Here is a 72,089-nt window from a genome sequence, read left to right as displayed (position 1 = left end):
TGTTAAAAAAAAAAAATCAATAAAAGTCAAAGATAGAGGAAGAAAAAGAACGAATGGAAATGAAAAAACAGATGTACTATATGGATCCGGAAGATGATGGATAGGCTGAGGGTTAAAATTAAAAAAATTAAAGTTCTAGAATACGTTGGAAAAAAAACAACGGGCAGAAAATTTTTGAACCTAAACGTGCAAAGACATGCAGCCCAGGAACAAATCACACAGCTCAATACTTAGTTCACTGGGTCTTTTTTTATGTGGGAGCAGGCCAGCTTCTGACCTGATCTACATACTCGGATGGGGATGTTAGAAGATTTAAGATATTTCTCACTCCCACTTTGTTGCTTGCCAGTGCCACAGAGAGCAGGGAAGACATTTCCCTTCCTCCATGTAGAATGGAAGGAACAGGGAAAGGTCACAGACCAACTTTCTTTCACTTACAACCTCAGCAGACAGCTGTGCCAGGGATGGGCATGGAGCTTTCTGAAGGACACTACCTCCTCATATGAGATAATCTGGGACACAGATTAACTCCAGTGCAATCCATCTGCTTTCTTAACTCCTCCTGAAGCACTTCCCTGTACTCAGCAAAGCCATATTTCAGTCGCTCTTATTCTAGGAAAAAAAAAAAAAAAACACCACTACACTTTCTGACCAACAATTCAGAATAAAAAAAAATTAATATTAAAACCCAATTCCTGTTATGAACTTGTTAGATACTATTTTATGTATACAATGCCAATATGACTGCATCTCCATTCCAGGATGACCAGCCCTGGGAAGAGTAAAGTGGAACAGGAAACTTGTTTTCCTGCTTTGGAGAACTTCCTGAGGTCACAAAAACATCCTCTGCTCAGGCTGGAGCAAACCCAAGAGTTCTGACTTCTTCTAATGAGATAAAGAGAGAAAAGTATTTCTGAAACCCATCTGGGATGTTCTGACTCTTTCTGAATTGGAGCACAACTAACAAACCAAGCTCTCCCACAACCATGATCTGCACACCAACAGACCTCCCTGTGTGTCTCTCTCTTGGAGAAACTCTCCACATGAAAGTTTTACTGTAGCTAGTATATTCCCACAGGAAGCTTTATTCCATAAAAACATTCACTGCTGTCAGCTAGAAATAAAGTTCTAGGCTGTGAGGCTAAAGATAGCGTCATATTCTTAGTTTTGTCCTCCTGTTCAAACTGTGACCTCCCATTAAGTCACTTAATGGAGATGTCATAAAAGCACATGAATAATTCAGGAGGATAATTCTCTTCAGGTTTTCTTTCAATCAAGTACATTTAAAATTCCGTTTACTTTCCTACATTGCTCCTCTGTTTTCTCCTCAGCTGAGCAGTGAATTGCCATCTCTGCGTGTACTTTAAAGAGAGATATGAGTATGACAAATAATGTTAATGAGCTATTATCAAAAGCTGGTCGCCTCCCTGTGACTTTTTCAGCCTTCTGCTGGAGTCTGCCAAAACTACTCTTAATATATTCACACTCTAAATGCATTGAGAAAGTGCATAACTCACTCAAGCCTTTTCTTCTTGAGGGCAGCTGTTCCCCCTAATCCATCACTGTAGCCCAACGAGGCTAATGCAGTATTCTACTGTGAACCATTATGAACATACCTTTCATTTTTATAATGCCTTTCATCCAAGAGAGATGGACCGCAAGGTACTTTAGGGATTGCGTTGTATGGTGTGATAATAACAGTATATGGATCACTGCACTCATGCTGAAATATAGACCCTTCTGGGTTGGAAAGCAGCACACATCTACCATTGTCAGGAACACTATGCGATGTATTAAGATAGAAATGAAGGCTACTTCATCGTCTTGTACCCACAGGTGCATGCAGGTAAGCCAGGTTGTATTTTCTTGTGCTACAATTTAGCCAGGAAACTAGAACCAACAGTGTCAGAAATACGGCCTGAATTTTAATCACTTCTGAGAACATGTGGTTTCCTAACATTAGCACTAAAAAGGAGTTAAAACTATACAAATCCAAGGCAGGCTCTGCAGCAATCCTGAGCTTGATGGAGTTCAGGACAACCTGGGGATCCTCTGCACCCTGTCAGGTCAACCTCCTACTCTTAGAAATACCAGTGTGTTCCTGCCCTGATCATACCAGGAGCTGCCGGAAAGGAGAGCATCTTGACATAGCAGCCAGCTCTTCGCTCTGAAGAGAGGCAATTTCCATTCCCCTCATAGTGCTGGAGACCAGTGTGATCCCATTATTTCATGTGCTTATCTGCACTCTTTGTTTGTATTGCTAGGCTATTATTCTGCATTTTAGATGTATAAACCTTGGGTAGCTATAATCTCTATGTATACAGTGCACACTAGCACTGACCCAACTGGAGCTACTACCTCCTATACACTATATAAAGTATATACTCTAAAATAGGAGAAAAGTAGAAGGGAAAAATACATTCAGTATACATATTTTCTTAATTTTTCAGTTTTAATATAAACACTGCAGGTTAAAAAAGCCATTTTACAGAGTTGTCATACCACTATCTCATGACACTTTAATGTGGGAAACAGGATTCTGTTCTGTTGTAGAATTTAACCTTAATTTGCAGGTAAAGAGAGTGCTATTGCTGAGCAAAAATATGAGCTCAGTCATCAGTCGCTAAGTGTGCATGTTCAAAATGCCCCTGTGCTGCTCCCTAAAGAGCTCACCTTTACTTTGTCAAACATGCAGAAAAATCAGACTAGACTCTCTTTACTGTATTTCTGTCCCAACTGGGAAACAGTAATTTCTATAAGCTTCACGGGAACGGTGAAAACGAGAAACTGGTACATTGATTTAATGCAGAGTACATTCTCTAACACTGGCCAGATCCAGACTATTCTAAAGATTATGAAAGGAGTCTGCAGTGGGCAACGAGAGGCTGATTCTGGTCTGTGAGTTTTGACAGGAAAAGCTTGTAAGATGTCACTATAAAGACTGTTCTGACATATGCAGCGCCTTTTAATGGGTTAAGGACCTTCTCACTAACCTGATCCACCACTACACAGAACTGATGGAGTTCAGTGGGCCCAGTTCAGACACTCCAGGAATATTCTTAAACCAGAATAAGAGCGGGAGGGATCCAAACCCATAAACCCTTAGAATTCCTACATCTACTGAGCTAACTGGGTAAAAAAAGTAGGTGTCTTAGCTGATCTAAGCAGCTGGTTAATGTTCCCATTTATAGCTGTAGTGAAGATTTTTTACTGTTTTAAATTCTTCATGTGTTTCTTTGCTCTGACCTCAGAGTATCAGTATCTTACTGTTACTCTGTGACAGTAACATACAACATACTGTAAAGATGTTAAAATCCTTCTGGATTTTTTAAAAATATCTGCTAATTCTACTTTAACTCCAAGGAAAGCTCATTTTTCATAATTTCAGAACAGAAAACATTGCTTTTTATCTTCTTCTCACCAAATACTGCACCAATACATTATTTTGAGGTATATTGTGAAAGTATTCACAGAAGTCATAAACTTTGTATGCAGATAAACATATTAACAATGCTCTCAGTTATTTTTCTAGTATATTCTATAATTCACAATTAAGTTTAGGAAAGAGAAAGGTTGATATATGGAGCACAGAATGAATTTATTAGCATCTAGTTACAAAATCCTTAAGAAAATTATTCTCTACAAATTAATTCAGCTGTGTAATTTGAAATAAGACAGTTTGAGATCAACATTAAACAGTACAAATAACAGTTTCTTCATCATGAAAAGAAACAAAACAAGTCTAACAAGAACTTAAAAAAGCCCAAGGACTTAATAACCTCCATTTCTAGAGACACATATCTCTCCAAGACTTGAAACACAGGTAAGTAGCTGAAGATCAACAGTTCACACTGCTCTGGATTTGTGAATCTCTTTAATGACCTTCTAGAACAAACAATGCAAATAAACATGAATTTAATATCTTGATAAAGTATTAAACTGACTGAAGGACAAAGCCTGGGCCTTTCAGGCTGTAGTTCTGTAGTTTCCTTGAACTAACAGATTCCTCTGATTATTATTCCCAGTTATACCATTGAGGATGACGACTGTACTTCTCATGTTGAGTAATAAGTGCCCCAAATTATTCTGTCCTGGCAGAAGCAAGCAACAGTCTGTGCTTTTAAAAGCCTCTTGGGTCTTGTCCTTGCAAATATTTGCATTTTTGTTTACCTTTAAGCAGCCCAGTAATCCTGCTGAGCTCAATGACTAAACAAATGAGAATGATCGACAGCTGGGGGCTACCGCAATGGTGATCAGAGGCAATGCAGCTCTGCGTGCATTCGTCTTTGTTGAGAAATGAGATATCCTCCTCACCCAATGAGTTTCTAATCAGAGCGGCTGCTGTAATGAGAAAGGATCCCTGCACTGGGGAACTGAAGTAGGCAGGGAGAAAAGGAAGTGAAGAATGAAACACATTCAGAGAAATTCCTTCTGGGGCAATGTTGAAGAATTCATGCATTTTATTTTACAATGCCCCCTCTTGTTTCTCTACTTTATTATAAAGGTCATAAACTTCAGCTTTCTCTGCGGGGGCTCATATACCTGTGGTGATGAGGACAGTGCAATAAACATGTTTACAGTGTGATATGTGAAGGAAATCTCAAATTTTTCTGTTCTGTTATATTCCTTCTGATCTCTACCCCCATTCTTTTGTACCTCTGTTCTTAGACAACAGGTCAGTACTGTAAAAATTCGTACACTGTGAACAAAATAAAATATACTACCAAATCTGGACTCATAATTTCTTCCAAATTTGCAAATTACAACAGCAACCCAATTAGATAGCAGGGAAAACTTTGTCCAAATGTATTTTAGACAGAAAATCGCCACAAAATAGGCATCATCACACATGCAAGCCTGTAGCAAAGGCGACAAGAACAGCAGGCAATGAATTTCCACTGGTGTGCTACATGCTTGTGGGTTGGAAGCAACATTGCCTCTTACAAATTTGGCTTTAGGTGGGAACTACAACTGCGGACGGCAGTGATCAGCACCTTATTCCTATGCAGAAGTATAAGTGGTGTCCTGGCTCCCGCTGGCAATGGGAAGCCCTGCTTTTCATGAGACAACTATCTGATCAGAGAAGGCATCTGCCTTCTCTGAAAGGTGGCATCTCCAAACTGTGACTGAGTTGCTACTGGAACCATTAACTTTAAGCTTTTCTTTCCCTTACTCCATGGCAAACCACTCTTGAGGTTTGCCAGCCCTGCCACAGAAGGCAGAACATTAGGAAATGCGTGCATATCTAATATTTAGGACATTGTAACATCAGAATAAAAATACCTCAGAGGTGGTTCATCAAGGAGTGGTTAATTTATGCAAGAGCTGGAAGCCCAATCAGAGAGAGTACAATGGAAATATGGATCCTGGACAAGATGATGTCATGTGACTACTTCTGTGTGGCAAAATAGCCTTTTCACCCAGTGAAGCTGTAACAGTGCTGCACAGAAAGAAATATGGACTTCCAGAGAAGTAGCTCTTAAAACTCTGTGTAGGCCAAATTCTGCCATGCAGACCACAAACCACCAAACGCCACAACCAGCAGTATTCAAAATGGTCTATGTCCATTCAGACACTGACAATTCTCAAGGTCAAAAGGGGAACAAGACTGACGTTCAAAATGAGTCCTTGTGCCTTTTCTTAGCAAATACATACTGGAAACAGAGGGGGTGGAGAGGAAAGGGAAGAAAGTTATTTTAGCTGTCCCTGGTACAGTAAATCTTGGGACCTGAATAACAAACAAGAAATATATTTGTTCAGCGTGGGACCCATCTAACTTTGGAACTGTTTAATTTATCTATCTTACATTGAAATGAATCATTCTCAGGAAGTGTTTCTGACGGGAATGTAGCCCAGCTCGCCCCAAGTTAGATAACTAACTTGTAGATGTCTATGCTGAAACCGAAGAATTTCCCACCTTTTATGTCTACTGTCTCCTATTGTTACATTAAATGTAGCATCAGCTCCTCAGAGCTGACAAAAATTCTTGCATTAGCCAGGCACCCTGGAAGCCACCATTCTATACATGTATAAAAAAGCTGAAGATGGGGGAGTCTTAAATCCGTCAGAGAACTGACTGTTCAGACAAAGCATTTGCTTATTTTTGGTGAAAGAATCCCACCTTCCTCACCTTTTTATAATATTGTTACTTTTATTTAAACTGCATCACATACGTATAGCAATTCAAGACTCATAGCAAAAAGAAAATTACCTTTGTGCTGTGCTGTATTGTATCCCCGAAATGTCACTAGAAGCAGTCAGTTTAAAGCATAGTTTCTATAATGATGGTATTATAATTTTTTATGTCTCTCACAGAATTCTAATCTCTATTGAGGACTGTTGCCAGCAGCATTCGCCAGAGCCTGAGGGTACAGACTGGGAAGGTGGACAATAGGGGTTCACTCCAAGGCAGAGCATCTGAAAAGTACAGTGCTTATGCTTTTAGCTCTGTCCAGGGTTTAACCCAAAACTCAGAACTGAAGCACCCATACAGAAATATGTTCAGCTAAGCCACCGCACTGCTACTTGTTTAGCTTAACTAGTATTTAGAAACTACGTCCCACGGAAAAACATTTAGTTAGTAGTTATATTCTTAAATAAAACATAGTTTAATAATCAGTAAAAATCATGTTTCAGAAGAATCGACTTAAAACTTTATTATAGATTCACGATTCTACATCTTTTTGAAAAGGTCAAATACAGTCACATATGCAAGTGAACTGACTAGAGTCCCAGCTTCTTTCCCACTTATCTAATCCTTTATAATATATAAAAATCCTCTCCAATGTGTACAGCCAGTCCCTTTGCACAGCTCTATAAAAAAAAAGGGGTCACAAAACACAAGCCTTAGAGACAGTCGGAAACAATCCACATGAGCTGGAAGTACACACAAACCCCTTTCAGCATCAGGCTGGGAACCTCAGTCCTACCCCGGATCAGAAAAACCTGCAGATTAGTCATGTTGCTTTAATGCAAATAGTTGCAGTCCTTTCTTACATTTTCCATGGCAATACCCATCTTTTGTGAGATAATGCCTTTAAATGCTACCCAGCACAAACTTCACTGAGCCTTAGCTGACTCCCTCAATCCCAGCAGTGTTAATGCATGATTAACTCCTAGATCTGTTCACAGGTCTGCGCTTTAAACCTCAGCTAATGTAATTCCTCTTGACTGCTCCTTAATAACTTGTTCTCCTGCTCCCCTTCCTTCACAGTTTTAGGCATTGCTCTGCTCTTATTCCCTGCTGGCCCATGTATACACCAGCAAATTAATAACTAACACAAAAGGAGGAACATCGTTCCTGTGCTGCTGTCAGTCAGAAAGTGGCCCAAGCTTTGAGACCCTCAGTTTATAATCCACCAGAAATAGGATATAAAATGTCCTATTAGTGTTATACCTTAGTGCTATACACAGCACTAAGTATATATAGTGCTATACTTCAGTCAGGTTAACGGAGAGACTATAAAATTCTAGAACAAAAAATATGTTTTTATTGTTCATTTGAAGTGTTCTTACCACAATAAGTGCTTAATCCACTACCAGAGTTTCTGCACCACCATAGTAACAACTAATAACAGTAACTGCTAGAAAAATCCAGTAGCAAAGACTTATTTCTGTAATGCACAGATCTGAGATACTATATAAACAGACAAAGTATCTAGAACTTTAATATGTATCACAGACCTGGTGGGGGAACAAAGGAACAGAAGATGACATTGAATAGAAACTACTAGATCTACTTGATGATCCTGGTTCTTCGTGATGTTGACAGGTTTGAAAACATTCACCAATGTTGTATTGATATTGTAATGTCAAAAAAAGATTTTATTCAGAGTTTTCACTTTCAAAATAACAAATTATTTTATGAAAAAGTCAATTTTGTTTTAAATGGACTCTCATAAATGTAAGATATCAGACAGATTTTGGAAAAACCTGTATGTAACAATGTCACAGAGAAAAAAAGAAATACTGCACTAGCTTTCACGTGAAGCAGGCATGTAGGAACCAAGTAATCTTGCACTGTTAGGGACAGGCTGAGCAAACACAGATATATTTCAACATTTGTTCTAGAATTCTCTGATACAGTATAAAAAAAATGAAATGTTCATTGGCTCCCTCATTGTATATAAATGTCAGCTACTTTTTCCTTTTAAATTTACCCCGATGTAAAGTTATTTGTGCATGAAGATCTCATTTGAATAGAAGAGAGGTCTTTTCATAGAGGCCGTTCAGGGGAAAAAAAAAATACTGCCTTAGTTCTTATCACAATGAGCAGCAGGGAAAAATCGAGCAGTACAAAAAACAGGGAGACATAAATATCAGGGAAACAATGGAAATAGACAGTAAAGTAGGGAGAAAGAGAATAAGTAAGTCCCAAGAGTAAGATAGTTCACATAAAGCAATATGGAAAGTTCCAGCCGATGTCTCATTACACAGGATGGTTGGCTGAGGAATTGAATTCGGGTTTGCAAAGGTGACTAGGGATACAAAAAAGAATTGCTCTGCAGTGTTAGGAGACTTCCCTTTCAACTTTTCTGATGAACACCATCTTCAGCAATCTTAGATTTTGCTGTAGTAAATTCAGTGTGTGCCCAGAATAAAGCAACTGGGAGTAACAAAAGAAATTCAGGTGTAGTTTTCATTTTAAGTGCTGCTATCTAGCTGAAACAAAATGCAAAGAGAGAGGAATACTAAATCTCACTTTCTTCTGTCAAAATATTTCTTCCACATATTATTGTATCTACAATCTCTCTGTATGAAACACAATAAAGCTGCATCCAGTTTAACAAGGAAAAAGCAAGAGCAGAAAAATGTATTAAAAAAGCATGTGTCATACATTGGAAAAAGAGTTGAAAATAAAAAGACAGAAGGTCACAATTAATATGGAGAAAATTAAAACCATGTGTAAGTTCAATAAAAAAAAATTATCAAAAGATAAGTGGCATCAGATGTTGAATAAGGGTACTAAACAATTCTATTTGTCTTAAAAATAGATCTCCACTTCCATCACTTGTTAGTCTTGGCATAACTGCAGAATTTTGTTCCCATTGCATATTTAAATCTGACAACATGTACATTACTTTTTCTTCCTGGAAAATTCAAGCTTATTATTGATGTAAGGACCGCCTTTACCTGAGCATGGGTTGCTCTGGGAATGAAGAGTTGGCAGAACAGTCTGCACATCCTTCCAACAACCTCTGTCGTTTCTTTTTCTAATACAGAAGGCCATCAAAATTCAAATGTGATCTTGAAGTGTAGACAAAAGTTAAATCCCTGGAATCACAATTAAAATCATTCATCAGGGCCAGTTCCTCCGTGATTCAATAGTTGTTTAACCAGAAAACTCCTCCAGATATTACTGTGCTGTAGATGTCTTTGCATGTTCCCCCTTGTATTGGGTTTGCGTGGTAAGGTTTTGATAGTGGAGTGGCTATAGGAGTGGATTCGGCAAGAAGCTGCCAGAAGCTTCTCCTATGTCCGACAGAGCCAATGCCAGCCGGCTCCAAGACGGACCTGCTACTGGCCAAGGTCAAGCCCATCATTGGTGATGGTGCTAGTGCCTCTGTGATAACAGATTTAGGAAGGGGGAAAAAAATCTGCTATGCAACAGCAGACAGAAGAGAGGAGTGAGAATGTGACACACCTGCAGGCACCAAGGTCAGTGAAGAAGGAAGGGGAGGATGTGCTCCAGGCACCGGAGCAGAGTTTTCCCTTGCAGCTCATGATGAAGACCATGGTGAGGCAGGCTGTGCCCCTGCAGCCCATGGAGGTCCATGGTGGAGCAGATCTCCACCTGCAGCCCATGGAAGGGACTTCACACCAGGTGGATGCCTGAAGGAGGCTGTGATCCCATGGGGAGCCCGCGCTGGAGCAGGCTCCTGCCAGGACCTGTGGAGCCATGGAGAGAGAACTCCTTGCTGGAGTAGGGTTGCTGGCAGGGCTTGCAACCCCATTGGGGGCCCACACTGGAGCAGCCTGTTCCTGAAGGACTGCACCCATGGAAGTGATCCACATTGGAGCAGTTTGTGAAGAACCAGCCCATGGGAAGGACTCATGTTGGAGAAGACCCTGGAGGACTCCCTCCCATGGGAGGGACCCCACGTTGGAGCAGGGAAAGAGCGTGTGGGGGAAGGAGCGGCAAAGACGATGTGTGATGAAGTGACCTCAACCCTCATTTCCCATCCCCCTGCAGTGCTCAGGGGAAGGAGGTAGGGAAAATCATGAGCGAATTCAAGCCTGGGAAGGGGAAGGGGGGAAGGTTGTTTTAAGATTTGGTTTTATTTCTCATTACCTTACTCTGCTTTGATTGATAATAAATTAAATTAATTTCCCAAAGTTGACTCAGTTTTGCCTGTGACGGTAATTGGTGAGTGATCTCCCCCTCTCCTTATCCCGACCCATGAGCCTTTCATCATATTTTCTCTCCCCTGTCCAGCTGAGGAGGGGGAGTAATAGAGCAGCTCTGGTGGACACCTGGAGCCCAGCCACGGTCAACCCACCACACCCTTATTTTACTGGCCCAAAACCTGCATCTTAATAGAAATTTGATAATATTTTTGCTGTAGTTATAATGCATATTATTGCAGATTATATAAATTTTTGAATTCTAACACCAAAATTAAATACTATTTCATATTAATCTAATTATTCCCAATGAAGTCAATGGAAAAGCTATTGAACTCAAAGGAAAAGGTGTTAGGACAATTGTTAGTACTAGAGAAAGATAATCATTTCATGGAAAAAGAGGTCATACACTTATTTAACATCTTTTCTTAAAACACTTTGCAGTAAAGAAAAAAGTCATACTCAGCTGTGACTGTTACACTCACATGAAATTAAAGTGTCTACTATGGCAATAGATGTTTTCTATACATTCTCGTAAGTTCAAGATATTTTGATAAAGAAAATAATGTACACAAACAGATACGGTAAAGTGTCACAAGTCGTGTCTGTTTTGTCACGATGTCTTGCAATTATACTACTGCTTATGAAAAAAATGAGATGGGATACAACACATTGGAGGCTAACAGCAGGTGTGTTGTTCAAGCAGTGGTTACGTTCATTTCCTTTTCTCTGCTTTGTAGTATTTGGATTGTATTTGTTGCCAGAAGCCAAACTAGGACTTCCCTCGTCTCTGAACTGTTCATGTTCCCACGGGAATAAATGTTAGGAGACAGAATTATATTTTTTTTTCCAAAATATTGCAATAAATTGTATCAAAAAGGTCAGAGCTGTGATTGTATGAACAGTCTTCTTTATGTCAAATCTTGACTTTCAGAGTTAGTGGTGTAAGCTCAGAATATGTACTAGCAACACCTAGAAGGAATGGCGCGTATTTGTTTTTTTATTAGCTATAAGCAACTTTCACATTAAGTTTAATCATCAATAGACTCCCTCACATCTCTATAGAATACTCATCTTTCCTACAATTTGTCTTCCACACATGCTTTTAGTCACTTCTCTGACATTGCTGTCATTCCTTCACGTCCTGTCCTATTTTACACATTAATTTCCAAATGATACACCTGGGAGTTCCTGTACCTTCTAACTCTTACACTGAGTTTTAGCAAGCTAGAGGTCTCTTTTTTCATGTTCCCCAAATATTTTCTGCTTCTTATAGGACTAATTTTTTTGTACTGATAACACTTAGAGCTCTGCCTTGTTTGTCTTTATATGGATAACAAGTTTCTCAGGAAGGAGAAAGTAGGAAAATAGAAAAGGATCCATCCAAACTTCACTGAAATTGTGATAGACTTCCTTAGTGCAGATTGGAGTTCTCTCAATCTTGTATTAGTGAATACCTCTGACAATAGCACGTGGTACTGCAGCTACTGTTAGCTGTCATTATGAATGGAATCTAAAAATGTTGCTTCTAATTGCCTTACACCTCTTGAAAAACTCAGCCAGTGTCTTCTGGATTAGCCCTGGCAGGTACAAGTGGCAGAACTGTACCGCAGTATGTCAATGGGGAGTGAAAGGCAAAAGGATTGTTTTGCTGGAACAATTATTCCAATGAAATTTTTCCAAATGAAGTGTCAATAGTTCATCCCACTTTTCAAAAAAATTATGAAAGTTACCGCAACACTCCCAGCTCAAATAATTCCCAAATGGTAGATTCAAGGCAATGGACAGATCTGCCCAGTAAGGAGGGAAGATCAGGCTGAGCAACAGCATCTCTCCTCTCCCGCTGATCCTTCATTCTGATTGTTGTGGGTCCTCCCAGCACACTCCCTTATCCTACATCTTTTCCCATTTTTTAGGGGTGGCAAAGTGAACATCACTACTTTCGCTTTCCACATACCACTCTCAGAAGATGAAGGGGGAAACAAAGAGCATTATCTTCTCTACAGTCTGTAATCTGAACTAGGAGTTCTAGGCATCTATGTCAAGTGACTTTCTGCAGCCATTTCTGAATCACACAATCATAGGATGAAGTCCAACCATCCACTCAACACCACCATGCCTACTAAACCATATCCTGAAGGGCCACATCTACAAATTTTTTAAACACCTCCAGAGATGGGGACTCAACGACCTCCCTGGGCAGCCTGTTACAATGCCTGACCAACATGTTGTGTCCTACATGTCTGTCCTACATGAAACTCTCCCCATTTTATACAGAGGTTTTATATAACAGCAATCAGAACTTCACAATGCTGTAAAGCAGATGGAGTTGAACAGGTGTGACCTGAACATAGTCACCAAGCAACGTTACATCCTTTTTATTTTGTAGAGTTACCTCCTCTCACAATGTGCATTCACTCATTTATCTATTGCAGTATGTTTCTAAATTTTGTGGTATCCACTGTCTTATTAACATGGTAAGGATTAGATTAAGAAGGTACTTAGAACCTGCCAAGATATTTCTAACAGGCATTCCTAGCCTTTCTCCAGTTATCAGGTTCAGTCCAAGAAACACAGAAGGACAAAGCCAGGGCCACTCTGCCAAAGAAGAAATTTCTTCTCCTGCTAACAGATTTTTTTAATTAGATCTCATTTACTTAATTTATCCCATTTCTTAATTTAGTCTCATGCACCCAGCTGGTAGGAGAGTTTTCGTGCCGTAGGTTGCAAAGGGGCAGTAAACAGCAGGAAATAAATCTTGTCTGAAGTAAACCAAAGGACTGCTCAGAACTCCTACCTCTGCCACCCTCCTCGTAGCTCCCAAGGTCTGGCACCAGCCTCTGCCAGCGATCGGCTCAGGCACCGCTGAGCTCCGCAGCATCCCTCCCTTCCTGCCCTGCTCAAAGCCCGGCTGGTTCACAGACAGAGTTTCAGTGGTCTCTGCCTTCCTTCACACTTTCATTTCTTACCAAAGCATCAGTTAACTGCTTCAGGTTCTATTTTCCTTTGGAGAGTTACGCTTTAGCAGACTGGACTAGAGATGTGTGCTCACTGGCAACTCTGCAATCCCAGCGGCCGCGCTAAAGCTAAAGGCTTCAGTGAGAAGAAAAGCAGCGCGGCCCAAACCCTGGCAGAGAGGGTTTATCCAAACTGGATCGGCCCACCCGCGGGCCGCCTCCTGCCCCAAACTCTCGGCAGCACCTGCCCGGCTCGCCGAGCACCGCCAGGTGGCAGGGCACGACCGCGCTCCGCGCCTCGCCGCGCCCGCCGCACCGCTACGGGCCGGGCCAGGCCGGGCCGCGCCGCCCGCCGCACCGCTCCCCGCTCCGGGCCCCGCCGCCCGCCGCACCGCTCCCGCCTCACCGCTCCGGGCCGGGCCGCGCCGCCCGCCGCACCGCTCCGGGCCTCACCGCTCCCGCCCCAGGCTGCGGCGGCCGCTCGGCTCGGAGCCTCCGGGAACAGCTCGGTCGTCGTACGAGGAGGAAGAGGCACCCGAGCACTTAAGCACCCACGTGCTCTTCAGCTCAGGGGTGCTTGGTCTGCCCCTCCTTCCTCTTTCACTATCAAGGTAGTGAGCATCCATATTTTTTTCCAGTTTACGAAGAAATTTAATACAAGGTTTTCAGGGGGTCGTGTGATGGACAACAGAGCTGCAGGGCTAGTAGAACAAAGCCTAGATTTTAACTGACATTTCATGACTTCACTTTCAAGTCATTTGCATGTCACTCGTCACCAAAATTAGCAGACAGCAGGTTGGAAGGTACCAGTTCCCAGACCTACACTTCTCCAAGGTCTTCCAGCAGAGCCCATCTCAGCTCCTACCAGGCTGAATCAGTTTGAAACATCAACTAATACTCCACACCTGCGTGCTTCCCTCCAACAGAGCAGACACAGCTGCTTTCTCAGGGTCTGAAAGTACCCACGTGCGTTGTTACAACGTGGTGACCTTGGTGGTAAATATTCTTCAATCACATAACAGAGCTGCAATGTAAGACTAGGATGGGGAAATAACCTTGTGACAGGGAACAGATGGATTATCTAAAGCTGCTTCTGGTCAGCTCCCAGCCTTCCTCCCTGGGAAGGACTCAGTGGGAATCCCCTCCAAATGACAGAATTCCTTCATTTACAGCATTGCCCAAAAGGGGATTTCCTGCTGCAGATTTTCATGGCAGAAGATTACCATTCCAAGACTGTGGATTTCTTTTATCTGACCTGTTGTGGTCTGCACCAGTGCACACCAAGTGACCTGCTTTTAGTGCAAGAGACATCTTTTTTTTTTTTATTATTATTTATAGATCATATATAGAATTTAGTTTTTGCTGAATTATTTTTAAAGAATCAAGTTTAGGTGTTGTATAAACAAAGAACAGACGCAGTTAGTTATGAAGGCAGATTAATTTAATATTATTTAATATGTTTTCAAGTGATTTCACAACTTGAACTTCCATAATTATCCTTTAAGAAATACCTCTTTTGGTGAACTAAGCTCTTTTCTGATGGGACACATTACCCAGGAAAGGGCTTAGCTGCATGTAAGTGGAAGAAGATTCCAGTACAAGTACAGGAGACTATCACAAAACAGGCAGGTAGGTCTTTTAGCTTTCCTGCATCAGAGAGCATGATTAGAGGTCAGAAACCTCAAGAAATCATTTAGTGCAGAAGGCCATGCACATCAGGCTTAGCTACAGAGTAGGAACGGCGTACAGGATCCAAGGTACAGATTGATTAAGCGATCAGTTGCAAATCTGACTCATGTGCAGTCAATAGTAGCACAAGGGTTTTCAAGCAGTTCTGCAGATTGTTTAGCTGGACGGTCATTTTACCATTACGGATCAGAAATGACATATTGTAAGTGTCTAATTTGCAGGGTGACGTCCCTTCCCGGAGTACAAGGAACTGGTTCACAAAGGGGAAACACATGATTAATTACTTCCCCCATCTGCATTTTGCTGTATGTAAAGGATGATTTGCCCAGCCTCATTTTGTCAGGGACTAATTGTGACCTGAATGATGTCATTCAAGTGAGTAAATGGTCCAACAGTGATACAGAACCTGAGGGAAGCTGCAGATTTTCTACCTGTGGCCTTTGTAAACTGAGGCTATAAAAGCTTTGAGTTACTGAATAATGATGCAGGTAGTAAATGTATGCTCACACTTTTTACTTAACATTTATGTTTCCAGTTGCTTCTCAGTTTCTGTCCTGAAATTTAGACCTGTCTAAAATTGGTATTTGTCCCATATTGAGAACTTTCTCCTCCCCTCAGAAGGAACATAGGAAAAATGAAGTTTTTTGCCCTGCTTTTAAAAAAGAAGCAAGTCTCATTTTACCAATATGCTCTAATACTCCAAGTTTTCGAGCTGACAGAGAAATGTGAGTGGGCAACCACATTTTTTTTGCTATCCTTTTACAAAAGTGATCAAAACATGGTGAGACGTTGATTCCTTGAAAGTTTCAGTTTGCAGATACTGAAATAAACATACATCTGTTCATTTAGCAGCAAGCAGGAATGATTTTTATCTCTGCAAAGGACGCAGTTCACTTTGGTGGCCAAATGGGCTGCTTACTCTTCTTTCTACTGTGCTACTTGTCAAGGGAACTGAGGCTATGGATAACATTGTTTGCCAGTAAATCATTATTTGTTAGAAATTCAGAGCTTTGAAGAGTGAGAATAGGTGACATTACACCTGAGTAGGAAGGTTGCAGGAGGGAGCAGAGATGGGTAGACACAAATAAGGATGGTAAACATGACTGGGTTAGTCGAGCAGAAGAGGAGGAGACTGGATGAATAAGAACAAAACTGTCTACACGAAACTGTCTACAAATCACTACAAGAAACATTTTTTTCTCTGGATCTTGGTCCTCTGAACTTTCTAATCCTTCTGCTGCCATAAAATAGCTGGAACACTGAAAGGATAAAGGAATATTTTCTCTAGAGGGAAGAACTACCGACTAATGCCAACAGTTTGTGTAATTACTCAAGTAGTTTATTTACTGAACTGTATTTACTCAAGTGACACAGGTGACAGGCTTGTCAGAATAATTTCAGCTAATCAGTTCTCTAATAGAAAATACAGTTCTGTCAAAATCAAAATACTCCAAAATTCAGTCACTTTGGTCTACACTTCATTCCCAAAGAAAAAGAACTCACCAATAACAAAGCATACGATTATTCAATTTAAAGCCAAATTCTAACTCCAATATATAGCCTTTTTCTTGAATTAAAAGTAGAAACATTTTAGTCTTGCAGAATTGAAATGCCATGTACATCTGCAACAAATTTATTAGACATGTATTTCAGGAAAATTATTTTGGATTTTTTTTGAAACTGAAAGGAAAATAAGCTTCAACATTGTGGAGGAAAAAAAATCCTGTTCTTTTCCTAGCTCTGTAATGTATATTATTTGATGTGTGGGGTTTGCTTTTTTTCCAGAGGACCATTGCTTAATTAAATATATAAAGCATGTTAGAAAATAAATCATGGTGTTTTCCCTCTGTTTTATATTTGTGCCTTTTTCAGCACGCTGCTATACAGAAGTGGTGACAAAGATGGGAAATACTTTCTCCCTCTTTCAGTGGGGCCTGCATAGGTATCAGGCAAAACTACAGCTCTGTCCCCTTGTGAGGGCAGAGAGGTAGCCGTGATTCAGCTTTCTCTGCCCTCACTTCTACATCAGCAGCTGTGCTACATCTTCCAAAGATTGCTTTTAGAAAACATAGCTATTGCATTCCCAGAAGCTCGCAGAGAAAGAGTGATTCTGGTTTTCTCCTCCTAGTATACACCTGTCCACAAGCCATGCTACAGGCTCTGCCAAAAAGGCCCTGTCACCCTTTGCTTGCTGTTCTCCTGAAACCTCAGTGACAAAGGTCACATGCCGTGATCTAAAGGATGTCCCTGGCCTGCACAGTATGTGTTGGTTCACGTGGTGATAACTTCCTGGTTCCACCTGCTAAATCGTATTAAAAGACTGCTAAAAATACAGGACTGTTATTCAGGATATTACTTTTCAATCCAAACAATGCCAGCAGCTGCCACAGAGAGAGTTTGCTCAGTCTCAGGATGGACTGTCAAAAAGCAAAGCAATGGTTTGAGGAAGAGCTAACAGGAAGAAGGTGGGCTGACTTCTTTATCAAGATGTAGAAAAAACTCAAGGGCTCTAATTTGAGAAATGTATGTTTTCCCTTATCAGGAATAGCCAGGGAGGCAGAAGACAGCAGTTTCCTTCATTCTGGGGGAGTTCGTCTGTTGTTGAACTCTGTTTTCCAGCAATGGCTTCTTTCCCTAGCAGCACAAATGTAAGTCTAAGCAACACTTCCCTTCTCTCTGAAAGGTAGCTACGGGCAGGTGTTTCTGATGAATTTCTCTATCAAAGCCTGCGATTCTATGTGCTCACTCTCTTCTTAGCACCTTGAAACTCCTGGGTGCTCTGGTCTATACTATGAAAGCTTTTAAAACAGATAGATCAGGGAAGAAGCATAAATTTTTCAAGACTCTTGATCTTCATAGAAGTGTGTTTGCCAATAGTAATGTCTTCCTCTTCAATTATATTTAGAAAACTATTTATATGAGACAGCAAAATAAACACATTATTCCTCCTGTTATTCCGTGTATTTTCTCTGCAAATACACTTTGCCTTCCCTAAGGGTACTGGAAGGTCCCTTCCTTTTGCTTCCTTCTGGTGTGAGCTGAAACTCATTTCGCTGAAGAAGTACGAAGTGATGTGAAAATAAGAGAAGAGAAATCACAGCAACTGTGCGCTCTGGTAGAGGAACTTGCAGAGCTTTATATGCAGCAAGAAATATCACAATGTTAGCACCCCTCTCAGCTAAGTAGATTACCAAATGTTCTGAATTTACAATTTAAGTGAATCAATCATTTTGGCTATTACTCTATATTTAGACTAGTGGAGCTAAGAACAAAAACACTTCATTGTTTTTAAGGCAGTTGTTTAATATATGAAGCATACAACAGGCTTCATAATGCAAAAAAAATACCCTAACACCTGCACATGCATCCCACCACTTCTAGCAAAAGTACAACTAGAAAAACTCAAGATCACTACAGAAGCAAAAATTATCATAGCTCTTTTGTCATCAACAGAGCTGCACCAACTATACTTTCTGATGCAACTAATTTGTCAGATTGTTTGATAAAGCTTCCTTGGAAAGCCAACAGAAGAACAAGGGTTTAGACAAAGGCTTTCAAAAACACAAAAGGGAGGTGGATACCTAAATCTCTTCATCTTCTGTGCACATGGTGTCCCTAGCTTCCGCTTATCTTATTGAGAATCACCATCCCACTTAGATTTTCGTTTCACAATAAATTATTTCTTATTATTCAGTTCCCCTGCAAGAAATCTGGTACAAACTTGATCAGAGTGGAGAAACAATCAGATACTTATCCTGGTCTGGACAGGCTGAGTAGTGTTTCAGTTGCTTTTGTGAGATGCTTTTTTCTGCATGAAAAATGCCATCCTTTCACTTAGAGAAATATAGGCAAACTGTCATGGCTAACAAATAAACTGCAGACTTGTATGAGAAAGTGCACAAGTCTCATCCGGGAACCATTATGCGTTGATTAAATTCCAAGTAATTTCAACCTAAGACTTACTATTTTTTTGGTTTGTTTGAGTTGGCTACTAAGATTGATCACCTTGGAGAGATTAATCACAACAATGGCAAAGCCTAAGATTGATCATTTAATTAAACCTGTTGCTCTCATTAAGAGTTAGTTTTACCTTACAAGAGAGAATTAAACCTGTTGCTCTCATTAAGAGTTAGTTTTACCTTACAAGAGAGGACAGTGAACTATCTAATATAGCCAGACTCTAGCAGATTGGAAAATACAAGACATCTGTAGAGTAAATCAAACTATTGATCTATACAGAAAACACTGATCAGCGAGTGTCCTATTATTATATCTGTAGGACGGTAGCACATTAATGACTCGGTTGAATGTGAATGACGAGAGCACTCTCTCCCCATCCCTGCTTCCCACTGCTCATTTTTCACCTTCATACCCATGCACCTCCATATCTTTCATTCCTTATCTTTCATTTCCCTCCATTCCAAGTTTCACTTATTGCCATATTCCATCACTCTGACTCCTCCCAATGCTCAGGCTTGGGACAAGAGCTTCGACTTTGCCTTTTTTTGGCAGTCCTTCTCCTTTTTCCTTTGAATGTTCCTGAGTCTGTAGGGCTTTAACAAAACTCCGCAGTTGCTGTGCTTTGTAGTGGGCACCAGAGCTCAAACCCAGCTCCGCTACAGCTGTGTAGGCAGAAGTTCACTGCAAAGGCAAATTGTAGGTGGCCCTGAAGACCTCCGGAGGGCACTGTAAGGACACCTAAATGAGGCTCTGGCTTTCCCTGGCGATGTCTGAGGAACAAACAGGCAACGCTGAGCACCTCCACCCTGACAGAACCCAGGCCCCCACACGGGTAACTCACAGAGCACAGATGGCTCTTTGTAAAGAGAAAGGTGTGTGTGGTGGGGATTTCTGTCCCCTCCTGTTAGTCACTGTCGTATACAATTGCCTTAGTTTTGCTCATTTGAGCAAGAAACAGAAGATCTGGGCTCACTGATCTCCTCCACCCAGCCTAAGAAGCATTGCAGAAGAGTGCCCTAACCCCAGTTCTAGTCTGTGGCTACCCTTGCTGTTGAAAAGGGAGTACTATATACTCATGAGTCCTGAGGCAGGCCAGGCAAACATCTGCTACAAGTAGTGTTTCAGATCCCACTCCTTGCAATACATGTGGACGTTGAGTATTAGACTGTAACTAGTTCCATTTTTGTACAGTCCTGGGAATACGAATGTAATCATGAAATCACTGTTCATCAAACATGTGCCCTGACTGCTAGAATCTGGACTCAGCCTAGGCTACCATTAGACCAGGTTTCCAGACCTGTGACTCCTGCGTTGCTGCCTGCACAATGGACCAAAAGTTGCAGGCAGACAGAACAGAATACCCAACATTGGTGTTTATAGCACTCCGAACGTGCAAGGTCATCCTTGCCAGAATGTGAGGGGCAAGGGAATCGCTTCCCTTTACTGAGTCAGAGTTTACGCTTTGGACTACTATGCAAAAAGATACAGCTTCCCCATATCCTGCCTGAGAGCAAGGTAGTCTGAACTATGTTGTGGATACCTAGCTCGAGGTATCCAGTCCAACCAGTGTTGCCTGTACGAGATCAGAAAGGGATGGGAAACAGATGGTCTGGCTGCTGGCTGAGAACTGGGTGGAAGCAAGGTGTCTAAATCTCAATATAAACAAGGTTTAAGAAGGTTTGTTCTGTCCCTGTTTACACTGACTGCTTTACCATCAGGACTCAGAAAATGAAACCCTGACTGCTATTCTTATTACACTGATGATCCTTTATCTTTCTTCTGCCTCTGTTTAATAAAAAACATTACATCCTCACTACAGATTTGCTGAGCCTATATTGTCACATCTTCCCGGTTACTACAACACAACTACTAGACAATAACATGAAAAATTCGGACAGTGGTGTATCCTACAAGGATATGCTGTACCAGATCAAAGTTTGTGTTAATAAACTTCTCTCAAGATGCTGCTTAACGCTTGATATGCAAGCTCAGTTGAGGATGAGTAGCAGTATAACCAAGCTCAACACTCAAGACAAGTTAATTAGCCCTTGTTTAGATGTCATTTTAGTAAACATGGCCATGCCATATTGGTTTACCCCCAATAACAAGAAATAGAATGATCAGATGCTTTCTGATGGAGCAAGAAAGCCATTTAAAGCAACGCAGCAAATGAATCCTGAGAGTAACTCTGTTAACTGTTGTACCCAGTAAAAATATTGACTGAAATGAAGACATTCAAAGATCTGCATCTGAAAGAGACGCCACTGAGACAATCCACAAGTTAATGTCATCCTAGAATATCTGATCTGGAAGCATTTGATCAGAAGTTAATTTTCCGTGTGATAGTGTCAGTGGCTACTACATCAAGACATAACGCCTCCTTTAACCACACATTAGAAAAACCATTACATCAGTACATTTAAATCATCCTGATATATATATTTTTTTTTTTTACATTGTGTTGTTGCATGTTTCCTGACTTGGCTGAACAAAGTGAAGCCCTATAGACAGCTGGATGTCATATCTCAGTCTGTAAAATTGTAACAGCAAAGCACATTTGATTCATTCCAAAGCTTCAAGAAGAATCTAAACTCAGCGGGCACAACGTATGACATATTTACGTATGTAAGAAAACATATTTAAAGGAAAAACAAGCTGACGGATCATCTGATGTCACAACAAGCAAAAGCTACAATGTCTCCTATAAAACCCTGGTAGAAGTTTCTCTCTCTTTTTTTTTTTTTTCTGGACACGTAACCATGCAGGTACAAAAATGTTAACGCTGCATTAATCCATTTCAGACTGAATGGAGAATTTTTGTTATGCCCGTGGTTTTTATTTTGGAAGAACAATTAGTAGGCATTACTCTTAGTATTTATACTGCAAAACCATAAATCTTCAGGCACCGAGTGCCTTGTTGTGCTGAGGCACTCCAGAAACATAACAGGATGGATGCTCCCCTCCCTGTGTCTGCCCCCTCTCTAGAAGCATTCAAGGCCAGTTTGTGTGGGGCTCTGAGCAACCTGGTCTAGTGGAAGATGTCCCTGCACATGGCAGGGGGTTGGAACTAGGTGATCTGTAAGGTCCCTCCCAACCCAAACCATTCCATGGTTCTATGATTCTACATACAGAAAAGTGCTCGCTCCTCCAAGCAGTTTATGACACGTGTGGATCCTCTGAAGGCTACAGACTTCTGAAATATGTTTTACTTCTAAATCTGTTATCTTAGTGGTCTGCTTCATTGGCAATGAAAGCAGTGGTTTAGAAATTGTATCATTTTCTCACTATAAGTAACCCTGAAGGTTCTCGCCTATTTATAAAAAGGCTTGATTTCATAAATAGCTTTTCAAGATTTTGCAACATATATTTTACATCTTTCAAACATCTTCAACCATTTTACATTTTTCAGAATGTCTCTTAAAACAGTCTAGGATCACTAGTACCCCAAAGCTGACAGGAAAATCACTGGGTTGTGCTAAAATGACTAATAAACAAGTCCACCTACCTTTAAAGTGAACGGAAAGTCTGACTTTTTCTTCTGTCGATGTTAAATATAGTTCCAAAAACTCTCTGCAAATTCATGCAGCTGAAATAAGAAGGTAACACAAAGAATAAATAGCATTTAGATTATTTTTATTTAACTGACCATTTGTTAACTCCACATTAGAGGGCAATATCAGCTATAACTTGTGCTTAACTGGATATATTTTTACTATAGTAGTTGAAGCTCATCAATTTCATTAGCTGATTGAATCTTGTAACAAATATTTAGCTGTTATATAGCTTACTGTAGTTTGATACTGCAGTCATTTGCATGTTGCTCATCATGTTTCTGAAAACCTCATAACAACTGCAGAGATTTCAAATATAGCAATTAACCATCAGAATGACTCTGTGGGATACACCACCATTATGTGAATTTGTCACAATGATTTTTTTTGTTTTTTTTTAACTGCGCAGGTGTAGCAGCTTAATTTTTGTGGTTTGTTGTTTTCACAAAAAAATGGTCACAGAAAAATCTATTTTTCAAACAGTTAATATTGTTACTGCTATGATTCCAACAGAAAACTGAGACATAGGACCAGATTACAGAAAAATAAAAAAAGAAGGAATGAGAAAGAATAGAGGCAAACCCATCCAAAACTGACCCACGTTATCTCTTGTGCCTAAACCTGAAGACGTCCAAAGTCCACATCCACCTATGAAAGGTAAAGTTTTCTTTCTGCACTTCTTCAGAGCCTCCCGAGCACTGATGTCATTGCAATGTCTTGCCTTGATCTAGTTGAATCAGGCTGTGTGCAAAACACAACATTAGCCAATACTTTATTTGAAATGATGTTGGTATTGGCAACAGCTACAGTCCCCTTTAAAGAGTAGTTGACCAACAGCTTGAGCACTCATGCAGAAAGCAGGAGAGCATGTTTCAGGCCTTTCCACTGCCTGAAAACAGTCAAAAATCTCTCCCCCCAAGGAGAGAGGCTAGGAAATAAGTCCAAGATATGGTTCCTGCGTGGTGATGTCTTCCTAAGGAGTGCAGAGCTCCGAGACTTTCAGACTTTGTGATTCTTCACCTGTTTAGTTTAAGTCTTACTCATCTTGCTGATATTTGGGCATTCATTTTAGGAGCTCAGCTTTCTAAATTTCTTGTGTAGAGGCACAGTGCAGAAATCTGGATTTCAAACAAGGGCCAGCTGCATGGATGTTAAGACTTGCAGTCCCAAACACTTTAAAATCTGAGTCTTCATCTATCCTCCATGTTACACAACAAGGGAAAACAATTAGAGCTGAGAAGTTTCTACATGCCTGTGAATGTTCTATGTTTAAAACCGCATTCCACCTGTGCCTGTGCCATAGCATCTGCTGTTACCACTAAAACCAATAAGCTGAACTCCCACAAGCCAATAATAGATATTAGTGACATATGCATCATGCAAATCACTAGCTATTAGTAATACAGAGAGAAGCAAAAGTGTTAACAAACACTGAGCTTCTCTTATCCCTATTACTTGATCTAAGTGTCACATTATTTTATACAGAAGATTTATGGTAACCTTATCATTTACATAAGCAAAAAAGGGATGTCACAACATAACAAGTTATCCTAGTGGCATGTTACTGCTAGTGCATGCAAGAAAATATTTTGTTGATCTACGGCAAATCTGGGAATACTAAAACACACTCAATCTCACACTGAATATAACAAAACCATGTATTATATTCAGACCGGTATGCAATTCTATCCCTTTTGAATTGTTTATAGAGATTTAAGTGTCTTGAGAGTCATCAAACCGGTACAGAGGACACATAGCAAGGCTTTCCTCCTTACATATTTCCAGAGATATGAAAGAATGAATTAATAATATAATGACAAAAGTTCAGAAATACTAGAAAAGTATCTACTATCACAAGATAGCAGATTTGACACTAATCTTTTACTCCTCAATATATCCCAGGTGTAATAACAGCTTTGGTAGTTTAGTCATGGATTTGAAAGGAAAGATGCTAATATGTGGCATATCTTTTCCTACCTTTCTTCTCATATCCACACACAATGTGCCAGTTATGACACCATTTCTAACTAGAAGTAACTAAATGTTCTATCATCTGAAACGAAGACTACATAGCATGAAGAAAAGCAAAATCAATCTAAGTAATGCAACTGATTAAATAAAGGACATTACTTTTCCCTGTAAATATTATTCCTTTTATCTTCTCCAGTGTCAGGGTAAGAAATGAATAAACCTCTTAGTCATCACATCAACCACAGATGGTAAAGGTTGTCTAGATCAGGTACAGAGTCCTCCTCCCGCTCACCAGGCAGACACATGACACAGTGCTGCTAACTGACATGGAAACCAGCCAAAGCTATCAAAACCGTCCATACACCCGGAGACTGCTGACCTGCTATTTACAAAAGGAACAAATCGAAATGTGGGAGAAGAAAGTGAAAAGAAATACGGTTTATATAGAAAGACAAAGAGTTTGTGTGGGAATCTAGCCCTGAGTATATTGAGCTCACAAGTATTGAGAAGCGAAGCAGAGGAAGAGAGTATACGCAGGTGCATGTACCAGTGTATGGGTGCATGCAGACAGGCAGGGTGGAGGAAGGCCATAGGGACCTGCACATCCCCGTTTTTGCCAGATTACAGAGCAACATGTGGAAGGTGCCCTGCATCCTACACAAAAGAGCAGCGACCGAGTCTGGTGCGCGCGCACGAGCAGAAGCAGGAGGTTTCCAGTTTCTCTGCTATTGTCTTCTACATCAGGTTACTGCTGAAAATTAACTTAAGCTGACATAAGCTAAGACATTACCAAAAGAAGTATCTTGCCCTTTTCTCCGCCTCTTTCCCCAAATCCTCACGCTAAATGCTTGTTCCTTCCACAAGGGAAGACCAAATAGACTAAAATGTAATCTGACAATAGTAAAATAAAATTAATTTCCACCTGGACCATTTGCTTGACAAGTAGAGCTATAGCCCCATAGCTAATTATTACTGCAGACACAAGGAAGACAGCAGGATACATGGGCAGAGACTGGGAATACAATACCACCTAATGCTTTCATCAGTTTAAAATGATCTTTCAAATCACCAATAATTCTTTTTCAAAACAGAAACAATAGCAGAAACTGAGTGCCATGCCCCAACTCTTTTATTCAATATGCTTTTGCTCAGCATGCCCTTGAGAAAATGGCATGTCTAGATAACTTTTGCCAGGAGCATGAAAAAATATCAAGTACATTTATTCTATTAGCATTTATATGATGATTAGTGTCTAATTACAAATCATTATAGTAATGGTGCATTTAGCAAGTCTATCCCAACAGCACTACATCTCCAGCCTCATTATTAGTTGAGTAAGTCATCACCTGCAGGACATGAATCCAGAAATTCAAGTTAAACTGTGGCCTTCTGTTACTACAGCTGAAAGTCAGATATCGTGTCCAGAAGTGCCGCAGACTCCACAGCGCCAAAATGCATGCACAGGAGTTGTAGTCTCCCCTTTCCCCCTGCAAAAGCCCTGACCTACATACCCCTGGGGATCACACTTGCATCATTAGTTCTTTTGATGAGCCACTACCTGCAGACTTTTAGATTTCAGGATCCCAAAACACAGAATTACAATAATTCATCTGAAAAAGCTTGGTAAGGCCCCAGGTCAGGCCAGAGTTTTGAGGGGGATTTTTCATTATTCTGCTACCCCAAAACAACCAAGAGGGCTCTTGGGTGGACCTTTTCCACCCACTGCTTTCTTGCAAATGAGCTCTTCCACCAGGCTTCACCCGAGATCAGCACCTAAACAGATTTTTGTGTTACAGCAAACTCCATACAGTCTCTTTCAAGGCCCTAAAAAACCTCTTTCCATCCTGTCAGAAGCCTAGCTGCAGGCAGACATGCTTCATGATCTTCTCCAAAGCCTCTCAGACTCTGGTGTGTTCCATCTCCCTGCTCACTGCATTTTCAGATATCCCCTTCTTTATGTCTGCATCCTTCATGCGTGCAATGTCTTCCAAAGAGCACATCTTCCCTCAAAATGCTCTGTCTGTACCAGACAGAACAAACAACAGTCATCTCAGAGGGCCATCACCTTTTTAAAGGAACAAAATCATCAAACTGTTGATAACATGGTTGTTGTCCATCACACCCTGCAAACTAAAACTCTTTGTGCTAACCTTTTAAATGCAGACAGTGTCATCACAGTATTAGGAACAAAGCGATGACCCCAGCTCGGATGAAAAAACCTTTGACCAGAACTTGAAAATTATTCCGAAATCTGTTTACTTTTTTTAATAATACACAGACATGCATGCTTTTTATCATGACAAAGATTTACCAATAGGAAACTTTTAAAGGAAACTATCCCTTTTTAAATGAAAATAAAAGAGAAATCGTAGTTAGTGTATTACTGGTTGTAACCCAAACACTGTGATCTGCAAGACTAAATACAAGATAAGTACATTAAATACCAGATAAAAATGAAATTGCTTTTCTCCTAAAATGTTTCCAGTTAACTTGGTGGGTCCTCATGTAGTAATGTACTAAGCTGTTATAAACTCTGAGGGCAAAGGGCAACAGCAGCAACATTAGGCTGAGGACTGGACTGACATAAACAGCATCATCCACATCTGTGACAAGGGAAAAGCTATAGTGCTATGCTGTATGTCTAGGAACGGCAGGACCTCTGTAAATTCAGCTGTATCAGTATCTAAGGCCATTCTCAAATGTCCTTTGTGTTTGGCATTTCGTGCCACAGACATTTTTTACACTTGTATAGACATCTTGTACCTTGTGCTCTTCCATAAGCTTCCACTTCTGGTTACTGAGAGGTGCTGAGCTAACTCAGCTTGGATAATCTTCTGTACTTGCGCTTATAGACAAATATATGCTAAAAATTTTTGCATGACTGAGGCCTTAAATGATAGCTTGTTAGCCATTAAGTCTCAGGAATTGCTTAGAACTGCCTGTGTAGGGGACACGAAAAATTACTTTGCCAATCATGACCTTTATTTAGTGTGCGAAAAATTAACTTTATGCCAATATATAGATCACAATACTAATTTTAATTAAAACCTTACATTTTCTATGTAGGACAGCCTTTTATTTTTTTAAACCTTAATTTAATCAAAATTTTTTTCATAGTGAAACATTTAGTGAGTCCTACATTTTAATTCATTTCTGTAGGAAATGGGTTCCTTTATATATTACCATATGGATAAAAATGATAGATTCCTATCTTTTCATTTCACTTTTATAATCTATTTTCTTAAGAAAAGTTAATGTCTGAGTTAATGGAAGGCAGAAACTCCTGAATCTAGAATCACTGATCACTCCAAAGTAAAGATCAGTCCTCTTAAATGCTATGAATAACGATTCACAAAGGATTCATATGACTTATGGGCTCACTTTGAGGAATATCGAGCAGTAAAATTGTTATCTATACTTTAAACCACTCTTTTTCTAGTCTAGAATATTAATATTAGTAGATATGAATCTCTTTAGACATATGTAAGCCACTTTATAACACAGTGCTCTGTACATATCATCTTGCATGTTTCCCAGAGAATCACTGTAAAAAGGTTACACTGGTATACTGACTCTAAATTGGAAGAATCAAGGAAGGGCCATAAGATAAGGATATATAAATTATAATAAGAACAGGTTGCTTTTATATCTTTTCCAATTTAATTACAATCCCTGTCATAAAAATGGACTAGATACTGCTGTTTTCTCTTCCCATTACCATCTTTGTCATAAGAATGAGAAATCCAAATTTCAACGCTTGTCAGCTTTAGTCGAACACTGCATAGTTCTTTAACCTTTCTACAGCTAAGTCATTTTATTGGCTGGATTTTCCACTTCTTTCATGTTTAAACCTAAGTAGCTTTCAGTAACAAACTGGAATGGATAACCAATCCCATAACAGCGTATTGAAAAGGCCAAAGTAGTTCATCATTGCATAATCAATATAATAAATTAGTCAACACAAATCTTATTCTAATGAAAAAGGCTAACAAAACATGCTAAAATGAATTAATATTGATAAAGATAGCTTCTATGGAGAAAACAGGCCCATCTTCTTACAGTTTTAATATTTTATATACTGAAGTTTTCTGCTTTGGCATTGCACAGATATCACTGAAATTCACAGATAAAGGTACTACGATACTTTAGACACATGCGCACGTTAGGTATTGTTTTAAACACGTGTCTCTTCCTTATTTCATTTCAATACTAATATATGAATTTACAAGTTTATGTTCTCTTTTAGGAGAACGGACTAACAAAATATAAAATTCAGTAATTATTTGCATTATTTTCAATCTGGAATGCCCAAAGTTTCTGGTTTTATGCCCTGATACAAGAAAGTCGTTGAATGCACACACAGGAAAAGACCCAGCATCCACTGCAGGCATGTGGTTGCCTGCAGAGCCCCGGGGACTGAGGGTGTCCACTGCCAGGACAGTGTGTCCTGGGCATGGCCAGCTCCCACCCTCCCCCAGGAACCTGCTGGAGCAGGGTGCCAAGGAACAGGCAAAGTGGCATCTCCTGAGAGCCTCTCTCTGATCGACTAATTGGGCAACCCCACTCAAAAGGATTTTAAGAATACAAAGCAAGAACTCATGAAATATGTGAGCCTAGCTTGGCAATGAGTGTTAATCTTCATGATGAAATGTATCATAATATTATCACACTGCAAAATCCTATCTTTCCCTTATCCGCTGAATGATGAGATATCCACTATTTCTTGGTACTTAGTTATTCTTTGCTTAGTTGTTTGGGTTTTTTTTAGCATAGCTAATCCAAAGTCTGCAATATAGACAAATTTATTAATTATATCCTGGATGTGACCTTACCCTTAAATGTGGGTACTTCATAGATATGTTTATCCAAGTATTTTTAAAATATCAATTTAAGATTAGGTGGCAGTGTTATCCCCATTTTCTAGATAGAGAACTGAGGTGACAAAGACTGAGACATAATTATTTCTTTTCTTTTTAATAACCTGTGAGGGCCAGAAGCATCTTCAGTAGAGATTAAATCTTTCAAGATATTAGCTGCCTATTACTTGAGGCTAAATTTAAGTGTAAGGAGAGCCTGGATTATTTTTTTCTATCTTCATTATGCATTTTATTGAAGTGGCTGTAGATTTTACATTCATATTCACATGTTGTGTCCTACTGCACCACAGACAAGTGCTTCTCACTATACGGTAGAGTAGTAAGGATGGAAAATATCTAAGTTATTTACAAGAGTAGCTGATACTAGCTTGAATAGTTAATAACTTCTACTGTACACATCCCAAATTAGATAAGGAATGTGCCTGCAAAAGGAAGAAAAAACGTCAATGGCTTTGTAACTGCTATTTATTTTGGTCAACATAATACCCTAATTTCAGATTCCAAGAGTAGGGATTAATGTGGTAAACATGCAGGCTTGCACAGCTAAGGTTAAGATGCAGTCCACAGTAAATATTTTATCAGCAGCAAAGTGATGATCCTGTGTAGTGCAGCTGACAGCTTTACTGGAAGTAGGAAGGGAGCCCAGGTAGCAAGGAGTTTCAACTTGGCAGTAAAAGATAATATATGTTCTACTTTAACAAAGAGTCAATGAGTCTGTTTTCATATAAATGTCGCCTTAGTCAAACAGATTTCTAAACTGGAAGTTTGTTTTTCTAGGCTGCTAGGTGAAGAACAGAGATAAACAAGCTCCTTGGATAGTATTTAAAAATAATATTTGTGTTAGACTGCTGTTGCCAAGAGTTGAAAATTAATATTGAAAAATAAGTACCTTATATTTCCCTGGGTCATGTTCCTCTGTGGATATGTGTGTTATGAAATATACAATGAAAAGAGTATTAGTCACTAGCCATCGGAGTCTGATCCAGTACCCACTGAAGTCGGATCAAAGACTTCCACTGACTTCAGTGGAAATTGCATCAGGCCCATGATACTCGTGTCCAAACTCTGTGTATTTGGTGCCAAACGTGTTGATATTGGAACAGAACTTCTGACAACAAAAGCCATTGTCACAGACATGACCTGCCATGTCGCTTTCTCCCCACCACAGGCTCCCGGGAGGAGCCACATAGGACTGGAGGAGAAGGGCTGTTTGCAGAGCAAGGGGAAGGAGCAGGTGAGACAGAGAGGAGGGAGACGAGCCCCAGGGGCATGCTTACAGAGGAAGTTGTTGGTTTGGGTTGTAAATTAGGAGTGGGGAAGCTGGGGCAGGCTCTGAGGAAAGCTAGACAGGAGCTGCTGGCAAGCAGTGCTGCAGAGTCAGAGGGAAGTTTCCATGGGGATGTCTGCAGTGGCTGGAAAAAGGCAGGCAAGAAGCTACCGAGACAGCCATCAAAAGAGGCAGAGTAAAGAAGACAAAGTTCAGCAGAAGCGAGAAACATCAGCTGCTGTGGGAACAATCATTTCTGGAAACACCGAAAGGAATCTGCTTGGTGAAGGCTGGGCTGCAGCAGTTCAACACGGCAGTGTTGAGGACTGCATGCTCGGTGAGGCGTAAAAACAGTGCTGGGCCACAAGACAGCAACATGGGAGGAAGGTGCTAGTGAGAGCCATGGACTGCATAGATTCATATGCAAATTTACTTATCTTCAAACATGGCTTCTGCTGGCCTCAGTGGGACGACTCAGGTGCCTCTAGTCAAGGCTTTTAGAGAACCAGGAGCTAAATTACTATTCAACAACACAGAAACATACATGAAGCTATTAATGCAAAAATGCATAAAAACAAACACATAAAAACAAAGGAGACAACTCTGCTAGATTATAAACTTTATTGCTTCTGTTCTTTAAAACTTACAGAACAAAATAGCTGCATTTCATTCCTTTATATGAATTAAACTAAAATGGAGAAAACCTCGAGTCATTGTGCAAAGCTAATAGAATACAAAGATATAACCTGAAGGTGGTTTTAATGGTTTACATTCTATATTATTTTCCTGAATCTTTGAATAAGTATTTCTCAGTACAACAAATTTTAGATTAGGTTGTATCCAAGGGGCTGATGAAATTACAGAGCTACTCAAATGTACCGTTCTTTCAACACAACAAAAAACATGGCTGAATGGATTTCTGATAAATTTCAGATGCTTGTGTTCAGCTGGCGTGTGTATCGTTTGCAATACTGTAAATTTGGTAGAAAACTCCAGTTCTCAGTTATTCTGTTCTATGACAGAAAAATACTCAATATATCTGAAATGCATAACTACCAGAGCCAAAGTATTACTTATTTTAATTATTCACATCAGTGATATTGTAGCAATACCTAAAAACTTAAAACAAGTTCAGGATTCTGTCTTGGTAGAAGATCCTTTTACACATAATGAAACAGTCTTGAGTGACGGGAAAGAGAAATTGTTGAAAGTGAGGTGAAAAGAAATAGTATTATCCTTATTTTTCAGCTAGGAAGCAACACACAAGAAGTCTATAGCAAAGCAGAGGTTTAAAACCAGTCTGGTGACTTGTCCAGAAGTTTAAACAACCTTTCTTCTCAAATTATTTAGCAAATGGAATAGCACTATACCTGTGAATAAGAGTTTAGATTTCAGTCCTTTATAACATAGATTAAATCAGTATCTTTCTCAGTAATACACACACTTGCTCTTCAGGTCATAAGCATTCTTGTCAACTTAAGTAACAAATGTGGGTTTAAATGATATTATAAATGGTATAAGTGGATGAGCCCTTGAAAAAAATTAGATAACAGTTTTGCATGTGCTGAGTGGCTGATATACTCTGTTAATGTCACCTGTCACTACTGAGATTTGACGAGAGAACTTCAGATCTGAAAACAACAGCATTTGTTAAGAAAAGAATTCAACAGTAATCAGTAGCTTCCATTATCTTCTTTTCAAGCCTATATTAGGAATTACTTTTTTTTTTTTTTGGTCAACAGTAAGACTTGCCACCTTCTGTCACTCTGTATCTCGACTTACTAGGCCTTAGTATCCTTAATCTAAAGGTAAAAAAAAGCACGAGAAGGAAGAGATGTAAAATCCATAGCACACACACCAGCAGTGGAATATGTTACTGGAGTAGACAGCAGAACTGTCATTTTGGGCTACCCTGAAAAAAACTTTTGGCCCACTAGTAGTGCCTGTGGGAATGCATGGACCGAGGTGAGTGCAGAGCAGTGCTTCGTTGGCACCTCCTGGGCTGCAGCAACCTGCTGATCAGGGGCTCCAAAGTTGTCGTCTCTCGTATAACGGTATTTTTGCTTTTGAAACCATGTTAAGTTTGACAATCACAATGTTTCAGAGCAATGTATCCCACAATTTACATAAATGTAGTGTGACAAGAACCTTTTTGAAATTGTTTTATTCCTGCCACCTGGTAACCTCATATAGTTCCTTCTACTTTTGATATTATAAAAATCATGAATAACTTTTCTCAGTGCATTTTATAGACAATTATCATATCCCTCCTCAGCCATCCATTCTCTGGCTATACAATCATAATCTATTTAGGACTTATATGAAAGTTTACCAATATTCTTCTCCATACTTTTTGTAATTTGTTTTTTCTCATTTGACTATAACTTGTCAGAGGAGGGGAAAGAAGAGCAAGGGAAGGGGAGAGAAGAAGAGAGGAGAGACAAATTGGTTTTGATTTCTTCCTAACATTTTTGATTTTGTCCCCAATACATTTTCTCATGCATTTTGTTTCTGAGTGCTGCTGCTGACCGATTTGAGGTTGGCACTTCTGACTAGAGATATTCCAAGGTCTCCTTTCTTGGTAGCAACAGCTACCTCAGAGCCTATCACCAATTATGTATAGTAGAGGCAATTTTTTTCCAATGTACACTATACTTATTAACATTATCATTATTCTTCAGTGTTTAAAATTATGTTTTATCTCCTGCTTTGACTTACTATCATCACATAGTTCTGCAGCATTTCACATTCAGATTTCGTATTTACTACACTGTCATTTTTACTGCTCAATCAGCAAACTCCTTCCCCTGCTGCAGTGCAACACACGTTGCTGGTTCCTCAACCTTGCAGGTCACATGTGAGGGAACTGAAGTCAACCCTTACAGCTATCCTAGCCCAGCTCTGACAAAGGTGAGCGAAAAATGAGAGTCACCAGGACTGCAGCCCTTACTGAGGAGCTTGAGGTGGGGGATGTCTTCATCCTGTGACAGAACACCAACTCAAAATATGTTAATTTGTCTATAGTTTGGGAAAAAAAAGATGAAAAATATCATACTGCTATCAGCAAAGACTGGAAAATGCAAATCCAAAAACTATAAATCTTAGCAGTGCTTCTTTCCTAGTGAATGAGTTGCTAAAGAAAACCAAGCCTTATCAGGCTTCAAGCATGTAGATAAGTAATTGCAGGCTTGAGCTTCCCTCTCTTCACAGCAGACAGTATGATCAGCTTCGAACAACGCAGGTAATGAGGCCTCAGATAGTGAAGACATGGCAGACTTTATCTGACATGCCCCTTAATAGCATTGTCTTAATTGCTAGAAATCTCTAAAGCCTCGTGCTGTGCTGCAGATGAAAAGTGACGTCTGAAGGCATTTAGACTGCTGCTAAGGAGCTAGTTCCTTACATTGCATTGCTGGGATGGTTTGCAGTCTATCGGGAGCCTTTTAGAGCCTAGAATGATAAAACAAAAGTGGAGCAACACTCTCAGCATGAAATGAAATGCTCAGCATAGGAACAGGTTGAGACCAGCTGCTTTTGCAAATGAAGATAAAACCACGTAGACTCTTTTAGCTGTAGCACAAGGGTGGTTCAGAGGAGGGTAGGAAATTAAGAGGTTGTGGTGGCAAGGGTTAACCATGGCTGAACAAAATTATTTAAAACTGAATTAAGTACCATAGGTGATATGAAAGCAGGAAGAAGTGGTTGTATAATGAAAGAAGGCATCCAGTACACACTGATTAGCTGGAAAATAAAGATAGGAAATATTAAGGAAGAACTGATTTATTCATCTACATATGCTCAGAGCCATAGATCATCTCTTAACTCTTATATTCCTTCTTTCTATCAAAATACAGTAAATTAGAGGCCTCACAGTAAACTGAAAGAATATAGCAGGCTGAGCCAGCAGCTCTAGCTAGAGGAAAATTGTTTGATACTGTTTCACCGTGAGAGTCTGTCCTCGTTCATTGTACACTTGTCAAATTCAGCAGTTCAAGCTCAACTTTTTAGACTAGATATCTGTCTCTGAATTCTTGGAGGAAGACATGTCTAGAATAGTTCAGCTGGTGTCACAAATGACACCAGGGAAAGAATATGTCAGAAAAAACATTGGTCTGTGAGCTGAGAAAAAGTAACTGCAACAAGAGAGACTGTTGGCTCTAGGACGCTAACCTTGCTCCTGTGAAAAGCTGGAAATAAAGAGAAAATGAAGCAGAGCATCGAGAGTAGAGAAAAACATGTATTTGACTAAGCACAGAGAAGGACTGGGTTCAATAGCTACTTTTGCCTTCCAGGTTTCTGTGCAGCGCTAAGACAGATTCACACAGTGCAATCAGTAGCATGTGGGGATGCCCGAGCCAGCAATTTTACTAGCATTTCTCCATCATACAGTGCAATCTTGTGATGCAGTATGTTGGCCTAAGCTCTAGAAATACCAGGTCTGAGTTAGCATGGAGCTTCACAAGGTCTGACCCTTTTCTGCTTGTTCAATCTCAGGGCAAGCAGAAATGCTGATTAGGCAAAGCAAAAGTGTTGCTTCCAGCACCAGAGCTGACTAGAGTAGCTCTAGGTCTACTATATTTGTTTTCACAACATACAGTGCTAGGCAAGTGCTATAAACCAGAGACATTTGACATGGAATAACCTACTTCAATTTTAACAAACTGTGAGCAATCCAGTCTTCAGTTGGTTGTGGCTGGAGCTGTGCCATGAATAGATGATGTACTGCTTTCCTTGTACTCCTCAGGCACCAACTCAGGTGGACTAGACAATCCTCTAGAACTGCCTGTGTTCCACAGGGAACAAGGCTCACCTATCTGAGCTGCATGACAGCTCTTCAGATGAGTTTTCCACCTGTCTCCACTGATATTATTTAATTAAGAAGAATGGACTTCCCTTGCCCTCTCTTAAAGCTAGGCGGGGTTTAGGTGAAGCAGAGCCTGCATAAGTCCAACTAGCCCACGTCTTAAATATCTATTTTTGATTTCGGTATTTCAGTAGCTCAATAAGATTTCAGTAGTACTATATCTTCTTTTCACATGAAAACCAAAAGCATATGTGCTTCCATAGACTGATATTTAGTAAATTCCATTAAGACCTTAAATTATATTATTTGTAAAATCCAGCTAATATAAACACTCCGTAAATTGTCAAGTATTACATCACATCTGGTTTTTTGTCCCTGTCTTCAGTTTGCTTCACAACTCGGTCTATCCTGAGTTGCTTTTGGATTAATACTTTCATTCAGAAATTTTTCACTCTCTGTTCCATACAAAGTACAAGCATATGCACAGAAACCATCACAAATATGAGCGGCCCCATTGTTTTCAATGATTCTTCTGCAGTGTTGCACGGAGTCCAGTCTTTGAGATTAGTTCAGAGTTTTATAGGGGTTTAAGATTTGAAAGCATCTTCAGCAGTATCACGGTGCTAAGAGATTCTTGAGAAACTTCATAAATTTCAGGAATCATTCATTCTTCATAACAAATTTTTGTCTTCATGTGTGTAAATGTTGCAGTACAAATCCAGAATTCATGAGTTGCCTTGCCCAAATTTTGTTTGATTGTTTTTCCAAAGCTGAAGATATTCTACGTAAAAGCCATCTTCCCTAACTTCTAAAAGTTCAGCATCCCAGTTAGTTACTTAGGTAGAAGCTCCTTACACAGAATCACAAAATAGTTGAGGTTGGCAGCGACCTCTGGAGATTATCTAGTCCAACCTCCCTGGTCAAAGCAGGGTCATATACAACACATTGTGCAGGACCATGACCAGTCAAGCTTTGAATATCTCCACCAAAAGAGACTCCACAAAGTCTCTGAACAGCCTGTTCCAGTTTTTGACCACCCTTACAGCAAAAAAGCCCTTTATTACATTTAGACAAAATTTGCTCTATTTCCATTCAGTTAATTGTCTCTCATCCTGTCACTGGGCACATCACTGAAAAGAGCCTGGCTCCATCTTTGTTAGTCCTGCTGCAGCAGGCACTTCTACACATGGATAAGATGCCCCAAGCCGTCTCTTCTCTAGGCTGAATGGTTCCACCTCTCTCAACTTTCCCATGTATGAAAGGTACTCTAGTCCCTTAATCATCTTAGTGGGCCTTTCTGCCCGCTCTCCAATAGCTACATATCTCTCTTGTACTGAGGAGCCCAGAACTGGACACAGTACTCCAGGTTTGACCACAGCAAGTGCTGAGAAAAGAGGAAGGATCACCTCCCCTGACCTCCTGGCAATATTGCCTAGTGTAGCCCGAGATCCTGTTGGGCTCCTTTGCGATGAAAGCATGTTCTTCATCTCATTGTACACCAAGACTTTGTGCCCTTCTTTGCAAAGCTACTTTCCAGCTTGTCAGTCCATGAGCATGTACTGGTGCATGAGGTTGCTCTTTCCCAGGTGCAGGACTTCGCATTCAGCAGCAAACGGAAGACTAGGGACAATGTGGGGCCACTGATGAATGAGGTGGGTGTCCTGGTGATGGAGGATGCGGAGAAGGCAGAGCTACTGAATGCTTTCTTTGCTTCAGTCTTCACTGCTAAGGCCGGCCCTCAGGAATCCCAGGCCCTGGAGGCAAGAGGGGAAGCCTACAGAGAGGATGACTTTCCCTTCGTTGAGGAGGACTGTGTGAGGGATCGCTTAAGCAATCTGGACGCCCACAAATCCATGGGTCCCGATGGAATGCACCCAGGAGTGCTGAGGGAGCTGGCAGATGTCTTTGCTGAGCCACTCTCCATCACCTTTGAGAGGTCCTGGAGGACAGGAGAGGTGCCCGAGGACTGGAGGAAAGCGAATGTCACCCCAATCTTCAAAAAAGGCAAGAAGGAGGACCCAGGGAACTACAGGCCAGTCAGCCTCACCTCCATCCCTGAAAAGGTGATGGAACAGCTCATTCTGGAGGTCATCATTAAGCAAGTGGAGGAAAAGAAGGATACCAGGTGTGGTCAACATGGATTCACAAAGGGGAAATCATGCCTGACCAATCTGATAGCCTTCTATGATGGCATGACCGGCTGGGTAGATGAGGAGACAGCAGTGGATGTTGTCTACCTGGACTTCAGCAAGGCTTTTGACACAGTCTCCTATAATATCCTCCTAGGGAAGCTCAGGAAGTGTGGGCTGGACGAGTAGTCAGTGAGGTGGATTGAGAACTGGCTGAATGGCAGAACTCAGAGAGTTGTCATCAGCGGCGCAGAGTCTGGTTGGAGGCTGGTGACAAGTGGTGTCCCCCAGGAGTCAGTACTGGGCCCAGTCTTGTTCAACTTTTTCATCAATGACCTGGATGAAGAGTTAGAATGTACCCTCAGCAAGTTTTCTGATGACACAAAACTGGGAGGAGCGATGGATACACTAGCAGGCTGTGCTACCATTCAGCAAGACCTGGATAGGCTGGAGAGTTGGGCGCAGAGAAACCTGATGAGGTTCAACAAGGGCAAGTGCAGGGTCTTGAACCTGGGGAGGAACAACCTCATGCACCAGTACAGGCTTGGGGTGGACCTGCTGGAGAGCAGCTCTGCGGAGAGGGACCTGGGTGTCCTGGTGGACGACAGGTTAACCATGAGCCAGCAGTGTGCCCTGGTTGCCAAGAAAGCCAATGGGATCCTGAGGTGCATCAAGAAGAGTGTGGCCAGCAGGTCGAGGGAGGTTCTTCTCCCCCTCTACTCTGCCCTAGTGAGGCCCCATCTGGAGTACTGTGTCCAATTCTGGGCTCCCCGGTTCAAGAATGATGAAGAGCTACTGGAGAGAGTCCAGCAGAGGGCTACGAGGATGGTGAGGGGACTGGAGCATCTCTCCTATGAGGAAAGGCTGAGGGAGCTTGGCTTGTTCAGCCTGAAGAAGAGAAGGCTGAGAGGGGGTCTTATAGAAGCCTATAAATATCTGAAGGGTGGATGTCAGGAAGATGGGGCCAGACTCTTTTCAGTAGTGCCCAGCGACAGGACAAGGGGCAATGGGCACAAACTGAAGCAGAGGAAGTTCCATCTGAACATGAGGAAGAACTTCTTCACTCTGAGGGTGACAGAGCACTGGAAAAGGCTGCCCAGAGGGGTTATGGAGTCTCCTTCTCTGGAGATATTCAAGACCCATCTGGACAATGTCCTGTGCAGCCTGCTGTGGGAGACCCTGCTTTGGCAGGAGGGTTGGACTAGATGACCCACAGAGGTCCCTTCCAACCCCTACCATTCTGTGATTTTGTGATTCTGTGATTTCCTTAGTTGAACTTCCTGAGGTTCCTTTCTGCACGTTTCTCCAGACTGTCCAGGCCACTCTGAAGTGCAGCACACCCATCTGGTATATCAGCCACTGTCAGTGGAAAGAGACAGGCATCTACAAACACCAGAACCTTTTCCCAGCCTTAAATATTTTCTTCCCTGTCAGCTGTAGAGGCAAACTAGAAACAAGCTTAATACCTAGGTGGCTGAAGAAATTTAAATGCTATTCAATTTGCCAGTTCAACAGACTGTTTCTTAGTTATTCTCTGGCAAGTAATGTTGTTCATGATGATATTGACCACCACATAGATGTTTAATACGTGTCATGTGCAGTTATATGATCTTCTCAGTAATACTTACAGAACGAAATGTTTCCCTTTTTCAGGCATCAAAAGCACAGTTTCTTTTGAAACATCTCCCTCTTAAGCAGGCATTAATAACCTTGTTGTGACAGAATAGATCAAAAAGGTCTTTACCAAGTTCTACCTTTTGTCTTGTTTCTTCCTCTCATAGTGGAATCCATGTAATAATTTATTGTCAGCTACACAGCTGCTTCTCCATCGCCCAGGAGCTCCATGCTCATCTGTAAACTGGTGACACTGAAATCTTCTGGTGTTACCCTTATATCACAGTGATTGTGCTTTTTCTATTGACCTGCACATCTTCCAAGAGCCCTAACTTCTTGCAGACTTCACAATATTTATCACAGAATTGACAACTGCTAGTATCATGAGATTATTTCCTGAAACATAAGCACTTGAACTTTGACAGGGCTCCAAGCTGTGCTTTTTGTTTGACCCCCAGTGGTCTGCCACACAGATTTGACACCGTTGTTGCAACACTAACATTATCAGTATCTTTTACTAAACTCATTTGTTCTCAGTTTGAGTAAATCAATGGATGCAGAAAAAAAATCTTCACCCACTGGTAGTATTGAAAAGCAGTAATTCTGCATACTTTTCAAAATCCCAGGAAATGTTTCATCTGCTGACTTAATGGAAGCCATGTTGTTGTACATTTTAGCCTCATAATCATCGGTGAATGTTAGATACTCTCTTTCAAAGCAACGCGCCAGACATAGAACAAAACGCAAAGTTCTGCCAAACAGCCAGGCTCTAATCCTTTTTCCCCTGCTAAACATACATTACAGTCCTGTTGCTGCAGGCTGCAGCTACAATTTCACTTCCAGTAGGTCTCCAAGGACACTCACTGTATTTCTGGTTTATGTGCTCCCCAGCATCACTGACTGTTGTGTCTTTCCTCTCTCAGCCAGTAAGCATAAGGCAAAACTAGACAGATACAGCCAGAAAATTGCCTCTATCAGTTTCACAAAGTTTAGCTGCCTAGTGCCCCACTGATCGACCCAGGTTCCAGTGGCTTCTTTAATAACAAAGGGAGACTTGCTAGAGGACTTCAAACTCTTTTGAGGAATAATATAAAATTTCTCCACACTATTCCTTCAATTCCTGGCAAAAGGTCTGCTTTGCAACCTATTCCTGCTAGCAGTTGTCTATACCTGGTTTTGGGCAAACCATGAAGGCTTGTCTTTTATCCCAGAATGCCCCTATTGTACAAGCTGAAGCCGTACTGAATTTCAGAATGAAAAATTAAAATTCAGCCTCCAAGTTAATTTTTTGGTTAAGAGATTTTTTAAAAACCAACACAGCTGAAGGATTTACGGAAATATCTTTAAAGGATGTTTAAAAAAAAGGTATGCTTTTTTTCAGAAAATTTCACTTTAGACCTCTGTACAAAGGTTACATGGGCTATTTTTGGAGTTGATGTTATAATTTTTGGCTCAACTGGTGGAGAAAACAGGGGCTTAAAATTGCTACAGTGAGAGAAGAGCTGCCTGACAGCTGCTTTGCTACATCTCCAATGCACAATGAAACATTGCTGCATTAGAAATCAAAGGGCTTTCAGAAAACCCAATTTCCTATATATTTGGTAGACTAAACCAACTTGGAGCAAGAAAGAAATGGCCTTTGTGATATAATTGTAGTATTTCTAGGAAAGATGAGTCATGGAGTTTGACCAAATATGGTATTGCTGTAGGGAAGCTAGCTTCAATTGACATTTCTTTTTTTTTTTTTTTTTTTTTTTTTCCTCTTTGGGAAAACAGGCTCAGGTTTCTCTTGTAGAAAATCTGGGAAAACAACTTTTTTCTTAAATGAATCCAGGAAATTTGTTGAAAAATTCTAATTGTGGATGCAGAGTATAGAACACAAAATATACTTTTCAAACCTCAAATTTGAAAAGCAGTTACGGTCATACAGGGTTTTAAACACACAAGCTGTCCCATTGGAAAGGTACTAGCATTCAGGAAATTATCTTCCTCAAATCACTGTGACTGCTCATGTACTTCCAATTTAATTCTTTGATGTATCAGTATTCAGTATTAAACTTCCATTCTGTTGAGAAAAATGCAAGGAACAAAGAAATCTATTAAAATTCTGAATTAGGAAAAAGATGACATGTCTATCTACAGTATATGTACTCACCAAAAGTGTTCCCTCAAAAAAACCCCATATTATTACCTTGATCCTCATTTAACCAATTTTTACACCCCTGCAACATACTATTCTTGATTTATACTATCATAAATCAGGGAAGAATTGGGACAAGCTATTTCAAAAGTCTGTGGTAGTAGCTGAAGAGTCCATTAATTTCAGCTTGGTAGATGCATTTAAAAATAACGTTTAATAGAATGTGACTCATCAAATTAAACTTGTTTATAACAGAGGTTGTTTTTGAACACTAGATTGACACTAAGTCACTAAGAAAGACCAAGATGCTAGAGAACAAGCTATAGATACGCTGGCTTAGCCAGCACAGACTTGTTTAAAAAGAAGGGTTTGATCCAGTTATTTATTCTAACTAATTCACTCATCTGTTTTTTTCCTAGAAACATCTTCCACTTACATTTTGGGAATCTATTTAGAAATGTTTTCCCACAAAATAAGTTTTATTATGTAAGTGCTAGTTTAAAGTGTAACTATAACATTCTCAGCTGATGCAAATTGCTACAGCTCCTTAGACTTGCACGAATCATCATAAGTTCACATGTAGGTTAGGTATCACAGGCATTGAAAGTGTAAAACCTTACATAAGTGTTAACTATTTTATTTTACTACTGTTATTATTCCTACAGGAGCTGCCTCCATGAAAACCAGTTACTATAAGAATATTGACAACACCAACTCATCTGACCAGCATGTTCTTTCATTCCCATTGCAACTAAAACACCCTTAAAGGAAAGTTACTATCAGCTGTAAAAATAATATATGCTTTTATAGAAAGGAAGCTGTTAAATAGACACATTTCACAAACACCTGACAGATATACGTGGTATAGCATTCACACTTCAAGAGAACTGAGGGAAAGTATTGTTGAAAAATGTGTCTTTGTTAAACTACTATGGCATCGCAGAGTCCTGCCAAACTCTCAGAACAACAAGATTTTTGGTTTTATTTGTCATTGGTAAAAAAGGCAAGTGAAAAAAGAATTATGCTGTGTTTCAAAAATTACTTTTCCACAACATGAATTTCCCAAAACACATTCACTTCTGAAGGGACGGTTGCTTAGCTAGTCTCAGTCTTCAAAGGCATACTACGAGGTGGTATAATTGCCACACACAAATGATTTTTTTAAATTTTTATTTTCAGAGGAAGGGACTGTTCACATGGTCTGCATCTTTCCTTACAAACATGAAGTAACCTCAGATATGTGCAATACTGATGTTGCAGTCAAGGTGCTATATCCAAGTTAGAGGGTGTTTAATATCCTGTAAGCAGTGTCACCTCCAGAGCTGAAGGCAGAAGAAAACATCAGTCTACAGGCAGAAGTCTTGGAATTGCTCTGATTTGTGGACTGTTATATTTAGCCTGATATTGTCCATTTGAAACCCGGATGACTGCTGAAATCTGTAAGTTTTGCCAGCCTCTTTATCACCACAGTCTTTCAGAAGAAGGAAAGAACTATGCAGTGTTCTTTCTGTAGGAAAATGTTTCTTTCTGTAGGAAATGTGACTCTGTGAACAGAGCAGGACATTTCACTGGATATGGTATTGAGTTGTTCCATCTGACTAAAATAAGTGTTCAGATTAAGCCCACGGTTTGCCTAATGGCTAAAAGAAAAGCAGAATTCTCCTCACTCCTCTGTAACATAATGATGTAAATCACACTATTTGAGGAAGAAGTGCGGTGCTTATCCCATAAGTCCTATTAAAGGAGAATTGTTTCTATGTTATATTGTGAATTCTTCTTTTTTGAATCTCCTAAGCATAGAAAAAGGTAAAAACTGGAGCTTTCTATTGATTTCAGCAAGAGACACCATAATTCTCTGAAGACAGGACTTGGCTGTTTGTCTTTGAAAAGCTGAAGCTTTGGAAAGTGCTTAACAGTTCCAGTCCTCCTATTTTTCAGCCAGCTTTATTGCTGTTAGCAAAAGACCCTTGCTGTGGCCGGATAATGTCTAGTACAGGTGCCTGAATGGAGGGTGTATCAGAGCTCAGAGCACCAAGTGACATCCTACCGAGGCATTATTTCTGGACTGTCAATGAAGCTGAAAGCTCCTGAGGAATTCTGAAGTGGGCCACTACTAAAGGCTGATCAAAAGGGTTCGGAAATCAAGCAATTGCCTCTAATTGGATCCTTACAGCACTTATGGAGAGAATTCTTTCAGAAATCCACTTTTAGAAGGCGGCATGTAGAAAATTTCAAATGCTGTGTAACTAGAGTACCAGTAATTAAAATTGGACTACCATTCATGGTATACCTTAGAGATGACTGATTCTCTGAATGTTCAGAAAGGCCCTTTTCATCCGTACCAAATAATACCTGAGCCTGGGACATCCTACCCTCTCTATTTTCACAGTCAGCCCTACTATTCTTATCTTCTGTATGTTAGCAAAGCCTGCTCATGTGATCAGGAATAGTGTGAAGTATTTAGTCCATGTTTAGATCAGTATAGTTCTTCTAAGGGCTGTGAGGAAAAAAAATGATCCCTTGAATTTAAAACTCCCTTGGCAGTGGGCTGAAACTGGTGGCAGGTTAGAGCATGGCTGTGCATTTGCAATGTTACTTTTGGATGGCACCTGCGCTGTTGAACGTGTCTGCCCTGCCACGGAGAAGATTGACATGACAGTTAGAGGCAAGTATCAATTAGCTGAAATCAGAGTGCTCATTCTCATGCAAATTATGGACTGTGAACACAAGAAACAAACTCAGACTAACATCTGTCTTATAACACCTACAAAAGATTTCTGCTTTCGTGTCTCAAGGCTGTCTTGGGTTAGCCATAAATCGTATTTTGACAGGGTTTAATAAAATACAAATTATGGAACTAGTGAGTCATGCTTAGCATTTCCATCAGGCAAATTCAAATGGGTGTACATTTTAACTGAGCTGTAAATAGATTAAATTGCAAACCTAATCCTCTGAACTTTTGTAGCTTTACAGATTTTGGAGGAATATGATCTTGCATTCAGAATTCATTCCTAAAGTGATGCTGAGCATGACTGTGTAACATGTTTGTTACGAGCCAGGATTAGAGGGATTTACCCAATATTATATCAGCTACTGTATGTGTTTTAGACATGTGTACATAGGTGTTTTCTGTCACTTTCATTCACCAGCTAAGACCTATAAACAAAAGGAGCCAAAATGCTCTTTAACCCCTCTGTAGCATGCCACTAGATTCAGATACATCTTGCTGAACCACAAGTGCACAGCCAAGGCGTTTATACTGGGAGAGGAGCTGCTGTAAGCTTCCTCTGGAGTCAAGGGGACAGGCAGCTCCGGCCCACAACTTGCCTTGGGAGAATGCTCTGCTGGAGATAGCTGCACCTCCCTGCTGTGTCTGCGCTGAGAGGGAAGCCTCAAAGCAACTGCACTCCTCCGCTTCGCGCCTCAGCTAAATGCTTTATTCTTGGCTGACGTGCTGTGATTCTGCTCTCCTTTCTATCTTATAGAATGGATTTTGCTGTCAAAAACACAATTGACTTTCTGCAGCAAAATATTAGGGAAATAAAGTGTGAAATCTTAAGGGGAAAAGAATAGATGAAAAGGAAAAAAAAAGTTCATAAGTCCAAATATTTTGATCAAAAGCCTGCATGAAAAAGCACAACATGGAAAATTTTTGCGAAATGTTCTGAGTGAATCTGGAAGGAATCTTGTCTTTGCTTTCTCTTTCTCTCTCTTTTCTTCTGGTTTTTTCCTTTTTTGTTTTTTTAATTCTCTCTTGGGCTAAGTACTACATATTGCTCATGCAGTTTAAGTAATAAAGAACTAAGGAGGGGGGAAATATTAAAATTAAAGCTAGTTCAACTGGATTTACTTTCATCAGAAAACACTTTCACATCATGAACCCCCTCCTGAAAACTGTGTAGAAGTGCCCAGGTAACCAAGCACCTTAATGGACCAATGTACTTCTGTAGTTGTACATATAAACAATGTTGAATTACTCCAATTCTTTGCTATAGCCTAATCTTTGAAGGTTAGCCTAATTCCCTTCATACGTGGTTTTCAGACAACTTCTCCAGATATGCACTAAGCTGAAAAAAAATTGTATAATTGTTTTACCGGTGAAGTCCTAGAGCAAGTGGTATGCATGATTTATCATGTATTTCCAGAAATAAGAGGTATGTCTGGTCTGCAGTTTACACACACGTCCTGTATTCAGCCTGTCAACTCTCAATGGAAAAAGGCATCCATTTCACGGATTCCTCAGAAGTGAGCTTTTGCCTGTTTTTACCACCCCATTTCATTGATTATGAGGAGCTTATTAGCAGACTGAAAGTATAACATTATTTTTAAGTCATGGAATGAAAATTTTATGTCTGCAGAAGACTGAGCTGCTTTAAATCTAGAGTTCTCAGTAATAAGAGAACTGTTAATAAGATTAGTGTACCAAAAAAAAATGCAAATTCAAACTAACATTGTATGTTTTCAGACTAACAAGTATTTTCAGTGATTCATTCTCGTTTCATCTTTTTTAAAAATATCACTTCAGATAATTCATTAAACAATGAATAAAAATTTAATTTTTGTTATATTTCTTGACAAATTCTGAGCAGGCCTGAAACAGTGAAGTATTGCAGAAAGAACATGTGCATCCTTTCTTAAGGCAGAAGAAAATATGTCTGTAAAGATTTTACTTACATTTTTGAACTTGCTGCCATTGTATTTATTTCATTTTACAACGCAGAGAGAAATAATAAAAAATATATTAGAAAAAGCTGTTGCAGAACGTAAGTTTGCTGCTTTGGGATAAATGAGTAACAGCTACATAACTGTCATCACACAGTCACTTTTAAGCCTTCTTTCATGGTATACAGCTGTGGTTTTGGGCTATGCAATTAATTAGAGGGTGAAATCAAAGTCATGTATCTTTCTTCTCTTGTGTGATTTTTACTCCCTGTCTTTATATGGCTATTGTGCCCTTCTAATTATACTAGATGCAATTAAATTGCATCTTCCCAACCAACATTTCCATATTCCTGTCAAAAAATATACACACAGTCAAAGAAAAACATATTAATAAGTGAAAGGCATTAGCGTCACTTGCGGATAAAAGGAAGGAAGTCCTTAAGAAACTGCTACTCTTCATGGTCCACAGCACAACCATGAACACTACTGTCATTCTAGGAAAAGGGGAGATATAGTAAGACAATTCTTTGCCATTTAGGATGAGATTTTCAAAAGTTTCCTATGTCTAGCAGGATCTTCATTTAGGTGCGTTGAGTTCAAAATAGCTTAATTTAGATCCACAAATGTGTGTAGTTCTAATACTTACATTTAAAAAATCAATACTCAACATTTTTTCTTCTAGTTTTTTTTAATAAAAGTGTGGTGTTATTGATTTCACAGTTATTCTTAATTGATTCTTACAAGTCTGAAGTTGAACACTTGACACTAACTCTGAAATGACCTTCTGCACGTTTTGTGGATATGATCAAGAGAGTCAACATGTTATTCTAGGAACAGGCAGAACAAAGGATAATTAATGATCCTCTGGACAGATCTGCTGATACTTACTTTGCCACAAATGCAACTAGGGCCCTGAAAGAGGCTGAAGGATATAAAGCAGTTCTTGTAGTAATATCTGCCCCTTAGTCACACCAGTTTTGATTTCCATAGCTTTTGCAGATGTCCACAATCCCACTGTAAACTTTTGTTTCAACCAGAACTCCAAACTGAGGAAAGAAAATTCATTTAAGAGTAATATATTTTTTCTGCATTTCACAAAATACTGCTGGACTTACAAATATAGTGTCAATTATGTTTTGTCTGTCTTACATAGTAGAAAAAAAGGATCCGTGAAAAAGATATACATTTCCAAAGCAAAATTATTTTAATCCTTAAATCATTCCTTGTGTATTCAGCCCAACTAGAAGTATTAGACTACATGCTCCCAGGAATATCAGACAACCTGATTTCTCTAAGAGCTTCTTTTCTTCTCCTGCAGCTAATAAGTCTGTGATAGTCTTACATCTAGTCACAGAAAAATTTCTCAAAGTCTTGCTATCAGTATCAAAACCTTCATCATCATGCGATCAGAAGTAGGTACTCATAACCTCATTGAAATCTCTATCTGAGGCACCAGTCACATAGTGGTATCACATTTCTCCTAGAGACCTGCCTTCCACATGTAAAAAACATGAGCATAGTGAGGCAGAAACCCCTGTGTTCCATCACAACAAAATTCCTCCTTTTACCTTGGAGGGCGTGATACATCTCATTCTAAAACAGATCAGAATTTTGCCTCTAAGTGTCTCTTTTTCTCCAATAAATATAAAGAGTACCTCAATAAATAGATGAAATGCAGACATCTGTGTAGAAAACAATTAAATTTACATGAAACGAAATTTCACCCTAAGGGTCTATAATTAAAGTGCAATTATATTACTAAGTTACATGGACAGGATCTCACCCACTGTCTTTAAACTACTGTTGTTGCTATTATTTACTTTCAGTGAGCTAGAACAAGCAGATTTGAATCAAGGTTGACATCTCATTATACTTGGTCTCATACAACCACTGTCTCAAAGCAAGAGACTTTCAGTTTAAGACTGAATATGAATAAGTAGAACACACAGAAGGGGGAAAGTGAAAAAGTACAATATCAACAACATGTGGATATATATATTAACCATGAATTCCCGTGCTTAAGTAGAAGTCATCATTTATTTTCTCCATGACGAATCACCACAAATCATAAATACAAAAATTGAGAGATACTCACAATCTCTGAGTCTTACCTGGACAACATGTCCTTCTGGCATGATGGAAAAATCAGTTCAAGAAGCCTTTTGAGAAAGAAGATATAAACTTTACACAAGAGAAGAGCTGAGAGTATTAATGACAAATAATAGAAGGCACATTTTGCAAAGAACAAAAGTACATTGAACAAAATTGTTTCAAAATCCTTATTTTGTATTTTTTTTCTTCTGTTTTCCTGGTTTGTTTTTGCCAATTCTAGTCTCAAGTAATGAAAAGAAAAAACATATTTAGAATTATATCTCTTTTTGTCACTATGTATCATGGTAAAATATTATCAGTTGTTACAGCTAGACTACTAGTAGTATCCAAACTACGCAGTTTAAAGTCAGCTGGATTTGCTGTGACTGCAGATTGTCTTGACTTGTGCTTCTGGGAGGACTGAGTAGTTTGCTAAAATGGAGCCCAGATGGGTATGGAGAGAGAAAGGTGGATGTACCCAGAGTTGATGAAATACACCTTTCTGTATGTTCTTACAAAACCTGTTTCAATATTAAAAACCATGAATGGAAACAATAAAAAGTGAAGAGGAAAACAGACTTCCAAATAGGAATAGATGAAAGAAAAATGTATTACAGATTGATCAAAAAAACAGGAGGCCCCCAAACAGCCTTTTGGGTATGCTGTGAAAAACACCTACCAGGAAATATGTGATAGCATATAGTCAGGTGGATGATAAAACCTTTCAAACACAATATCTGCAAGGGTCGAGATACCAAAATCTGCTGGAAGAAACTGGTGAGATGCAGACACAGACCATGTTTGGAAAAGCACCAGATGTACCTTACAAGTTTCCAGGCTCTTTTAAGTGATGAACTTGTGTGGTTTTCCTTTTGTCTTTTTTTTTTCTTCCAAAGGATGATTAGTTTCCAGGAATTAACAAAGTGTGCTAAAGTATTATGTGCATGCAAAGACATTGTTAAGTGCTGCATATGAATGAGTCTGTCATCAATTATATTTCAAGCAATTACTTTGATATCATCTTTCCTTTGTTTACAGTAGGATACCATGAATAAGGAAGTCCCTCAGGAAAAAGGATTTGGGGAGGGGAGAGGACATAGGAAGAAAAGGCTCTGAAAACAATATTTGGCTTGAAGCTTTTTCTAAGAAAAAAAATGAATCATGCGCAAAGTTTTTAGTGCAACAAAAGAAATCTTGTTTGCTGGCCAAAAAGGTTTGTTATAGCAATGACAGGAAACAGGAGAAAAAGAGGTGTGATCCAAGAGATTTTAAGAATTTAAAAAAAAATGCAAGTCTACAGAGTTTGAGGTAGCTTTGCCTAGTATGTATGTGGGTTTTTTTCCATGGTGGAGATGTTTTCTTTGGGTAGCTGAAAAAGTAATAATTGGTTCCATGTTTAGCAGTGCTTTGGCTTTAGCTTCATTTCTTGAATGCAAGGAAAAAGGAATGTAGATCACAGTCACGCTTTTCCTTTTTTTTTTTTTTTGGTAACAGTCTGAAGAATGAAAGCATGATTCATTTCATAACAAGGAAATGATGCTGCAGCTACATGTAGAGCAGGAGTTCTTGAACTGCACTTGTTTAGGTCCCACCATGAGCCATCGAGGAGGAGCACACCTACACTGGGAGGGCTGGATGTCTCTGCTGTGCTCAGGGAACAGAGGTGCTGGGAGATAAACCAGGCTGGGACTGGACTCTGGATTGCAGCAAATTAGCCCATGGAGACAACTGCAATGTGTGGTGCAAAGATAAGTGAGTAGTGCTGCAAGACCCAGCCTGGGACCAGACTGACACCTCTTAGATGTGAGAGGAGGTAGGCTGTGTGGTGGTGGCAGTGCTTTCTCCCGGCTACCCAGTGTGTTCCACCAACCCTCCCCTGTGGACATGGCAGTGGCTGTCTGTACTGTGTTAAAGCAGGAGGAAGCTTCCAGCTTTGTGGAGCAGCATTAGGTGTTATACAGCCTTAATACATTTTCTGCAGACCAGCACAGATGCAGGAGCTGCTGACCTTATCAAGATATAGAACAGCTCATCCACCATTCTGGTACGTCTAAGATGCTGCTAGTGATACATCTCGAAGAGAACCTCCTCTTTAAAAGTCAAACTTTAAAATTATAAAACATGATTAATAATTTTATTTATTTAATAATCATATAAAAATTATAAAACAGATCAATAATTTTTATGAATTGGCCCACCCAGCCATCCACAGTACAATGACATTAATCATGTTGGATCCATTGAAACCAAACTTGCCTAGTGATAAACCAGCATTCATAGGGCAATTTTTGTAAGACTGTGGCATTTGCATGAGAGTTGGGACCTAAGGATGTGACCAGGGTCTCAGGGCTTCCTCCTGACTCGATGTAGTCAAAGACCCTGAAAAGCCAGAATCAGACCTCTAATGTCCAGCCAACCCATAATTGCAGCAAGCAAAAAAAATCTTTAAGAAAAACATAGTTCCTTGTTTAACGTAAAAGTACAAATGTGTGAATGGAAACTGATACTAGAATCTTACAGAAAGAGTTTGCAAGCTAAAACCAGCCACTTGCTGAAACAGGATTTTAATATCCTTTAAAAGTTACAGTTCGTAATCAGAATATTGTCCTTATATAGCACTATCAAAATCCTTTTTTATGGTCTTTTTTTTGTCTCTCTAGTCATAGAAAATATGGGCTTTACCATCTAAGTGCACTTTCTTGACTTAATTATGAAATCGCAATTTAAGAAAACAATATTCTTTGTGCTCTGCCGGTCTCCCCTATGAGGAACGCAGGCTGCTGCAGTAGGTTTGTTTATGTACCATGCTTACACTAGACTGTAGTTCCCACGTGCCTCGCTAGCTCAATTTTCATTGCCCCTGGCTCTGTTTTATTATTTACCTTGCTTCTGAAGTTCCTTGTAAGGAGATTAGAAGCCTTTACCAAAAAATACAGTGAGTTTGGAGCTCATTTTAAATGCAGTTATTCACCCTGCAAAGGAAGGATGAGTAGCTTGGTGACTGAGTCACAAAACTGGCTTTAATGCCTCCCTCCTGACTCTGGCCAGGCTGCTACAGAGCCACAACAGGCACATGGGCCATTTTACACCTAGAGCAGAACGAAGGCAGAATAACAAGGCAATGGAGGAAATGGCAAAGAAGCGTAGTGAGCAAGAAAGCACTTGAAGTATTTGAACCTCTCTATAGAGGGATTATAAAATGGATATGTAGCCTTGAACAGGATCCCAAAATGACTGAAGAACCTGAGACACGACTGAGGGTAGGAATGAAAATCTGTCCTTCAGCCACCGACGTGACATGAGGGGACATCTGCCAGCTCAGGAGGGAGTCCAAAGCCCAGGAAAATAATCAAAGCAGTAATAAAATCTCATTCAGAAGCTCATTTTAAGTTAACTTTTTTCACTGCGGCTATATTTTAGAACAAAAGCCATCTTTCCCACATTTCAGTGCGCAGATGCCCTCCCCCAGCCCCCTTTACAGCATACTAAGCAAAGTGGGCAGGTGGAGTCTTTTGAGCTAATGACAGACCAAAATCATCATCTAGCAACTGGTGGTGCCTAATAGATGCCTGCAGATGCCTAATTAACATTCATAAAGCACTTGAATCCCTTAGATGAAGTCAGTATACAGTAAAAGCGTAAATTATCATTATTATGGGTAGTAACTGCTTCAGAAAACAATTATGACTATTTTAAAAAAAATGTTTTATTATTCTTTTTGCTAAAAGAGAATTGAGTAAATACCGAATGAGAAAGCTTTTTTTCCTACACATTAATTATTGTACTCATGTAAATAGCAACAAATCCATATTAAAAGGTGCTCAGGAGTCTCAGGAGTTTGGATTTCTAACAAAATCTAAGATTCCATTTAAATCTGACAGAAATCTGGACAATCAACAGTCATTAATGTTTTTACAATTTTAAAGCAGACTATTCAATCATGCTACAGAGCTGCTAAGAGCATTCTGCGTCCTTTCCTCGTCCCTGACCCTTTAACTGCTTTGCATCTGGATATTTAAATACTTCGCACAGCTGTGTCTTGCAGACTTCGCCTTCTCCATCTGCTTGTTTGTTTTCTTCATTTTATTTTTCAGGCTGCTATTTTGTATAAGCAAAATTATCCTTTTATGTCTCCTCTGCCTCTGTTGTTTCTTCTAGATATTGTAAACTGCAGCGTCTGTGGTACTTCTCCCGTTATAGATTTATATTCTGCTAGGTAGTGTGGGATAAAGATAAGAATCCTCAATAGAACATGAGGCTGATGCCCTAGTCTGACACATAAATCCCCAAAGCTTTTTGCTGAAATTTTCTACAGAGTATCCTCTTGGTGTATAAATGACTTCTGTTGATTTTTTACAAGTATATATCACAGGTCAACAGAAAAATGGAAGACAAGCCACTAGCCAATTGCCAGAACAAAGTTACTCTTCACATTAGCAAGTGTGACACTTTTTTTGTCAGATAATCTGAATACTTTGACAGTAAATCTTCCTAAAAAATGGGTGCATAACCTAAGAAATGTAGCAATTCAGATTTGATATTTAAAGCATTTCTGTGTCTTCGGGTCAGCATGTTTGCAGAATGAAAGGATGTGTCCTGACCTTTTTATCTCTGAAGGGTGGGAAGTAGCTTCAGATGCAAAGATTTGTCTCTCATATCCTAGACATAAACTGGGCCAAGTTTTCAAGATTTATCTCCTAGCTATTTCTGGATTACTGAGCTTTGCTTACTCTGAATCACTCCATAAAGGAAGTTAAAAATTAATGCAACTGCTTAGATATATACTTAAATATGAGCTCAGCTTTCAGCACAAAACAATGTTCTTTGCTTAGTTGGGACGGTCTGAGAAAAAAAAAATACAAAACTGTTTTGGTGTGTTCAGTTCTAGGAATCTGTTAATGACTTCTGAACAGAACACATGGATGCCTCTGTTAGGTCAGGATCCTGGCTTTCTTACCAGATATCAGAAGTAGATATAATAGGACAAAACATAGGGGTCACATACTGAAGACCCATGTTGCTTATAATATCCTACAGCTTTTGTATGCATTAATGCATCCCGAATCCTTTGTTCCCTGGGCATGTTATCCTGTACAGAGCCCTATCTACGTGAAACAAATTGCAAGATCAGAATCTTGCCTGCTTAAAGAAATCTCTCAGATTACCTTAAAATTTCATTTGTCAGGTTTTGTAATTGCTGTTATATCCTGTTGAATTGTGAAACATCAAGAGCAAGGCAGCAAAACATGCCCTACTGAACAGAAGATTAGAAAATGGGAATCACCAGAATCTAATACTAGATGACCTTGGGCAGAGGAAGGGGAAAGAAAGTAAAGCCAAATTTTCATAGTAGCTTTGCTCTTTGACACAGTTTGCATTCAATTTGCAGGTGGTGCATGGTACTTCTAGCTCCCCTTGGCTCCAGGGAAGTCTTAGAAATGGTAGGAGTTGCTGCCTGAGCCTCACAGGGAAATCTAACCATATCCAGGTAAATTCCCAGTAGTTCTGTAAATAATGAGCACACCTAACCTTGATAAAGAAACTTCAAAGAAAAAAACAGCATAAAGCTTAAGGTGAGTGTCTACACTTTGGGGTATCTGATTCACATCTTCTTTACTCATCAGTTCTAAATTCACAGATTTTAGAGAAAAGACCATTCAAATGCCTAATCTTCTCCTGTTTATCACAGATGCCTAACATTTACCCAAGTTACCCCTGAACTGAGCTCAGCAATTTGTATTTGATGGCAGAAGGTGATTTTATTGTGCGCCACCATTCATCAGCTCCCCCAATGTCAGTATTGTAGCCTACTGTGTACTAATTTTAATTAGGCCATGGCTGTCTTAAAAGTTGTTGCTGATTTGTAATTTTGCAGTTGTGCTTAGGAATCCCACTTGTTGACCATTTTGCTTTCAGCATTCAAAAGTGCAACAGGAACTTATTCCCTGCCTCCCACAGAATAATAAAATAATTCACTTGGGAACAGTAAACTCCCCTTGCTTTCTTATAGTACTCCAAAGGCTAAAGCTTTGGTTGGAAAACTACTAACGGTTTATTATTGCTAATGCTAATTAAAGAAAAATGAAAGATTCAACACAATTTTTTAGGGAAAGCTTACCATAATGAAGAGCTGAGGTCTTGTTCGTAATTTCAACAGTAAAAGGAGAGGAAATGTGATAACTCGCTGACCGCCCTAAGGACTGAGGCACCTGGAAGATTTCGTATTCCCATTTCAGCAAGTGTCAACAGAAACCCTGAATGTGACTCTTGCTGTATTTACCTGGCAGATTTGTCAGTTATTCTGAAGTGCACTGATTTATGTACCCATAATAATAGGACTTTAGGAGCTATGTGTGTTTCATTGCTTGAGGCCATCGGTGTGTAAGACAGCAAATGTTGGCTTTAGGGCTCCTGGTTCAAAAAGCCAAAGTCATATCATGTAAAAGGCTGATTCTATACTATCTCATTCAACTGGCTCAAATTTGTTCAAAAATAGCTGAAGCGTTAACTTCATACCAACAAATTTTTGTACCACAGTAGGTATTGTTCATCTTCACCATTCCATCTTAATACCAGAGCTGATATCATTTGTTCTCCTGTCTTTGGAAAAAAGCTTAATGCCAAAATAAACTCTAGTGTGTATACTCTGGCTAATGTGACAGAAGTACAGCCATCTGATCACAGCCAAGCTGGATAACATTTGTTTCATACAGGAATGATTTTGCTATTGATCACTAACAAACATAGTACTTGTGACAGCAGAACTGCAGTGTAACTTGCCACACTTGGAGGAAGGCTTTATGAATAGTCTTCTATACTATCTCTTGACACAGCATCTTTTGTCCTGATCAGTAGTGCTATGAACAACTCTAAGGTGTATAGAAATCCTCCCTGCCCCAGCTGAAATATCCTTTCCTTCAAAACTGACTGCAGCTGTTAGTGTCCTCCACCCAAACGACCAAGGCATACACTTAACCTCAAACTGACAAAAGGAAATAGTTTCATACCTGACAAGGGGGTAGTTTTTCATTTCCCCCACCCAAATACCGCATGGGAAATGTGTTAGATGGGTAGAGTTTGAAACACAGCCCAAATAATCCCATGGCTGCTCTAGAAGCCAAAACATCCTACGGTGTGTTTACACCATGTCCTCTTGATGAACATGTCCTGGGTGAGGCTGACTTTGTTTTCCACTTTCCAAAGTTATCTGTGTGTCATTCCCACAGAATTATATGAAAAAGTTTTCCAGTTTTTATGGACTTCTTTGTAAGAAACTGCTTTTACCTACAACAAAAGAACAGTTTTGTTTCTTAACAGCACCGAGAATAAGCCAAAATGCACTAATTTCTCCTCACTTGTAAAACATTTAACATATTGCTACCCACACCCTGTAATTTCAAGACTCCTAGGATTTATATTTTAAAAGCATAATTGAAACTTCTTGGCAAGGGACCTATGACTTCCAGTCAAAACGGTTATAGAAGAAAAATTCTTTGTCTTCATGTAAAAGAAATCCTGCCTAAATTAAAAGCAGTTGATATTAGCTCTTTTTCCACTATAATAATATCTACCATTAAGATGACAGCTAAAATACAAGGTATTCTTGCATTTCAGGGGACTATGAGAGGAAAAAGGGTTGGTGGGGCTATTTTAGTGATGCCAAGCTGAACTCATAATATATTTTGTCAAAACAACTGTTTGCTCATCTACACATGGAAATGTCTTTTTAATTTAGAATTCATTCAAGATCTCATGCCTTAACACACCATATCATAACTCAATGCCTAATCTAGCACAGGAAAGAAAGTGCATATGTTCATGTTGTGTGTGGTGTACTGCAACCATAGTTTTCTTAAGATTTAAAAATCATTTAGATTAAATAAATTCATCTATATTATCTGATTGGTACTTTCAAGAAAAGTGGGTGTGGGAGTGTTGTTGAGGTTCAGTACCTTTTTATGCTCTATACAAAAGCTATGTAAAAGTTCTAGAGAGAAGCAGGTCTCCAGATCATACCAATGTAGAGGGCACCCAGCCTCCTGTCGAATGCAGATACTCACATAGTGTCAGTGAAGAACAATATCCTGAAACTAAATTTTAGCAAAATAGATCTGAAGACAGCGAGACAGGTTCGAACATTCTGAGGAATCATCAAACACCATAGCCTGAGCTTAAAGGTATGTCTGTGCTTTCTGGACTCTTAACCTTGTATCTGCCTAAAGAGCTCCTAGAAACTCGCTGTACCCATGTTGCACCATCTCTTTTTCCAGCAGTTTCTGCCAGGGAGAAGGATACACCCCAGTCAAACATCCTTGGCCTCCAGTGCCACGGACTTGGGGCAGCAGCAATCCTCTTTTCTCTTCGGAGCGGAGTCACGGGATTCTATAACCACTGCCTGGCTCAGCGTTTAGCTACTGCCTGGAGCAACGAGAATGCATCTCTCTGCCCTCCTCTGTCAGTGAAAGTCCCCCTCTAATAACACCTGACCCACAGTAATCACCATTTCATACTACACAGACAACAAATTGTTCTGATTTTGCTTGCAAGCCAATATTTTGTTTTCTACATGTTTCATCAGCTCACAGGGAGAAACAAAAGCTTAATGTTGACGGTAGTTCATTTCCTGCTCAGCACTGCTGCCCATAGGCCAGAGACTGATGGCAGGTCTACAATACTAGATCAAAATGAAAGGCCAGCTCTGAATTTCAATTGTTCAAATTAGGGTTGAAAAAATGGGCACTCCCTGCTAGGATCTGCATTAACAAGTATACAATTACATTGATGCAATGGTAGTTATCAAAGAAAAATGTGAGATTCATGAAGGGAACAAAATTTGCTCAGCAGTTTACCCAGAGTTAGGAAATCCTATTGCAAAGGAGACGAGAATGATCACTAATCTTGGTCTGTTCATAATAGTTCTCATATATTAACAGTCCCTTACAGTAGGTAAATGAGAGATGAACTTACAGGAGACAAGAAAAAAATGTTGACGTTATGCTTATGAAAAGGCAAATGGAGAATTGTGATTGTTGTTATGAACTTTTTTTATGCTTTCCTCATCTGTGCAGTCTTGTCTGTAGTTGAACTCTCAGACTTCTAGGGAAGAGAAACTGTTAATTCATCAAAGAGCTCTCGTTGCTCTAGTTCCTGCATAATGCTCAGAAAAAGCAGCCTTAATTCCTTTAACAGAAATAAAAACAAATAAATGTGTATTAGTAGTGTAGCATTGGAAGAGACTTCAAAGATCCAGTAGTTTATCTGCTTGCTTTGACGAAGAATTAAATGTACCTAGGCTATCCATGACAAGTCTTTCTAGCCCATTCCTAAGATAAAGTTATCTTTTCAGGAGAGAAGTGGGATTCTTCAGTTAGTTTTTGAAAACTGCCTCGCTGCTTAACTCTTCTTATATTTAGAAAGTGTTTCCAATATCCATGTGGATAGGAGAAACAAAGGGAAATTTTAATTATGACAAAATGTTGATTTATTTTTTTGATCGCATACCTACGTATGACACATGCTAATAAGAGAAAGAGAGCCCTAAGTCTCAGCAGGATAGCTCTGGAGAAAAAGCATTTTTTATCTGTACCATCACAATACTTCTGATGTCAGTGCCTAGTTTCACATGTGGCTATCAAATATTGAGTTGCTTTTAAGTAGCTCTGAAGTAAAAATCCATGAAACCTATGTTGGTGAGGAACACCGTAAAAAGTTATGAGTATTGGCCCTCCTATCCTTCACCAAAATTTTAATGAATAAAGCTTTCATGCGTAAAGTTTTTTCCTGAGGACAACATCATTTGTGTGATTTTCACAGTAAAGACAATTTTTTATTTTGCTAATATGGATAGTGCGTCCCAGTCCATCATTTTGTGGTTGCTAACATCTACCCTTGATATTGTAACATGAAAGAATATCACAATGTAAAAGTTTCTTTATGGTGTTTTCTTTTCTTTTTCTTTTATACGCAGGTATATTGGAAAACATTCTGTGGAACAACCTACTGTGGTATAGTATTTTGCTTTTATTCCTTGGAGTTCATTGAACGTAAACATGTATGTCCTACAGTTTGGAGGATATTGTATGTAATTTCGGTTTAGCAATACCCAGTATCGTGTGTTGACAGATAGGACTGTTACAGTTTGGAGGATATTGTATGTAATTTCGGTTTAGCGATACCCAGTATCGTGTGTTGACAGATAGGAAAACTACGTCTATGCTGCAATTAGGACATAGGCTTGGTGCACATACAGGTGTAACTGGGCTAGCTCCAGTCTTCTGATCACCTGCTTTGTTCCTGTACTGATGGCAGAAAACCCACCAGAACATTGGTTTATGCTTGCACACAAACCTGAATACTTGCTTGGCAGCTGCATTCTACAGCATGCAGTTTTAAATTCAAACTAGCTTGGTATGTGCTACATGTGTTACAATCACACTTCAGTCTGAAGCCTCCATATATCCTGAACTGAAGCAGCAATGCACACTTCACATTCAGAAATGGTCTTCCAGCTCTGCCCATCTGTGGGGCAGATGTGCAACACTTTTCTCACAGCTATCGCAAAAACAGTTTCAGACCAATCTTCCTGTTGTGTTTCTTCTCATCGACCCATTTCCAGATCTCGCTGCTGGCAGCAGTCATATTGCATGTTTGGTTTAATAGCTTTGCACCCCTGATTTAATCCATCCCTTATGTGCGCACACGTTCCCCCAGGCTCTCTTGGCAAAGTCGCTAAGGTGCACACAAGTGAACAGGGAGGAAGATGACAACCGTGGCAATGAAATGAAATAATGAAATGAAATGAAATGAAATGAAATGAAATGAAATGAAATGAAAGTGCACCTACCGAAATGAGAAAGTGATGCAACCCATTTTAGGAGCATGTGGGCAGATTTTGTCAAAAACAACCTCATAGTCCCTTCACCACTATGACAACACAAACACACACCCTATTGCACCGATAATCTGGAATTGACTACACGTTAATTGCAAGTAAAACATAAAGGTCTTAATGTACTTTGCTGTGTGCATTCGCTTAACCACTTTCTTCCCCAAAAAGCTACTATTTTATAACATGATGGAATTGCTTTAGAGAAGAAAACACAATGTGGTGCTCTACCATCATATAAGATGTGAGTTTTAAATAAATTTTTTTGGTCTTTTTTTCACAATCATCTCATTAAAAAAGTCATCCAGTCCTCCACACAGCTATCAGACTTCACTTTGACACATGATGCTGCTGGATGGAGATGACTCGTCACACAAATCTGTGGCCCTTCCAGCAAACAATACCTGCCACACAGCGCCCAGTGACAGCACAGACTGGAAAGGAGAGTAGGGCAGGGGTGGGATGAAGCAGGAGACTCTCAATGTATTATCATTTAACAGCAGAAAAAGTGCTGCTTTTTCTGAAAACATTTTAGTCAGAGCACTGCACATCATTGTGCTACAAACTACCCTGCTGCTCTCTCTGTGGCTGTAAAAGGCCATGGGAACCCATGGAGAAGGGCTCTAATTTATCTCACCGTTGTTAAGTGCATTTCACCTGACACATGTCCTCAGATCTTCTGGTGAAAGTAATTATAAAAGTGAAATCTATGGTAATATATTATAACAAGTACTTGTTTTCCTCCTCAGTACAGTGCAGCTCTAGTCTGGGAATATCGGGTGCCATTTTTGTATAAGTATCTTGTTACTTTGTTGCTGCTAATAATAATAATTAAAAAATATCGGTTGTCAATATTAATAAAACTATTTAAGAGTCTGCTCTTTGTCTTGTGAAGAAATAAAACTTCATGAAAAAGAAATTTCTTTATGGTAATCTTTTGCTAACCTGACTTGTAGATTTTTGTTATGTGAAATACACTTTTCACCCCACTTTGAATAAATAATTTTTTTCATTTATTGTACCGTCAAGGACAAGTCTAGTAACTGCAGATACACTAAATGAGAGTAATTATTGGTATTTCACAGATATCCATTACAGCGCAGCTAGCATTTGCATGTTGTATCCTGTTTGATGAGAACTCAGCAGAGTGGTATTTGCTAATGTTATTACTTCTACGTTCAAAAGAAAGTGAAATGGGTCAAGATTCAGGAACTGTAACCATAGTAATGGGTAGCAGGATTCCAGCATTTAAAGGAGAACTGTTAAATTTTAAAGGGGATTCAAAATGGGAAAGATATAGAAAGAACATAAAAGACCATAGCCTGCCAGTAATGTCAAAGGACCCAAACTTGTTCCTGGTGAAATTACCTAAGCTCCTGTCAACTTCTCAGAAAGAAGAGCAGAGCTTAGTCTCACAATTAAACACCTTTCCTTATAAATTCAGATTTCTGGAGAGGATTCTTCTGTGCTTGACAATCCAAGGAGTCCCAGCCAGGAACAAAGCTCCATTCCCTGGTTCTGGCCTTTCCATATGCCAGAACAGAAGAATGTGTGCTCCATTTTAAACAGTTAAAGACAGCCTTTGCCAAATGCAATAAAGCTGTTTGTAGACTGAAACTTTGAGATTTTCAGCATGTATTTTTTCTCTTTTACCAATAAGCAAACATTGCACAACTCTTGAAGAAAAGCCATGTTCCATATTTTCCAAGAAATTTAAGAATCACATAGTTTAACTGTATTTTATTCCCATCATATCAGTTTCCAGGTAATGAAAGTGTATGATCTCACACCACACTACATGAGATTCAAATTCTGTCCTCACACCTATGCAGTACTCACAACTTCAGTAACGTTATATAAATACAGTTCAGAGCAGAGTTTGATCTAAGATGCTAATATTTCAGTCGCCTCCCCTTTGACACTTATTGGAATCTAAATTTTAGACAGCCAGACAGCCAGTCTCAATTTTTTTCTGATGTCTATAATTATTTTTAACTCTTAGATTATTATTTACTTGTTAATCAAATTGAATTTATTTTTTTTTCAATATCACTTAGAAACTAACAGATATGTTTTAACCTGAACAATGGTGCCTGTGTTCTCCAATCTTATTTTCAGCATGCTTTCTTACCTTCCGTTTCAGCTTCTTACACTTCACCAGCTACTAAGGGTGCAATTACTTTCAGTGAATTTTCTGTGTTAGAAAGTCAGAGGGTTAGTCAAAATTAGCCATCTAAATTCTCCCTATCAGTGGAGAGAAGCAGTAAGGGCAATAGACCTATCTTTTCTCTCTGACTACAACAGGAGTCTAGACAAAGAGCTTACAATAGGCAGCTAACTTTTAAACAGGTAACGCTGGATGAGATAATTAACAAATAATGAAAATAAATGGTTGCTAACCTCCCAGGGTGCTGCAGATGTTAACTAAGCAACAAAAGTGCTTTGAGAATGCTGAAATACATGTATAATACTGTTTGGCTGTTCCTATTTCTTCTGGCTCTTTTAAATATGTGTCCCATTTTCAAGTTAATTCATTAGAAATGACGTATGACTATGTGGTGATTACCTTCCACTTGCTTTCTTGCTCATAGGCAAAACCCCACAACTAGGAAATTTAGTGATAAAATTCAGGCTTCTGCCAGAAATACTAGGTTTCTAATCTTCCAAGGGAAACTATGGTGTCAGAGGACTGCTGGTCTGCCCATCTCTGCCTTATGTTAATGTCTTAAAAGTCTCTTTTGCTTCTTTTATTCTTAAGCAGCTCCCTGGCTGGCCTCTGGGTACATGATTATTGTTCTCTGAGAGGCATTACAATTACTTTTGCCTTTCTGTGCTTATGCTTGTAGCTCTGTGACTCCCCTCTGCATGATTGTGTAGCTTCCCAAGCCTTGTACCATCCCTTCTGGCCCCAAGCTGCTTCAGAGCCTCATCACCTTTCTGCAATATTCTCTGTTTTATGTGCATTCTCCAAAAATCAATGATATCTACATCTGTACAGCTCTCTGCATATCCATTACACCCTCTTCGCAGTTCAGTTTCTCCCCCAGCACTGCAGGAGAAGGATGTGATCTTCCGTAAGCATAAGGAACCAAAGGGGAACTGTTAAGCAGAGAAGGAAATTCTGCTTCTGCAGAGAAAGACAAAGGCTTACTGGCCTTACATCTTCTCACAGTTGAAGTGAGAGAGCTGTTGTTTTACGATATGACAAAACAACGTGAACCTCGATCAACCAGATGTGATATGTGGCTGCGGCTTGGTGAAGTACTTTTATATGCCAAATGCATTTGCTCACACAGTAGGATAAAATGTAATGTTGAGATGTTCTTTCAAAGCTTCATCTACCACTAAAATTCACCTCGCTCTGTAACCCCTTATAGTCAATCAGCAATCAGCTTGGGTGCAGGAGGTAAAACTGAAATAAGAAAGCAGACAATCAGATGCAGTACACACTTGCGTGCACACACAGACACACAGACATACAATGGCAAGCCTTGCAGAAGCATGTAGTCAGAGGTTTGTTTTTCAGAAGGACAAAGAGTGATTGCTATAAAATATTATTTTGGATTTCCTTAGAGCTCCCCTTTGCAAATCATGATGGACTGAAATAAAATGTCAACTACAGTTTGTTAATTTTATATGATTTACTCCCGATGTCTGAATGTGAAAACCCGCCAGAAAAAAAATGCTTTATAAAACATTAGTGATTTTTATTACCATTAATGTTCTAGAAATGGAGTTTTTTGGTACTTATCCCTCCGGAATGTTTGTGATGAGCTGCCAGGACAGTGACTGCCACATGTCTTACAGTAATGAGGAAAGTAAATCAATTACTAATAAACTGTTAGCCTGTTTGAGACTCAGAATGTTTTCTAAAGGAGAAAAAAGATTCTTTATAATCATTACCATACTGTAATTTTAAAAAAAAGTCACAATTTGTAACTGCATTAAATGATTCTACAAAGAGGACTGAATTTAAAAGAGCTGCAACAATTTATACAATGTTTGGTATAACAAGAGACTCCTGTCATAGGATGAATATTTCTTTTTAATGTAAATGTGCTATAGAACACAGCACTGCTTGAAAATAACATCACCAATTTAAGAGGAAATGAAAACCGTTGTATCTGCCTGAAACTACCAAGTTCTAATTTGAATCATGCAAACTGAGAGCTGAGCAGATATCGACAATTGGCCCTCCTCTTGAAGAACAAAATAAATTGAGAAGTGTTCATTAAAAGGGTTAACAGACTTTAGCGAGCATCAAGAGACGGAGAGTGGGAATGTAATGATATCACCGCTGTAAGCACCACCATCAGTGCTGGGGTGTACAATGCACTAATATGGGTTTCTGATAATAAGAGCCTCAGCAAACTTCCTGCAATACAATATGCAGTAACACAGAATACAGTTTTAGAAAATGTCCTGACATCAGTTAGAAAGTGCTTAGGCCTTTTCTTTAATCAGATAATGATTGTCAGGATAACACACTATGGTTAGCCAACACTTAACGTCCTGAAATATCACTGTAAACATTTGTCAATATTTTCTTTTCAGAAAGAGACTGGATCTTTCTAGTGACACATTTGTCAGGAATGTCAGTTTGAATCTTTCCTATGACCCCAACACAGAGATATTCAGATTTACTAATGGACTCCTAGGAATAACTATGAAAATAACTGTTACCCTCTTTGAGGGGAATAAGGAGAAAGAGCATGCCCTGTACTTATTTTGAAACTACAGATCTGCAACTGTCTGTATTGCCAGCTTCATCTTAAAATTGGAAAAGGTGGCACTAGTTGTAGCAGATTAGAAGAATATCTGTCCCACTTACATCTGGCTCAGAATTAGCTCTGAGATGAGCTGCACAGTAGGTCAGGAGTAGCAGAAGGTCAAGTAAAATGGGAGGGAAACTTTACTGGAATTTCAGATTCCGTACTAATGAGTTTGGAGAATTTGCAGGCTGAGATACTCTCTGCAAAGGAAGCCATATAGACGCAGAGCATAGCCATCAATCTAGATTTATTTTTGTATTTCCTGCTGGCTGGTTGTTAGAGTTCTTAATTCATTTTTTCCCATGTTTTCAGTGAAGAGTGAACTTACCAGAATGAATGATAAAATCCTCATCTTGAAAAGCTCTTTTATCCTGGATTCACGGAGTATTGTACTGTATGCTGCAATACCAGATGTTTATTAGATGTTTAGGGTGCAGTGGGTTTTTTTAATTATTATTTTGTTAATATAATTAGATGCAAAGTCAGTAACAGAAGGCTCTTTTCTCAATGGTAGCCAAATATAGCAACAGTTCAACAACAATTCCACTCTAAATGCTCTGTTTTGCCTTTATTCCTGAATAACCATTTTCACTGCAGTGTGTGTAGCTCAGTGGATGTATGGTTTTGAGGACATATGTATCATTTCATCCAAAAACCTGTGAGTGTCTTTCCAAAAATAATGTTGCACCTGCACTAAAAAGGCATTTGACCAACACCAAAAAATTTTTGGTGATCTTTCCTTTGATAAATTCTAGTTCCCTATTTTTTGGAGCATGGGCTTGAAATAGGATAGAAAAGCACCTTTTTGTAAGATATGTCTCCTTTCTGTTTCCATCAGAAACAAGCCATGCTACTCCGTAGGTTATAAGTCAGTCTCTGAGAAAAGTCAAGGCACTGCCCAAAAAGCAGGGCAGCTGCCTTTCCTGTGCCTTCAGCCCTCTCTCCAGTTGAAGGCAAACTCTGGGGGAGAGGAAACGGCTGCCTGGGAAGGGATGAGCATGTTGGAGACAGAGAGATAGAAGGGAGGCAACCACGTTAGGAAAGAGAACCCCAGGGGGGAGGTTAGAGCTGGAGTTTTACAAAAAAACACAACAGAAAATCTATTGATCACAATCAGCCATCTACAGAGGTCAAATGTTCAGGTCAAAATCCTGTTTGTAATCCAAAAAGCCCTGCCAAGCGCCTATGAAGAAGCTGCTGCAGTCCCACAGTGAGCAAGGACCAGGGGGGACGTGCAGCCGCACTCACAGCACACCTTCCCTCCCCGTGCAACACAACTGGGGGTGCGCACACCATCCCAGACTGTGACCTGTGCTGCTTGCCACTCCTCAAATAATCATAGAATCATAGAATAGTAAGGGTTGGAAGGGACCCTAAAGATCATCTGGTTCCAACCCCCCTGCCATGAGCAGGGATGTCTTCCACTAGACCAGGTTGCTCAGAGCTCCATCCAACCTGGCCTTCAACATTTCCAGGGAGGGGGCAGCCACAGCTTCTCTGGGCAACCTGTTCCAGTGTTTCACCACCCTCACAGTGAAGGATTTCTTCCTAATATCTAATCTAAATCTGCCCTCTTTTAGTTTACAGCCATTTCCCCTTGTCCTATCACTACACGCCCTTGTGAAAAGTCCCTCTCCATCCTTCCAACGCTGATGCTAATAGAAGAAGCTTTCCTGTAATAAATTATGTAAAGTACGCATGGAGGTGCTACACGAAAAGTGAGAACACAGTTCCTTCTCTATCGTAATCCTATCTTTGTCCTGTTTTATTGAGACAGAAGAAAAAATAACGCTGGTGCTAATGGTGATGTTTTTGTTGTTTGTTTCATGTGGCCACTGCTTCCTAGGAATGGATCTGCGAGTGTAACATTCACTCTACACAGGCCAATGAGCTCACCGCATTTATAATAAGTTCTTAGGGGCTGAAGATAAATACCAGCAGCATCTCCCTCTGTGGCTTGCATATACTGAAATTTAAATGGATGCTGATTTAAGCTGATATTCCTATTTAATTTCCAAGGCTGTAATGACTAATACTTCCACAGAAGTATAACCTCTGACTATACTGAGAGATTCCACTTTCCCCAATAACAAAATTTAAGGTTTCATTTAAATTAGAAACTTCCTCTGGCCTTGTCATTTTCATATATAAAGATGTTGTAAAATAAACATTACAGAAAAATAATTCCAATGAGTTAAACTTACTTGATTTTTCCTTCTAAACCAGACATCTATAGCTGTTGATGGACTGTAACTTATCATTTGCAGTAAAAGAGCAAGCAAGTAATACGAAGTGTTTTCTACTGGCAAATTTAGGTTTCATCCTAACAGGACACAAAATTGTAAGTTGAATCCCCATGCTCAGCGACTGAAGCTTAACACCTTGGAAATGATTTTTGAATTTGTGTTGTTGAGCGTTTTTTTCAGAAGAAACAGAGGTTCATCTGGAAAATATTTCACCCTTTGATCCAACACACATCAGCTTTAAGGTGGAATTCCTGCTTTCCAGCCTTCCCTCTGTTATCAGAACAACGTAAAAGTTTCTGTTTAATCAAATGATTTGCAGATGACAGTCAAAAAGGAATTTGTAAAGTGTCTGTTCTAAAGAAAGACATGATCCACTTACCTTAAAAAAATCTCCGAACTGCCATTTCCAATATTTTCAAGAATGCCTAAAATCTAAAGCTCCACACTGAAGGCTTTTTTTCCTTTCCTTTTCTTCCACCGTAGGTTCAAAATATTCCTATCCCTTGATTGTACTGTAAATATGAAGTCATATGTCATATACAGTGCCAGAGCTATTCATGATTTAAGGGTATTTGTATTCACCTGTTTTTTAGAGAAAAATTTTTTCTTCCCTTTAAACCACTGTCAAAGAACACAGCTACGTGTGAATACCAAGCTCTTGGCCTCTGTTATACTCTTCCTTGTGTGTGTGATTTTATGGCCTGCTTTTGCAAACATTGCTTGCTTTGGATAATCTTCACTTACATCAGAATTTAAACTGAAGTGAATGGAACTTCTTACATAAGACACTACCTGACGATCAGTGGATGGTACAGCCAGGCTCTTTGTAGGTATTACAGGGTGTGATTTTTCACTTGCAACAACAGCATACTTCAGAAGAAAGGGAAGGAAAGGAAATCTCCTTTGAGCACCAGCCCTTTTGAAGCCACGCACTGAAGTCTTCAGTCCGAATTCAGTACACACACCCTTCATGCAGAGCACAGACCACTTTTTATCATCCTGAAACTTTGCATTCATTTGTCAATCTTAAATGACAATCCTATTTGGGAATACAAATTTGAATTTTATTTGGTAGCATTGATTTGCAAAATAAACTGGCCCAGGTTATCAGTTAGTGTGAAATGTTATAGCTCCACGTGTGTCAAAATAGTACAGGTATCTGACATTACAACCACAAAATGTTAACCAGTATATTGAAAGAGTAATGGTCTGTGCAGTCTGCAATTTTCAGCATACAGTACAGCGACAGTGTCCAGACTTGCCATTCTATAGGTATTATGTATGCAGAAAATCATATGAAAAGCAGACAGGACACAGGATCTTTTCAGTATTAGTTGTCCTTGAGAAGCGTGAAACACAAAGAAGTGTGAAGCTGTAAGGAAGTTTCTTCAGCTACCAGCCATAGTAGAGACTGAAGATTCTTGTTGCCTAAAACTTGAAAGAGGTCAGAGACTGGTGCTTCTACAAACTTGACATATCTCCAGAAAAAAGACAAATAAAGAAGAGGGTATTACTTCTTTTTCTTCATGTCTTGTATGTTGACCCGAGGAATCAAGGAGGCATCATTGACTTTGTTGGCCAAGAACGCCATAAAAACCCAGGAAATACAGCTACCACACACCTAACAAAGGAAGAATCCTTAGAAAAGGTGACAATCTTTCACATCTCCTGCTTCCTGACCATTAACATCAGTATCATTTCTCACTTATCTCAAAACAAAAAAGATTGCTCTGTTTTTGTCTATGGATAAGCATGTGGATTTTATACACAGACTTGTCTGAGAAGTCAGGTTTTCACTGTGTGTACCAGAAACTTAGAGAGATGGCCTAGGCCTTGCCCTTGAAGTAGGAGCACCCTTTCCAAAGACGCTTGCTTCTAACTTGCATGGCCAGCGGGGTGCAGTAGACAGCGTGGCATCCAGCCAAATAGATATGAGAAAGTTTCCAGCAGAGGACGAATGCTGTGTGAAGTAAACCTGCTTGGCTTCATGAGCCTCCAGGGCAAGAGAACTCCAGTCTCTGATTGTGCCATTGACACAACAACTCAGCAGTCCTTATATATGAGCTGAGGTCTGCCAAGTTCCTTTGGAGAGTCATCCAATCTTTTCTGTGCTGCATACATTAGAAGCTGAGCAACCAAGACTCCATTCTATCATTTTATTTGTATGACTGTGAGAATCAGTCTGCAATGATTAGAAAATTTTTAGAACTAGAAAAAAAAATCCACTGTTTGCAAATCATGACAGGCTAACAGAAGAGAGCCTATGACCTTACGAAATGCAAGTATTCCAGGACAGCTAAATGGAAGAATTCACTTGCACAACTTGAGAAAAGTTCAGCTCTGAAGTATGACAGGAAAACTCTTGCTCAATATCGTTGTTTTCATTTAAACTGAAACTTAATAAACATCCAAAGGAAGCTGGCTTTAGGACAGATCTCCTGCACACGTACTCAGGTGATCTATGTCGCTCTGTAATGAAATGAAACCTGGCCAAATACTTCAGAGTACAGTATTCATTGTTCTGATACCTAAAGAAAAAAGATTCCCAAAGCTATGCCTTACAAAGATGTATTTCACTCTTCTCTTACAGGAAGAAGGTGCTCTTGTACAACACTAACTACCAGGCCTGAGTATTGTCTTCAAAGATGTAGCAGTGCGAAGTCATTACACCATGACAACAGAGAAGATCAGATAGTATCACAAGACTGCTCAATGCTGTATATTCCCGAAAAATATGCTTTCTCTAAGCAACAAAGAGGCCTTTATTTTTCTGGTAAAAGAAGCCTTTTCTTAACATTTTGTCCCACACCTTACTCAAGGAAAAAAATTGTATACTCTACTTTTACGTCACAGTTCCTTTATATAGGACAGTCCCTAGGTTTTTATATAAAAATTTTCCCAGCCTTCCATAACGTCTGTTATCCTTTGAATTTTCAACTGAAATGCCAATGCAAATAATTCAGGATACCAGGGGAATTAATGGAATCAGGCAAAGAGATATTGATTAGTAGACACAACACTGTAAGCAGAGGACATTTTACTTGTGCTTCTCTTCCTGTATCACAAAACACTTTTCAAAGTGGGAAATGTTGTTCTCAGGGAACTTTTTTAGCATAATCTACAGAAAATTTGATTAAATATGCCAGTATTGTACTAATTCTCAATTAAATATTCTGAATTTGATCTGTGACAACTAAACTATCTCTTATAGTTGAATGAAAATTTTTCTCATTGAAACACTTTGCACCAAATACTGTTTTGTCAGAATTCCTAAATATTAAATGACTGTCAGCCTAATAACTTGTGCTTTAATTACAATAATGTAAGCCAGTTTAGTTTCATTTCAGAGCTTGTCAACAGGGGCATGGAAAACAGAGGTAAACAGAAACTCAGGTGTAGTACGAGGTGCTATGATGGAATATTTCTTTGAGTTTGGTAGCTGCATCTCAATCCTTCATGTCCTTAATCTGCTGTCTTTTGGATTGAATTACATATGTTACTAATCTATACTATGAGTTATGCCCATGATGTGGTGCTTTTATAAGCCAGTCAGAAAAAATATTTGTGCAGGATATCTGCTAGTATATGCAGAACCTAGTGAAAAATAGATCAAGTCTGAATTATCATCTTAAAGGGAAACTCTTATTTCAGATATTATTTTCTTAAAAAAAAGCTGAAATTATTATTAAGGACGATGGATCTAGGAGTGGTGGAAGGGGACTTCTACTAAAAATAAAAACATGCTTGGATTAGTTTAGGGCTCAACTCTGCAAGTTGCCAAGCTTTCTGGTCCCAATTCAGTAAATTACTTAAGCATGTCCTGAAGTTTTAAGCACATCATCAATTCCAAAGAAATGGTCTGACTCACACATGCCTAGAACATGTCTGGACTAGAGCCAGGGATCTCAGCACTTACCATTAAGACCTTCGTGTCCTAACTGAACTAATAGTAAAAGGTAGATTGCATAGAGAATAAAGCTTCCCACAAACCTCCATGCTGGCCATGCAAACCGGGAATCACTGCTGGATCTGCTGCAGGCCACATGCCTCACGATGTGACTGGACCATCCCTACCACGGTACTGAGCTGGCCACAATGTTCCTGCCCTTCTCCCTGTCAAGGATGAATCATATTCAGTGTTGCTGAAATTCCTGGTTATCCAAACAAGCAATAATAGAAGCATTTGAACAGAAAGTAGTTTTGAGTCATGTAGGTGGTTTTCTTGTGTGGGAAACTACCTGCTTTGTATCTGTGTGATTAGGAAAGCCGGCTTCATTTGCCTCTGGCTGTCTCAGGCAAGCAACAAAAAGCACATTCTCCTATTCCTTCCTTCTCTTAACAACACAGAAAGAGGGAAAACATTATTAACGTCTATGTCACAGTTAGGTTAAGAGAACACGTTCCTTGTCAGTAGGGCATCACTTCTACCAATGGGAATTTTTTCCAGCATTTTATATTGGCCACCCTGAACTCACATCCAGCTAGACAAAGGAAGTGCTGTATGCATACATGCTGAGTGCTGTATGCATACATGCTGAACAGTGTACAAAGAATACCAGCAGTATTGTCATGGTGATGCTCAGCAATACACCAAATGCTAACTGGATGTGGTGCCTGCCCAAAACTCACTAGATCTGACTAGAAGAGGCAACTGCTGAATAGAGATGCAGAAGATAGTGTAGTAAGACAGCACAGTTCTCCATGTGTGGCCTTGTGGTCGCTGGCAAACTCTGATAGAAATCTTAAAACAGTAGAGTTTTCACGGAAGACCTGAAAAGAACAAATCAGCTTTGGAGAGTTTTATAAAGCAAGCAAGAGGAGCAGCGTGGGCAGTAGTCCAAAAGGGTTTCTCTGAAAAATTAAGAAACAGACAAGAGACCTGGGTACCACAGAGGGAGAAAAGACAGCAGGCAGTAGATTCACACAGCAACATGAAAATGATGTGACTGGGAAAAAAAGGCCAGGATGAGATTTTAGTTGAGGCAGATCTGGAATGCAATATCAGATCTGGAACCTATCAAGAAACACAGAGGGAGAATGAGGACAGCAATCCCTCAGACATGTTGAAAGCCCAGGGAGGACACGCTTTCAAAAAGAGCAGGCTGTGAACATGACTGTTTTGAAGACAGCTGATGAACCAAAACCCCAGTCAGAGGCATGTTGGCTGAGCAAGAGGGGAGCAGAGGGAAAGGACTCAGCTGGGAGAGAGGAGCTCTGCAGCCCAACGTGAGCGGTATCTGCCATGAGGCCAGGGATGGCAGGGAAAGGCTTTCTCTTGCCAAGGTGGGAGACAGGCTGTGTATAAGAAACATGAGCATGTAAAGAAACACATTCCCATGAGCAGATAGACATGCTGGATACTAGGAGCTAGAACATTAAACCTTTCCCAGACCTGCTCAGCTTTGACACCATGCTGACAACTGCACTTTCCAACTTGAAACAGGTGTTTCAGGAGAACTTTCCCAGCACCCAAGATATTTTATTCAAATCAATGTGACAAACTGTGACATCTTTCCAGAAGAGAGCTTAACAGGTTTGCATCAGTTTTGCTAGAAGCCTTTGGGCTACATTTTCAATCTAACTATGCAGCATGGTGTCTGTTGAAAGTGGCAAGCTGAAACTGGTGACATCAGCAGTGACAAAGGATGAGAACTGCTTTTATGCTGCTCTCAGCAGCCTTAATAGAAAAATGATAATCGTAAGTGCAAGAAAAAGCTGTCATAATGCCTCAGCTGTTTTATCATTAAATTATACTGGCTATGGCACTTATTAGTTCTGGACTGACTTTTCTATTTTTAGTATAAACAAAGGGTAGGTAATTATAAGCGACATCTGCATACATGCTCCCAAAGTGTGAATAAAACCTTTCAACACACAGAAATATATTTGTTACTGTATGTACTTAGCTCCTGTCATGTAATAAAAGGTAAATTTATAGAGAACGATGAAAAAGGAAATAATCTGTGGTACCTCTGGGCACCTCTTTATTGGCATTTTAGATAAGAAATAATTGGCCCAAGACAATCTATTTATATTGTTATGTACATAGACAATCTGCCTGCATTTGGACACAAATAGATCTATAGGTTACTATGTCATCAACAACAGAGACATGTAGTTGTGAAAATTT

At 39.6% G+C, this 72,089-nt stretch overlaps 1 long non-coding RNA gene across 1 annotated transcript; it reads right to left on the bottom strand.

Annotated features, from left to right (window-relative positions):
- Window positions 1-46,677: 46,677 nt before the first annotated feature.
- Window positions 46,678-64,114, bottom strand: LOC142360621 (uncharacterized). The gene is made up of 3 exons (XR_012763265.1): window positions 64,042-64,114; window positions 48,077-48,124; window positions 46,678-47,011 (listed from the first exon to the last, which is right to left on the bottom strand). It is a non-coding gene; the product is annotated as an uncharacterized LOC142360621 (long non-coding RNA).
- Between the last annotated feature and the right edge of the window lie 7,975 nt (window positions 64,115-72,089).

This window comes from Opisthocomus hoazin, chromosome 2 (assembly GCF_030867145.1).
Source record: "Opisthocomus hoazin isolate bOpiHoa1 chromosome 2, bOpiHoa1.hap1, whole genome shotgun sequence".
Taxonomy (NCBI): Eukaryota; Metazoa; Chordata; class Aves; order Opisthocomiformes; family Opisthocomidae; genus Opisthocomus; species Opisthocomus hoazin.
The sequence above is the reverse complement of the archived record's forward strand: the minus strand, read 5'-3'. Positions and strand labels throughout refer to the sequence as shown.